At 41.6% G+C, this 69,139-nt stretch overlaps 1 protein-coding gene across 3 annotated transcripts; it reads left to right on the top strand.

The window, feature by feature from the left end:
• Positions 1-14,830: 14,830 nt before the first annotated feature.
• Positions 14,831-32,881, top strand: INSIG2 (insulin induced gene 2). Of its 3 annotated transcripts, XM_044913265.1 has the most exons (7): positions 14,888-14,900; positions 21,107-21,114; positions 21,378-21,488; positions 28,113-28,237; positions 31,403-31,569; positions 31,754-31,853; positions 32,690-32,871. In XM_044913265.1, the coding sequence occupies exons 4-7, from the start codon at positions 28,193-28,195 to the stop codon at positions 32,729-32,731; spliced, it is 354 nt and encodes a 117-aa protein (XP_044769200.1). In that variant the 5' UTR covers positions 14,888-14,900; positions 21,107-21,114; positions 21,378-21,488; positions 28,113-28,192; the 3' UTR covers positions 32,732-32,871. The 3 variants fall into 3 exon arrangements, with proteins under 3 accessions (XP_021551514.1, XP_044769199.1, XP_044769200.1); XM_021695839.1 differs by having other exon boundaries at positions 14,831-14,900; positions 21,107-21,488; positions 32,690-32,881; XM_044913264.1 differs by lacking the exon at positions 31,403-31,569 and having other exon boundaries at positions 14,856-14,900; positions 21,107-21,488; positions 28,113-28,197.
• The last annotated feature ends 36,258 nt before the right edge of the window (positions 32,882-69,139 follow it).

The following is a 69,139-nucleotide window of genomic DNA, read 5'->3' as shown; positions in this document are numbered from 1 at the left end:
AGAAGGGAAGAAGTAATAGTGGATGGAAGAAGGGAAGAAGTAATAGTCCAGGGTAAAAAGAAAGCAAAAAGGAGAACCTACAGGGCTGGGAAAAGCTTGTCTTCTTTCTAAGCCCTGTAGGGACTGCACTGATGTGCAGTATACTATATACCTGGAGATATGGGGATATAAGACTATTATATTTAAAATACCTACAAGATCATACATCATGGTAGAAATTCCAATGCTAATACTGATCTCTTGGGATGTGGAGTGAGTCACTTCACTTACCTTAGATATCCTATCTGTTAAACAACAGGGTAGACTAGATGATCTCTAAGGCAATTTTCTATTCTATTTTAATGGGAATATGGGTCATTTGGAACAACAAGTAGGGGAGTGATTGTCCTGAGGCTTACTTAACTTGGTAAAGAGTAGGGACAATATTAAAATCTAAGGTCTTATAACCCTTTCTTGATGTACTACCAGAGCATTTTCAACACAACAGCCTACTGATCAAACTGTATTGAATTCTATACTTTCAACCTTAAAAGACCTCAGCCAAGTTCAGATGCATTTTGAATAATGGACGTTTCATCTCCGTGGTAGACTACTCTGCATTTTTTTCTTTCCTAAGCTCTTGTTCAGAGATGCCTAACTTGTGGTTCTCCGAGTTGGTAAGAAAACTTTTAAAGTGTTTCATTAAAAACGGAACTGTTATCTACAAAACATGCTAAATTTCAAAGCCTTTTCCCACAAAACAAGAGTGCTAGATTATGGGGCGCCTGGGTGGCTCAGTTGGTTAAGCGTCTGCCTTCGACTAGGTCATGATCCCAGGATACCCGGATGAGCCCCAGCATGGGGCTCTCTGCTCAGCAGGGAGTCTGCTTCTCCCTCTGCCCCTCCCCCTGCTCGTGCTCCCGATTGTGTGCTCTCTCTCTCTCAAATAAATAAATAAAAACTTTTTTGAAAAAGAGTGCTAGATTATATGTTAAAATTCTAATTGCTGTAAGAATTCAGGAACTAGAAAGATCATAAATGGTCATAGGTATTCAGAAAAAGCTTCAAAGTAGAAATGGGGCTTAAAGTTCGGCCTTGAGGAAAGGCGAGACTGGAATTGTTGGAGAAAGTGGCTTTCTAGTTCTCAGAGTTTCTTAACAAAGAGCAGGACTTCCCAAACGCCGGTTTGAGAATCATTCTGGCTCAGAATGAAATTTTCACTGATCCATGACTGCCCAGAAAAGTAAAGAGCAATATAGTTAGATGTGTCCAAAAACTAAATATAAGCTATTTAAAGGACCATCCTTTATTTGAGACAGTGTCCTTCTTTTGTTTTAGTGTTAAAACCTCCTTTTATGAAACGATGTCATTGGGATAGTAGATGTTTGGGGAAATAATGGCTTCGAATTTGGCCTCCATATGATCATCTCTCTTTTTCCCTTTGAAATTTTATTGGCCACTGAAATCCAAAGATCTGGGCACCACCAGTTAAGTGAGTATTCCTGATATGTGGCATTTACTGCCGCCCTCACTCATGTAGGCCAAGAGGTCGAGTACAGCTTTCTAGCAAAGAAAAGGACCAGTGTGTGTTAGGATTTTATTTACCTGTTCCTGTGGTATGTCATGGCAGTAGACGCTGATCAGGCTTAGCCATGATGTTGCTAGAGTTAAGCTTAATATGCTGGACGTAGGACATGTCCCAGGTCTTTCACTATATAGCACCCTGGAAAACACCATCTGCTTTGTAGCCTTTAATTTATTTTAAACCTTCATGCCACGTTGGCAGCAGGAGATCTGCCAGCCTGCTTACCAGTGTCCCTGCTTTGTACTGATTAAATAAAAGAACTTGTTCACGATCCTTCCTTATTCCATGGTTGTAGATTGCTAGATGGTTGGATTTTTACTTTAGTCCAGGCATGCTGAGTCCCTCTCGAAGAAGCCAACCTGGGGTGTTTAACGTGCTCCTTCGCTCTTGCATTCAGGGTGGGACCTTCCCTCGAGGCCACATGTAAACAACTCATTTCCATCTGGAGGAAACAAGTGTGAGGACACAGTGTTTTATTACAACACTTCATAGTTTTCTGTTTCCAAAGCTGCCCCTTCCCACCCCCGTCCGCCCATCTCCTGGCCTCATATTAAGGAGTATACCAAGGAGTAGAAGGAAATTTTAATGGTGGTGCTAGGGCTGGTGCTGTGAAAAATTAGCTTTCTATATTTCCATAGGCAAATTTTATACATGCTTTTATTAGCTCACTATGATCTTTGAGCTGATATGGAAAAAAAAAAAACACTTTAGAAACACAAATTCTGATTTCATCGTTTTCAACTCAGAGGTAAAGGAACCAGAGGCCAGGTTAGATAGTGAGTAGCTCAAGGTCACCCAGCTAGTTAGCCGAGGTGCAAGGACTCGAAGTTGATCTAGTGGTGTCTCTCCTACCTCCCTCCAATACCCCACCGGAATTGAAATCATTGCAATAACGACTACCAAGTACTTAACAATGGATATTTGTTGGTGGTCCTTTCAGTCTGTGCCGGGGTGGTTTTCACTTTTTCCCTTCATCAGCACAGGAAGGCAAGGACATTGCACTACCTCTAATATTTCATGCTTAGCTCTGGATTCCCTTGGTTTTATACTTCTGACTCTTCCTTCAGTTTCTTGTAGGGCTTTATGATTTAATTTAATTTCAGCTTATGGCTGGCTTTGGTACCCAGAAGAGTGGTAATTTGTCCTTTGAATTATTCACCCAGGGGAGTCAGTGTTCTTAGAAAGTGAGGGAAGAGAACCTACGGGCTTCGTCCCCTCGGAGGGATACGTGACACACACTGATGCCTCACTCACTGGTTCTCTCCCCACAGTGCCTTATCTCCTGTGTTCAGCCCTGGTTCCTATAATACCTTGTATTTCTGCAGAGCTTTTCACATTGACAAATAAAGCAATTTATTTACACGCTGACTCGTGACTAATTATACACCCACAAGTATACACTTTGGACAAGCAGCATTCCCCTACATTAAGTTCTCTGTAGGAAGGTGTCCTAGAGTTATTTGCCGAGAGAAACTTGGGGCAACAGTCTTGGCTCTGACATTCAGTTGTTCAACGTAGGGACAGCTTATGTGATCTGGGATGCACCTCTGGTAGCTCAGGCCCGAGGTAGGTGCTGCAAGGGTTACAAAAGAAGGGAAGGAATGGGTCACCATGACCCTAGCAGATCTTGCTGAAGTTGCTGACAAAACCAGACAAAAACGTAAGCAACTACTTGTGAAGAACACAGGGTGTTCTTCTGTACCAAACACCCTGGCCGGCACAGATATACAGCTTCTGTTTTATGCACACCCAGAGTCCAGAATGGAGAGATTGTTGCCATTTTCAGTTAAAAGATAATAAGGGTAAGAGATGGGAGTGCCTGGGTGGCTCACTCAGTCAGTTCAGCGTCTGCCTTCGGCTCAGGTCATGATCTCGGGGTCCTGGGATTGAGCCTCATGTCAGGCTCCTTGCTCAGCGAGGAGTCCGCTTCTCCCTCTCCCTTTGCACCTCCTTCTGCTCAAATAAATAAATAAAATCTTAAAAAAAATATGGGTAAGAGATGAACAAGATTAACAGCTACTGTTTAGTGAGTGCCTGCTAATGTGCTAAATCCTCTCTGTATATTCTTTCATTTAATCTCACTGTCAGGGGCGCCTGGGTGGCTCAGTCGTTAAGCGTCTGCCTTTGACTCAGGTCGTGATCCCAGGGTCCTGGGATCGAGCCCCGCGTCGGGCTCGCTGCTGGGTGGGGAGCCTGCTTCTCCCTCTCCCTCCCCTCTGCTCCTCCCACTGCTGTGCTCTCTCTCTCTCTCTCTCTCAAATAAATAAAAAGTCTTAAAAAAACTAATCCCACTGTCAGTTAATCCTACTGTCATCCCCATTATCACATAAAATTTACTCTTCTAAAGAGGTAAAATCATGTTCCCCAGATTACCCAGCTACCTAGTGAGGGAGACCAGGAATGAACTCTCAGGTCTGTCTGACTCTTCATCATGTGGTTATACCTTCCCCACCCTAAGAAGGGGATGAGAAGCATTAACAAGAAGTCAGTATCTAGCTTGTAAATGTTGAGCGGGGTTATGCAGAGGAAAGGGATTGCTAGCATTCCATTTATAGGCACTCTAAGAAAAGGAATGAAATATTTCCAAAGCTTAATTTTTGGCGATACAGTGGACTGGAAGCAATGGAAAAGCCCCTAATAAACTGATACGACTCCACAGGGCCCTCTCTGATGAATTCAAGCAGAAAACAGACAAGCAGTCATGTTCAAAGGTAAGACAGCAATGTAAGCCTGTAAGAATATTAGACCCTGATGGCCAGGATAGAGGGAGGTATATGAAACATGCTAAGCATCTGAGGATGTGTACACTTATGTAGAGAGAAGGAAGAACAAGTAACAGATGGCTTTGCCGTGTGGTGCCAGGGCTCTGTTTGCTGGGCTCTGTGAACCTGGCACCATTCTAAATACCTGTGTGCAAATTTTCTGACATTCCTCTCATTGAGAGCTGGAGTCCGTGTCTCCTTTCTCTGAATCTGGACCAACCTTAGCCATCGGTTGACCAAGAGAGGATGGCAGAAGTGATGCCATGTGACTTAAAGGCAACGAGGCTGCTCCCTGGTTTGATCCACAGCAGTGGATGGCTGGAACACCTGGTGGGAATGTCGGACCCAAGGAGATTGGCCAAAGGCAAGAACCCATTTACTGAGGAGGGGCATTTACCCTTGGGGGACCAAAGCAGGAGCCAGAGAGTTAAGAGCAAAGAGAAAATCGGAGTATGGGGGAGTAGTAGGTCTCAGGAGAGAAGCAGAAGTGAAAGATGAAAGTAAGTCCGAGGGTCAGAGTGGAAACAGATCAGACTGTGGAGTGCCAGCATTTAGGACTGGACTTGTGAACAATCCAAATGTAAATGGTTCAGGCCGGAGGGAATAAGTCACGCAAAGCACGTTTTCATAGATGGCACAGAAGTGTGCCCAAAGTTTAAGGAGCCTACTACTTGCAGTGTTAAAAGAGTAGAGGAGGAGAGTAGAACCACTTCACTGCTTAAACTCCTATGCTTTCTCCAGCTGAAAGATTGCCAGAGAAGGAAAAGCAACCCTAATACTAGTTTGTAAAAGTAAGGTAGGGAAGAAAGCTGTAAGAAAGCACTGGCTGTTCAAAATGCATATAAGTCTCACGGCTTGGATGAGGCACATTTCCTAGAGACTACAAGAATCTTGGGATAAAACCGAGGCACTCCTGTCAATAATTTCTGAAGAACCTTAAGAATTAGGGAAAACTGAAAATGGACAAATGTCTTATTCTCAAAGCAGAGGTGAATCCTGTGAATTCTGGGAGATGGGCTTGACATCTGGGGAATTTTCTAGAACAAAGCATTAAAGAGATCATTTGCAAGCTCTCAGCAAAGGAATCGGCGTCAGTTAGTGAAGATGAAATAGTTAGCCTGACTTTCTAAACACATTTGCCAGGCTGTAATGACACCACTCTGAATGAATATAAGCTGGGCCTATAGTAAACAGAATTCTTTTTTGATGAATGGATTCATGTCAAACCAAATGGCAGGGCTCTCTCCAGAGCCCACCACAGGCCTCTGTGCTTGGTGCTGTACTATGCAAAGTATTGATTAAGGACTTGGGATAAGATTCTGATGGCATGCTGATGCAGTCTGCAGGTAACACAAGGCTTAAGGGGGCTCATCATTATGTTGAACAGTGGGAACAGTGGAAAGACATGGTTTAAGAAGAAGAAATTCAACAGGAAACTCATAATCTCTTTTGTTTAGGCATCCACCCATCATCCTCAATGGAAAACATGGAAAAATCTAAACACCCCCAAATTCTACCCTCAACTATACGGGAACAGGATAGAGAAAATATGGTTTGTGCACATGGAAAGGATTTAAGAGCTGTTTAAATTTAACAACTCAATACAACTTAATAGTAGGATATGACTGCCAAAAATGCTACTGTAAAGGGGCGTTGTGTTCAAGGAAGTATCTAAAATGGGGGATGTGGTCATGCGGCTTTGGCGTTTGTTCTGGAAGTAACCCTATGGAGGGGATGTTGGTAGTCTGAAGCATGTCCAGAAGAAAGCAACAATTATGGTAAGGGGATGGAGAACCTGTCATATGGAAAATGGCTAAACAAATGGTATCTTTAACGAAGACAAGCGTCTGTGGGGAGCTCAGAGCAGGAGGAGAATTTCACAATTTCAAGGTTGTCACATGAAGTGGCGTCAGTGGGTGGGAAGCCATCAAGAAGCTGGATATAGTTGAACTCCAAGAGGAACTTTCTTGCACCTAGAGCTCTGCAGAGATGAAACAAGTTTCTTTAAGAGGTGAGGAATTTTCGATCCTGGGGGCATTCAACAGAAATAGGAACGTCATTTGTCTAGGAGAACATCAAAGTGATTAATGGTAATACCCACATAACTATGACGTTTTATGACTACTTTATTACATGTATTCCTTATGACAAGGAGCACTTCAATGATGAGGAAATGGAGGATCAGACAAGGCAAGTCACTTGCCCAAGAATAACCAGCTGGTAATAGAGAGCAGAGCCTGGAACCCAGATATTCCTCCTTCTATGCAGCGCGCATGCTTTTCCTTTACCCCAAGCTCCCTGAAATAAAACTGAGCTCTCGGAGTGGACACCACAGCAATTTTTAAAATAACAGAGGAGCAATGGGACCTACTGGAGCTCAAGCGTCTAAGAAAGCCTCTGAAAATAGTGAGCATCACCAGGACTCTCCAAGCCATCATTGAGCCACACATATTATTTTCCAGCTTGGAATGTCTTTTCTACTCATGGTCTTATCATACTTCAATACTAACATTACTTTTATGAATCTAAGATCTTCTTCTGAAAAGTCTAAGTTCTTTTAATGATCTCTAATCACTATTAAAGCATTGATCCCTAGTCTTTAAAAAAAGCAATGCTTCTCAAATTCCAAAGGAAATAAATTTAAAATCATTTCAAGCGATGTCTTTATCTCTACAGAAAATTCTTTTGGTAGTTTCCGTTTTTGGCAAATCTGAGTCCCAGAAGAAATCTAAATCCAAGCCATTGACTTTCTGTAAGTGTGTTTTATGTCTGTTACATCACCTAGCCTTATATATATTTCTTCTGGGAAATTTCCAACTATTTGATTGTTTGTGTCTTCCATTTGTTATCAGATGAAATCCTCTGCTTTTGTGAATCAATGTATATACATATACACATATAATTGGCAAACCAGAGGAGGTTCTCTGCTACTTTTTTCAGTCTCTTATAAAAACAATATATGCTCTTAGACAACTATGAGTCTAGCTTAATTTCAACTAGAGATTGGAATACACATTTCACCTTTGGGAGAGACTGAATCCTACCTAAGACCCCAGTGTGTGAATTCGATTAGAATGCAAGAGTGTCACACAACAGAAACAACAGTGGTGAATTAGCAAGAGAGAAATCCCTTAGAGAACACCTTGTTATGTTTTTTGACTGCAAATTGCATGGGCCCTTGTAATAATTAATAGCTAGTGTCGCCTCTCTGTTCTTGGTCTCTATCATTGCCTCTCTGACAAATAGTTTATAGTCTATAGTCTTTCCAGGTGTCTTCTCACCCTGATGTTTTATACCTCAGTGATTTTGTCTTAGGGTTGTGTTCTGCATTTGCTTGCTCATCCGTGGTGACCTTGTTCGGGCTTTGTTTAGTTTATTTGTTGCCTGATGATACATACCAAGCCTTACAGGGACCATTTGACTTTATATACATTCAGTTTATTGACTTCAGTTGCCACTACTTCCTAACAGTCCCCAAAAGCACCCTGACAGTGTTACACAAAGATCACTACTAAAAGGTGACTGCCCTTCTTACTGACCTCTTCCTTCAGAGCTTTGGGGGTTCACCCTGCCCCTGTTCTCTGTCCTCCTCCCCTCTTTGGCAACATGTTGTTTTTTTCCTCTATAGCCAGCATTGATCTTACTAATAATCACAGATTGAAGCAGTGCAACCATGAGAACTCAGGTTAGTTTGCCTCCTTGTGACTAGATTGATTTATAAGCACCTCCATCACTTCGTCTCCCACCCCCGACCCTCAATTTGTTTGCATGTGCGGTGGAGTTTGCCACCAAACAAAAAATTATAAAAGCAGGCTAAGGTCGGTAATTGCAGAAAACATTTAATGAGTTTATATCCAAGAAGATAAACATCCCTATTATAAAATCACCTCACATTTGTAACTATGACCGAACGGTTGGTAACTTCAGTGTATTTTCAGTCTAGAGTTATGAAAAGACAGACTGAATATTCTGGGCATATTATCAAGGAAACATACAAAAACTTTATCTACAAATATACCAAGAATTATTATCATCTCAGAGTGTGTTAGGCTAATACAGTAGAAAAAAATTCTTTTTACATGATCTAAAAGATTTCAAGCATGGTTCTTAGATCAAGATGAATTCTATTTAAAAAAAAAAAAAAAGGACTGAATTATGAACCAGCAGATCTGATTTCTATTCTGACCCAACTGCTAGTAAACCTTGGGTGAGACTTTCCTCTCTGTGAGCCTCCCCTGTCTATCTCACAGCACTGAGAAAGGGTGTAAGAAGGTCTTACACTTAAAGTAAAATGCAAGTCTCCTTTCCCTGGTAAAGCAGGCTCCGTTCCTGGGGCTAGTTACCCCCTGCACGTCCAGCTCCAGCAAGTAGATTTTGTGTCCATCAAGAGTCCACTGTGATTATTGCCAGTTATGTTGTTGTGACTGCATAATGTAATTCAAAATTTGGAAATTGATGAGGGCACCTGAGTGCCTCTGTCAGTTGAGGATCCCACTCTTGGTTTCAGCTCGGGTCATGATTGCATGGGTCATGAGATCAAGCCCTGCATGGAGCTCACCAGTCAGCATGGAGTCTGCTTGAGATTCTCTCCTTCTGCCCCTCATCCTACTCATGCGTGCTCTCTCTCTTTCTCAAATAAGTAATCTTTTAAAAAATTTGTAAATTGATTAAATGGAAATATTGAAAGGGGAGGTTTTTTTCTAGGACAAATAAGTTAAAAGCTATGGGTGCTTGGTTAAGGTGAGTGTTACTAAAAAATGTGCACATGTATGAGATGTAGGCTAGACATTTGTAAAAGACTGGAAAGACATGCAGAAGAAGCATTCAATCCACAGGTATTTTGGACTCCATCAGTCTAAGAACACTTTAAACAAAATTAAAGACATGAAGTTTTTGAATTTACTGAGGTGGAATGAATTTGGAATGCAAATTTGCCTGAGGGTCAGCTTGTGCCTACGTTTCCACAGGTACTTATTTATGTTTTTATTTCCTTCTGCTCTGCTCATTTCCGTGTGTGGGTGGGGAGTGGCCTCACTTCCCATTACCTTTACGCCAAAGGTGCTATCCTTGGCTGTCCCACCTTTTAAACCTGAGCTCTCTGAATCCCCAAATTAGCAGGCCCCAAGCTTTTACATTTGTCCTCTTGTCTGAAAAGTCTGTCAAAACAGAATTTCAGTTTTTTTCCAACCAGGAAAACATTTCAGGGCAAGTAGCTTTCTTGCTCTGCTTACTTCTCCAGGGTCCTACTTTCCCTTATATTTTGGCCTGGTAATCTTTCTTTATCTTCTCAGCTCTTTGATGATACTTAAAATATATTCCAACAAACACTTTTATTTTTAGTAGGAGGGCTTTTCTTTACCACCCAATCTACATTACATGGTATAGACTTTCTACTGGCCATCTGCTCATGACTCTTATTGAGAAACCAGACTGTCTTGGAATTGGTGCATCCCTCTGGAAGAGGTTGGTGCCAGGTCTGAAAGTGGAGAATGCCATAACTCAGACTTTTTCCTAAAGTAAAACTAGAACCACTGGGTCACTTTGCATTATATAATTCTTTCTCCAACATGCTAAAAGAGGTTATAAATTTTAAGGACAAATTGCTGGGACGTAATAATTTAATTTCAACTCTATTTCTTGATTTTTTTCCTTCCTTGTTAGTATTTTGAGGAAACTAAGTTTATGTAAATCGTCTAATACAGGGCTTTCCAGTAAAATTTCATGCGATAATAGAAATGTTCTGTAATCTGTCCTGTTTACATGGGGTTATTGCACACTTGATACGTGTGACTACAGAACTAAGTTTTTAATTTATTTCATTTTAATTAATTTAGGGGCACCTGGGTGGCTTAGTGGGCTAAGTGTCTGACTCTTGGTTTTGGCTCAGGTCATGACCTCAGGGTCGTGAGATCAGCCTGTGTTGGGCTTCACATTCAGCAAGGAGTCTGCTTGAGATTCTCTCTCCCTTTCCTTCTGCCCCTCCCCTGCTCACACTCACACTCACTCTCTCTCTCTAAAATAAATAAATAAGTAAATAAAATCTTAAATTAATTTAAATAGCTGCACATGGCTAGTGCTTGCCATATTGGACAGTGTAGATTCTAAGACAAATTTCTTTATGATACTTCAGGATAAATATTGGTTATATGACGGGCTTCATAAAAACACTTTTGTGACCATGGTCTTCTCTCCAGAAGATATGTAGTTCATTAAATCAAGATAGCAGCCACTGCTATTGACATAAAACAAATAATACAACAAAATACTAATTAACCCCCCAAATATTTATTGAGCTTGTATTATGAAATAGGCACCATACTAGGCATTGAAAAGTGTGCCATATGCCTGATGATGCTTCTGCTTTCTATGTAGATGTTATTGATTGACAGATGACAGAGGATTTTATAAACAGCCTTCACTATAAAATACAACTTCATTCCTTCAACTTTCCTTAAGTGTACTAGACCGAAATGTTTGACAATATGTAAACATAGTCAAATACTAGCCCTGTGAGATGCCCTGAAGGAGGGAAAGAATCACATGTTCCATCGGACAACAGTGTCCTGGCATGTTAAAGGATCTCAGAATTCCCATATTGAAAATAATATGTTTCATTTTTTTCTAATCCAATGCTTACCAAATACAAATGTAGAACCCCATCCCCCTCCCCTCACAAACTACCTGTTAATATTGATTCTATGGGATACATTTTGAGAATTGGAGATTTATGCTAAGGAATTTTACAAAGCATAAATAATCAAAAACGCTGGATAATCTAGGATAGGTTTTTTGTTTTTTTGTTTTTCAAAGTGGCATCTGCAGATCTTTAGGGACCATGAATATATTCTTAGTATTCCATAATTCCTCTGAAGAATTTTGAAATGATGTGATTTTACTTACATGATAAACTTCAAATATTAATACAAGCCTGTTCTGGATTATGTTAATCAACACATTCTAACAGAGTATTGTTACATGATTTCTCTTAAGATTGGCCTGTAATTGTTTTACATTGATTTGCAAAAAAAAAAAAAAAAAGAGAGATGGATTTAAATGACCATTTGCCTCAAATAAAGGCCCAGTAATGGTGGGTTTACTATAAAAATAAAGGTTTAATAAAGAGAAGTGGTGAGAGAACGGAGCCATCACATGACATACAGTATTAAAAGCATGTTTTATCTTAAAATAATCCATTCTAGAGCAATGATTTAAATATTTACTGAAATTCTTCAAGTTCAAGAAAACACCTTTCACATTACGATTTGAAGCTTACTTATTTTATGCTTCTGTTCCTATTTATTTTGTAAGGGTTCTGGTTTATAGAGGTATATGGGCTTAAGCCTAAGAATTTTTTGTCTAGATTTATGTCTAGAATATTGTAATTTTTGTAGGTTTAAGTAATATTAGGATAAAATAATTGAAGTCAAAACTAGGGGTGCATAAATGTTATTTATGTGTGGAAACACTGCTCTAGGATATTTCTATTACATTTCTGAATGCATCATATTGTGTTCTTAAATATTTAGCCAATATTTAAAATTGGTTTGCATTCCATGGCCATGCATCATCTGTTAAATTTGATGTGAGGCTAGGGAAATTCTGGAAAGTATTAAAAACTCATCACGGATGATCATGAGTTGACTGTATTTAATATCACTGCAGATAAAAATAGATTTATTGAACTATTCAAATATGGCAATGTCAAATTTGGTGGTTTTTTTTCCTCCCTGATCTCTATTGTCTTTTAAAAAAAATTCCATACATAGCATACACATTATACAAAGCTTGGTTTCAGCTACCACTTATAAGTCAGTGACTCCAGATCTTTATTTCCAGACTATTTGCTCATTTGAATTCCAGATGCACACTTCCAGTGGTCTACTAGATATTTCCGTCTGAATGTTCAACAAGTATTTCAAGCTCATTGAACCCCATTCTTGTGTTCTTGATCTGGGTGTTACTTCCACTCAAACTCAAAACTCTAAAGTCATCTTCTACTTCTTTCTTTCCTTCCTTCATCCTCTCATCAATGTTCAGCAAGTCCTGCCAATTCTCTTTGTACCCCTGTCATTGTCTTAGTTCAGCCTACAATTGCAATAGCCACCTACCTAGATTTCCTGCCACCAGTTACCTTCCATGCCAATCTAGCTCAAAATTGTAAGGAAATACACAGAGTTTTCAGTTGACTTGCTTCTACCTTGTGTGAGCTGGCCTAGTTTCATTTACTGAGACTTCTGCCTTACAAGGCTTGAATTTATTTAAGGCAGAGGCTCTGTCTCATTCATCTTTGTGTCCCAGTGTTTAACAAAATTCCTAGCATGCAAGTGGTGTGTGCTACACGTTGTTGAATGTAGACGGTGCTAATGGGCAGCTAAGAGCACAGGTTTTGGAATCAGATAGATCTAGATTAAATTTCTGCCTCCTCTGCCACTTACTTAGTTGCTAAGTGACCCTGGGCAAATTGACTCTAACACAGTGATTCTCAGCTTTGGTTGCACATTGGGATTACACAAGGAATTTGTTAAAATGATTCAGGTCCTCTTCTCAGCCCAATTAAGTCAGAATATATATGGAGGATGAGGCTCAGACACAAGAAATTTCAATAGATCCATGGGTGATCCTAATATGCAGCCAGGATTGGGTATCACAGCTCTTGGTCTTAATTCCTCATCTACTACATAATATCTATTTTAAAAGAGTTTTTGAGCAGGTCAAATGAAATTAAATTTAGCAGTGTCTGGCACATAGATTGAGTATGTGCTCAATCACGATATTAATACACAACCTCAATTTGTAACCTCTTGCTTCTCAATTGCTACCCCCCAGCGATTCTATCTTCTTTTCAATTCCTGGAATATACCAACATTTTCCAGCTTTAAATAAATATTTAAACTAAAATAAATGCCTCTGTAGGCTAAAATTTTCCGTAAGGATTTTCTTGAAGGCAATTTCTAAGTGTTTGAAAAAGATGGCTTAGGGGAGACATGAGCTGGATGAATAGAACTCATACTGTTTTACAGAGAGTCTTAATGTCAGGACATTTTTGAGATTGTTGTCTCTTTAGTATGTACTCTTCTCTTTTTCTTTTAAAATTCCTCATCCATCCGTATAATCTGCCCAAATCTTATTTTACTGGTGGTATAAAAACCTATAGAAGAGAAATTTATGGCAAATTTATGGCAAAATATCACCTGGGTGGCTCAGTTGGTTAAGCATCTGCCTTTGGCTCAGGTCATGATCCCAGGATCCTGGGACCCAGCCCTGCATCTCCGGCGGGCTCCCTGCTCAGTGGGGAACCTGCTTGCTTCTCCCTCTCCCTCTGCCCCTTTCCCCTGCTTGTGCTCCCTCTCGCTCTCCCTCTCAAATAAATAAATAAAATCTTTTAAAAAAGAGAGGGGCACCTGGGTGGCTCAGTCGTTAAGCGTCTGCCTTCGGCTCAGGTCATGATCCCAGTGTCCTGATCGAGCCCCGCATCAGGCTCCCTGCTCCGCAGGAAGCCTGCTTCTCTCTCTCCCGTTCCCCCTGCTTGTGTTTCCTCTCTCGCTGTGTCTCTCCCTGTCAAATAAATAAATAAAATCTTTAAAAAAAAAAAAAAAAGAGAAATTTATGAGCTACAGGAAACAGAGTAAACAAAGATCATATAAATACTTGCCTAGATGCATTTTGTTGCAGATTTAATTTAGACTTTAATTTTGAGAAATAAGTGTACTTACATAAAGGTTGGAAACACAAAAATCCATCTTATTGTTAACCACTCAAAGAAAAAAAAGAAGGTATTTCATTAACTGATACTTTTATGGAAAGCTCTTAAACAATTACGCGAGGCCCAAATTTCACCTAAAACTTTCCTCAAGACCACTGTAACCTGATCACATCCATATTACAGCACACCTCCTAACAAAGATTCTGTATTTTCTCTACTTTTTTATCCACCTCTAAAGCTCTTCCAAAGAGGTAGCTCAAAGTGTGCTACCTGGTCGAACTTGGGGAACGATTATCAATAAAAACCTTATGAAGTGCTGTGGGATGGAGATGAGAGAAATATCAATCATGCTTTTATGATTTAGTAGGGAAGGGGAAAATGTAAAGCGTAAAGCCCGCCAAAAGCACAAGGTACTGAGTCAGCGTCTCCGGTGGGAGATCCGGCGGCCTGCGCTCGAGCCCTCAATTCCCTTTGGAGCAGAGGGACACGCTGAGGGTCACGCCTCCCAGAGAGTGTGCGTGTGTTTGTGCGCGATTCTCTTACACCGCCCACAGGGCCTGGATACTCGTCACAACCCACGACTGCCTGGTCAGCAAACAACAGCTGACCTAGCCACCTCCCACCGTCTAAACAGTCCACACCTACAAGCAGTGGCTGGTTTCGGGCAAGCCGGAAGCCCTTTTGCCCCGTCTCACGGGCCTAACAACAAGTGCGGGTACGAACCGGAAGTTCCTCTGCCCCGATCGTCGGAGCACCGCCTCGTGGACTGCACAGGCGCAGTGGGGCTCCGGCGGAGTTGTGGGAGGGGAGGAGGAAGAGGCGGGGGGGGGAGGGGGGCGGCAGCCGGTCCCAGAAGATGGCGGAGGCGGGGGTGAGTTGGGGTACCCCTGCGAAGCTCGGGAGATATGGTGCTGAGGGAAGCGGCCTGAGGAGGGGGATGGCCTTCGGGAAGAGGAACTGCTTGTGTTTTTGCAGGCTGGGAACCCTGTTGGCAGGTGCGGGTAGCCAGGACCACAGATGGGGCCTGAAGGGCAAGGGGCCCCGCTTACCTGGTGAAGGGTCGGCGAGGTCCGGAAGGAGACAGCGGGGTCGGGCGGAGGTCATGGGAGAGGCCGAGGCTCCCCGGACAGTGCAAGAGTGTCCGAGCGGAAAGAAGACTGGAGGACGGCGGGAAGGGCGACCGTGGAGATTTGATGAAGCTGGAGGTCGGCGAGCTGTCAAGCATAGAGCTGTCAGGACTTGGGAGGCTGGTAGCCAGGGAGACTCAGGCTGGGGAGGAGGATGGATCCAAAAAGGTGGCTTTTGTAGTAAGTTTAGAATCCGCAAGAAGGTATGTTGATACGGGGTTGAGGAGTGGGACTTTGGCATTTTGGTTTGGAATTGGACACCTTTGGAGTAGGTGTGTGGGTCAGTCCAAAGAGAACACTTGCCAGGACCTAGAAGTCAGCTGGTGATGAGCTACTGGGATTTTGGGGTTGCTCAGTGGGGATTGGTCATCTGGAAAAGGAAAGAGGTGTGGATGATAGGGGACGGGGGGTGGGGGTGGGAGGAAGTGTGCTAAAACAAGTGATCATGACCCATGCCGTTAATGTTGGAAAAAAGTTATAAAAGTATGGTGTTAGCTTGATAGTCTAGGAAAATATACCATGAAGGGCTTCCTGTTTTGTAGGATTGATGAGGAGATGCTTTAAGAAGGAATGGGTAGACTTGACTCCTGGGCCACTGAAACTGGCCCAGATCAGTATTGGCAATGGGGCTGAGGATTGCAGGGGAAGGCACGCTCCAGTGCTAGGTACAGGGAGAACGAAGGCAAACAGTGGCTAGATTGTGTTTTCCAGCTTTGGGGCTTGGCCCTGATTGCCACCCACCGAGTGAAAATGAATGAAGGGATACCTGACTAATAGGGTCTCCAGGGAAAAAATATTAGCCAGGTACTGTTCCTGGGACTCTTCCTATTTTCCGCTTTCATTCTTTCTCTGCCCATTATGTTGACTAGTGTGATTTTTTGCAGTTGTCAGTACATATCTGATACAAAGTGGAAGAGGTTGATTCTTTTTAAACTGACAACTGTTGTTTTTAGGAATGGTCTGCTGTAAAGGAAAGGAGAGAATGCAGTTCAGTAATTTGTTATCAGAAAATTATTCCCAAATGATAGAGTAACCTTTTTAGTGACTGAGACTTGACATTTAAAAGTAGTAATGGGATGTGAATGCTGCTTGTTTAATGGTTTCCGTGTTTGGGTCTTAACATAGAAAGGAAAGATGAGTTGCATTGTCTTAAGACAAAATGTTTGTCTTTCTAGAAGTTTTAGTGTGCATAGCCTATGATTCACATTTGTGTTTATTTATTTAAGGAGAGTTAAATTTTTTCATTGATATAAATGTATTTTTCCTGATGTTTATGCTTATTCTGTTTTGAGAATGCCATTATAATTAAGAGAGCATCTGATGAAAGATGTGAGGTAGTAATTTAGTTTTATTATTTAGTAGCCTATCTGACCCAAACACTTGAAGAGATAGGGTGATATGAGGAAAGAAATATACTTCTGTGGCTGTTAATCATTGGAAGATGAATGGTCTTGTTGGATTGAGAAGGTGTAGAAATTGATAAAATACAGCCGTTTCTTAAGGTTACTAGAAAATTTTGTGTTTGTTGTTTTCAAATGCTTATTGCCTGAAAGTTGTTTCAGTGGAAGACAAACTTTGATTTTCATTCACAAATGAATTCATTCACAAAGTCCTGAATCACTTATTACTTATTTTTTTTAAAGGAATAATATCACCCATTAACAAACGGCCATATAGCTGGATTAATGTTTTTTCCAGTTTTGATGATTTGTTATTGATCTGTCTAAACTATTTGAACTATTTTTCTTTTTGTTCAGTAATGTACTTTATATAAATTGTAGGTCAGGGCTCAAGGAAGAATAAGAATTTCTTATATACTGTGGGAGATTTTTCTTTGTCGATTTTTGGAAAAAAAAACCCACATTATTTTGGTATTAACAGTGGTTGATCAGCATGACTTTAAAAGCTGCCATTGTGTGGCTAGTGAATTGTTTTTGTATGGTGTTTGTACTTGGGGCAGTGTGGTGAAATGGGAAAGAACTCTAGAAGGAGCTAGAGTGTTGGGAATGTGGGGGAGGATGCCAGTCCTGGTGCTACCTGGTAACAGTGTTATCATCTCAGGAAGTTACTTAACTTACTTTGTTCTGTAAAATGGGGATTAAAAACACTTGCCTCGGGGCGCTTGGGTGGTTCAGTCGTGCCTTCGGCTCAGGTCATAATCCCTGGGTCCTGGGATCGAGCCCCACACCGGGCTCCCTGCTCCGCGGGAAACCTGCTTCTCCTTCTCCCACTCCCTCTGATTGTGTTCCCCTCTCTCGCTGTGTCTCTGTCAAATAAATAAATAAAACCTTCAAAAAAACCCAAAAAAAACAAAACACCTCTGTACCAGGATTATCATTGAGGATCTATTGAGGTATTGGTCTCTCTAAATAATATCTTTATACCAAAGACTTCTTCCCTAATCAGCAAATTATTTCTTGAGTAATCTAAATTTTTCAAATATAGATTTTTTTTTTTTTAAATTTTGGAGAAGAATCAAATTTATCATTGATGTAAGAGTAATATTTAAAGGTATAGGTACATTTTATTTTAAGAAAAAAAATATCAGTACCTAATCAGAAAACCCGAACTTTACAATAAACAGATTAAGGGGATACTTAATCCCAAGAGCTTTCATTTAAATAACCACTCCCCTGTTTTGTGATTGATATTTAAACAGCATGCTTTTTAAGGAACTGAACTGTTCATACTAGGGAGTGAGTGGTCTTGTGGAATTTTTTATCCCTTTAATGAGCCTGTTCATTTCCAGGAGTTCACTTTACACATTTGTGGTAGCAAGATCTAGTAGTACACAGCCTTGATCTTGTCACCTCACTTGACCACTTTGGGTCTCATTTGATATGCCAGTAAAATGAGAAAACTGTTAGATCACTGGTTCTTAACTTCTTTGGATCATGGGCTTTTTAAGTACTTGATATAAACTGTGGAACTCTCCAGAAAAATGCATATATACACAACTTTTTTTGTTTTGTTTTGCCTCAGGGCTCATGGACCCCCTGGGATAGATGATCTCTCAGTTCCCTTCTATTTCTTAAATTTTAGGTTACTGTGATTCTAAAGCATCCTTTTATTTTTGTCTCCAGGAATTATATAATATTGTATTATTATGTAGTCGTAAAAAGTAGCTCGTTGGATTTTTAAAATATAATCTTTAAAAAGAGAGCTCGTTCAAATATAGTCATAAAAATCAGCTTTTTGGATTTTTAAAATATGATCTTTAAAAAGAGAACTCATTCAAATAAACAGCCGCCAACCAAATATTGTGTTAATTTTAAAGAAAACTTTTGGGGTGAAGTAGGAAACTATAAACAAGCATTGCCAGGAAAGGTTGAATAGACAGCTGTGGTAGAATAACATAAATAAACAGCTTTGAAAGTCTCTAGCTTGAGGAAATAGTCTGTGGCAATCAGTGGTCCTTAGTGGGAGGGCATTGCCTCTCTGGGGGCATTTGGAAATATTGTAGGAACAGTTTTGGTTGTCTCAAATGGTCGAGGGGGCATGCCCTTGGTATTTAGTGGGCACGAGCCAGGGACGTTAAGTGTTTTGCAATGCCTAGGGCAGTTCCTTCTACACAGCAAGGAATTGTCCTGCCCAAAATGCCAGTGCCCTCTGACAAACAGTGGTGATTGTGAGCTGGGACCTGGCACAACTGAAAAACGCTTTTTAAGCTGAAGTTACTATGCTCTTTTAGAAACATAATTCAACACAAAACATCCTTTGCCATTAATTCCCGCTTGGAAGGATCACAGACATAAAACGAGGATTCACTAGAGGAATTGGGGCTACTTAAAATTATATACTTTGTCCTCGAGTAGCCATTTTAACAGCAGAAGTTGGGGCACGTTGCTGTGTCTACTGGAAGTCTGGGAAGTGAAGGGTCTTACGCAGTATGGTGGTATACAGTATGTAAGTTGTCCATATGATTTTTTTTTTTTTTTAAGATTTTATTTATTTATTTGACAGAGAGAGACAGCGAGAGAGGGAACACAAGCAGGGGGAGTGGGAGAGGGAGAAGCAGGCTTCCCGCGGAGCAGGGATCCCGATATGGGGCTCGATCCCAGCACCCGGGGATCATAACCTGAGCCGAAGGCAGACGCTTAACAACTGAGCCACCCAGGCACCCCCTGATTTTTTTTTCTTTAAAACATCTTTTTACACCTTGATCTAGTAATTTTGAAGAAAATTTCAAGGCCTTGGTACATTTACTCTCATGGTCTTTGTGCTATTATACCTACTTATATTGAGAATATATTATAGTTGAGTTAGTTTTTCTCATGTCTACTGTCTTTTCAGTAACCAAATCCCCTTCCATAAATCCATGTGCCAAAAAAGAAGTCTGAGGAGTTGGGCTGGAATGGGGCTCAGATTTAGAGGGAAGAGGATGGGTTTTGGAATCAGACCTGAGGTAAAATTCAGTTCTGATACTGTGTGTCATGTGATGATAAGCAAGTTCCTAAATCTCTTTGACTTTGCATTTCATTTGTGAAATGAGGGTGGTAATACTTACCTTTGGATGATTTTGAAGATTAGGGCTAATTCTATGTCTGCCATGGAGTAGGCCCTCCATAAATGGGTGCTATATCAATAGTCATGATGATGGTGATGATGAAGAATCCTGTAGCAACTAAACACCCGGCATGCTAATTTGCTGGATAGCACAGCAAGGAGGAGTCTGCAAGATCAGATGAGAAGGAGATGTGTTCCAGGCGTTTTCAGCTGGTGCGTAGAGTGTATTTGTCCATGAATCAGCCGGAAGACGTACTATTTTCTGTAGTCCTCTAAGCTATAGAGCTCAGTCATGCTATAGACTAAATTAGGTTTATGAGGACTAGCTTGAGGACAGATGTCCCCCTGTGATCTGGGCCCAGAGCTTTGGATGTGACAGAGGTCAGTAAAACAAACAAACAAACAGTCTGTTGTCTGTGTTTATCACGTGGAACTGATCGGCTATGAGAGTTACTAGTACTCATAAATGTTCTCATTTTCATACTGGTTATTTCTAAAGTCAGCACCCCTCTCCCCAACCCCCAGTTTCCACATGGGTTGTGTGCTCACAGAAATGTCAGATGTTCTTTGTCTTAACCAGATGAACACAAGAGGAAGACTACTTTCTGTGGCTTTCAGGAGCCAGGTGGCTAAAACTCCTTACAATCTAGCCATGAGGTTACTCTTCATTTTCTTAGCTTCCTTTCTTCTGCTTCCTATTGCAACTTTGTCACAGTAGCTCTGTGGTTGCAACAGAGGGCTGACAGGGTCCAGGCAGGGGTGGGACACAGCTGTGGCCCTGCCAAGAGTCGGGCAGGTCTGCTTTCTGGGCTTGGTGTATGTGTAGGTAAGTGGGTGCCAGTCTGTGTTTTGTAAGATGCTTTTGTGCAAAAATTCAAATACATAACCATTAAACGTGAAAACATTTTGTTCCCCTATGGAGGTCATCCTCATGAGCAAGTCACATTTTATTGTGAGCAGTATAGAATTTTCAGTTAGAATATGTTGATTTTCTGTATAAATTCATTTATCTTTTTGTAAAGTATAAAGATTTTTACCTAAATCTCTAGGCCCATCTGTCCTAACTGATGGGGTTGGAGATTTAGGTAGAAAAAAAACAGAAACCTGGATTTTAATCTTCCAGATTCTGGTGGAACTATCTCAGGTAACCTGCTCTGCTTTTCTCTGAAGCAGAGCAAGCTGTTTTTATTATTATTCTAACCTTTGAGCCTCGCAGGGCACTTAGGCTGTCCTAGGAAATATTAAGTGTATCACTTTTTTATTATATCATACTTATAAGAATGCTTTTTAAACCACTTCTTATTTAATAAATAACTAATTTAAATAAATAGATAAGCTTGTCATTTCATTATTTGTACTTTGAAATTAATTAGTATTAAAATCAGAAAAATTGTATGATCATTCATTAGACAAACATTGATTTCTTTTTTCTTATCTCTTACAGGATTTCTGGTAGGTCCTCTTTTAGGATAAGATGCCGTAACTGTTGAAACGCCAGTCTGCATTGATTCACAGACAGTTGGCTTTTCAGCTGGAAAGCCTTTTTCTCCCTCCCTTGCTGGTTTACTGAACGTATGAAACCATGGCAGAAGGAGAGACAGAGTCACCTGAGCCCAAAAAGCGTGGCCCCTACATTTCTTCTGTCACTAGCAGGAGTGTGAACTTGATGATTCGTGGAGTGGTACTGTTTTTTATTGGAGTATTTCTTGCACTAGTGTTAAACTTACTTCAGATTCAGAGAAATGTGACGCTCTTTCCACCTGACGTGATCGCAAGCATCTTTTCTTCAGCGTGGTGGGTACCGCCATGCTGTGGCACAGCCTCAGGTATGTGTAGGTTGCTTCTGTACTGCTTAGAAAGGAAGGAGGGCACATGAGTGTGGATGTTGTCTGGGCAGTACTTGTTTTTCAGCTTTAATTTAAATGCAGGACAGTGGACCTGTTTTAAATGAACAGTTCCATGAGTTGAGGCAAACGCGCACCGTCGTGTAACCAACCACCACAGTCCGGCTGTAGAACATTTCCATGACCCACAGATTCTCTTGTGCTCTCTTGCCATCCGTTCCCCACCCTCAGCCTCAGGCTTCCACTGATCTTCCTGTCCCTAGGTTATTTTTGCCTGTGCCCCCATGTAATATAAATGGAATCACAGGGTAGGTACTCTTGTGTCTGATTTCTCTCTGACCTGTGAACTTTAAAATTTTAATCTTAAAAGAATCTTGCTTCCCTTTGGGATGAGGCTTTTAACTTCTTACTTTTGTCTTTTCTTCAGCCCACCTCATATTAAGTCTTACTCTGAGTTATTTTGATGATCATCGTCACTGTGGCTTTAAGGGTTAGGTCTAGGTGTGTTATGGCCTTGTTTTTGAAGCAGATGAAAACTTGAAAGATGGAGTAGCGTTATTCAAGTTTAAAGCTTCATGTTATTTTTTATTTTTTTATTTTTTAAAGATTTTATTTATTTGAGAGAGAGAGGGAGAGAGTGAGCACAAGCAGGGTGAGAGGCAGAGGGGGAGAGAAACGGAGAAGCAGACTCTCCACCGAGCAGGGTGCCCAACGCAGGGCCTGATCCCAGGACTCTGGGATCATGACCTGAGCTAAAGGCAGATGCTTAACCGACTGAGCCACCCAGGTGCCCCAAGCTTCATGTTATTTTTTAGATTTTTGTACATGCTTTTTTTTCCTCGGTATCTCATTTTCAAATGTGTTTTAAGGATAAAGAATACTTAAAGAGATTAATAAGTAGATTCTCTTTGCTTAAAGTCATTATCCTATTTCAGTAGTTATTTTAGATCTCTTTTGGTGGACAGTGTGTCACAGATAAAGTGGAGCATTTCAGAAAGCGTACTTAATGGGGAGCTTCCATAATGGATACTCTTTAGCTTTTTCTAATGACTGAGACCACTAGATTAATAACATTTTATAAAAGGAAGTAATAGGAGGAAGCCATCATTGTGTGGTAGAAGAAGAATCTGATCGAGGAAGAAAATTGCTTTTTAGAATGTCCATTTGGTGTCTCATACTTAAAATACACCAGTACCTTGCAGTAAAATGTAGATTCTTCTTGACTTCCATCCTCGAGCTGGAGGCTGAAGGGGGAGGAATTAGGTGTGAGATGTTTTAGAATGACCTCGTGGAACCTACTGGACAGTTGCGTGGATGGAAAGGCATGTTGTGGTAAGGTTTCAGTGTGGTTTATGTGTCGATGTCTCTATGACAATATTCACATTAAAAGTTTATAAAGGCAGTGATTCGTAGTTTCCCCAGGGTTATTACATTTTCTGAGAGACTAGGCAAACTCGTCCAAATAGAGGAGAAAGCATAAATTATATTTTATCATTCTCTGTTGTGTCTACTAGTCGTCGTGTATTTTCTTTCGTCTAAACTCAAAAGAGAAAAATTAAGTTTTCCCATCGTCTTTTTCTAGTTTGTTTATTTTCTTGTATGGTGTAGCTGCTGTCTGGCTACCGGTTGAAGCTTCTTGGGATTCGGAAGAACATGCCTTTTCAGAATAGACAAAAGGAAGGTCAGGGGAGGGACACTGTTACTTACTGACTGCCTCCTAATGTGCTAGGCCCATCCCTTAACCCCAGGGATCTGTAGGGCAACTTTGGGAGTGAGATTTTGGCATTGTGCCTACTTTGGGGAAATGAGGAGCCTGAGATGAAGAGAGGATGTCATTCAGCCCAGGGTCTCAGAGCTGGTGAATGGTGCAACTGGGTCCAGCATCACAGGCCAGAGAAGGGGAAAGAGGAAGCTCCTCACACTTCCCCATGACTCAGGGGGCCTCTTTTGAAGCTTGCAGAGGAAATGCCAGGCTTGGATGGAACATACTGTTGTGTGCTGGACATTTGTGGCTGGGGCAGGAGAACTTGACTGAGGTTTCAGTGTACCTCCATTAAGGAGAGGACCAGGGCCTGCGTCTGTCCCTGTGGCGTGGGCACTTTTGCCACAAACTCATATTTAGGAAGGAAAATTCCAAATGTTAATGGCACATTTCAGTTACTTTGTCCCTGCTTTCCTTCCTTTTCCCAGCCATTAGGTCTGTTACACTTGCAAACCTAACTTCATACTTCTCCGTTTGGGGGATTTACGTTTACATTTCTTGCTTAAGTGTTTCTCCTGAAAGCAGTGCATTCCACGAGGTACATGGGCACACGGAAGTAGAGAGGCATTTGGAAATCTAGATTCCAGTTGACTCTGCTACTGATTTTGTTGGGTGAGTCATGGCATTTAGTAGATGAGAGTGAAGATACCAGATTTATGAAAGTTGCCAAAGGTGGAAAATGGATTCTTGCACCTCCTGCCCCCAATTTTAGGGAAAATATCAAGGAAATAAGAAGTTAATGATACAAGAAACATAGTGTGTACATGTTTACGTGTGTTTGAAGTATGTATATGTTTTTGTGTACATGTGCTGGTATGCATTTTCAGAACACTCTAGTTCTTACCATCTTAAGTCAGAAAAACTGATAATTGTCCTTTGCTTTTCCTATCCAACTAATATTCATAGACAGAGCAGCTACCTTCTGGAGATTCTCCAGAATCACCACTTTCTGCATGCAAACAGAAGGGCCCCTGGCTATTTGCTATCTTCCCCTATAGCACGTAGTGCTGGAAAATTTGTTAGCAGTGCTTCTGGAGGGACACCCAGTAGAGAACTCTGGTACATTTCCTTTGATCTCATTTTTCTTTTCTTAGTTCTCTATTTTTAATTTAATAATGGCTGGTGTTTCAAGTTGATTAACTTCTCAATGTGTGCAGTGCATTAGAATCAGAGTTAGAAACCTTTTGAACATTACGGAGGGCTGCAGAGGAATCTTTCTGAAGAATGAATGGAGGAAAAAGATAACCATCATTGTGTGGGTAAAATAACTAGGGAAATTGACTTGAAAATCGCAAGTAACCAAATTATATTCATACCTATGAAACTAATATCTAACATTAAAAGAAAAAACAAATCTTTCTAGTTTAGCCAGGCAGTCATTTACCCAGTTCCTGGAGAGCCTTGCAAGACTTCTGCTCCCACCTCCCAAGTTTCCAAGTTTCCACGTTGCCTCTCTCTCTTGGTCCAGACCCTCTACCGCTGTGATGGGAATTTTCAGGTTTTTCTTTTTCTGCTTCTAATTTTGTCCTCTGACCACCCGCCAGTCCCCTGTCCCCATCATGTGTTGTTGTACACTCAGCACTGTAAGAGCGAGCACCTCTCTATCTGCTACAAATGCAATGGCATTATTTCCTGATTCCCCAGTGTCTGCAGGGTAGTCTCTGCGACATGACCCTTGCCAACTTTTGTCTTTTTCAGAGTCTTTCTGAAGCTCCGTTTTTGCCTAAAGCTTACAGTTTCCAGGTGATGGTGGATATTTTGAACTGCCCATGCTTTTCCCCAGAATTTCCCTTGGATTAGAAAACCATTTCCACACCACTGACCTGCTGAACTTGGCTCCTACCTCGGGGGCCACTTTTTCTGTGACGTTTTCCCTACACTCCAGCACCCTGCCTCGCCTTAGCTCATGCCAGGAGAAGACTGGGCCCCCACTAGGCCCTGTCAGTGCCACCCCTAACATATTACTGTATTGCATCGTTTCTGTGCTCACTTTGGGGCTAGGATCACGTCTTATTCTTTTTTCTTTTTAAATCCCCAGCCAATAATCAAGAACCAGACACATTATGGGAGCTTAAGTGTTTACTGAATGAAACATTGCATATCCTGTCGTAGTTTTCCATGAAAGTCTATCTCATTCTGATTTTTAAGAGTGAATTTGAATTTTAACCGAAAACGTATAGTTCTTATAGATTATGTTTCCTAAGTTTTCCTATGTGCAGAATGAGGCTTACATGTAGATTTCTATTGCAAGTTTCCCTGTTTTGACAATATGACCTAGGGACTCATTAGAAGGCCAGGGGGGAGGGGAACGTCAGGACACAGCTCTGGGCGCAATTATTAAGGTCTACCCTGCAGACACTGGGGAATCAGTGGCTTTGTTTTTTTCAGCCCCTGCTCCTTGCAAAACATTTGATTTAACTGTTCCTCTTAGTGCATCACTGAATTAAACACACTACCCTGAAAAAGTGATGACTTAATATTGATGTTTTACAAACTTCTTCTGGTTTTGGCTTGGTATGCTGTAACTGGTCACTGGGAAGTAACTTAAATCTATCCCAGGAAATGTTATTTTGCATCAGAGAGCCCTCCAATTAAGCAGGACGATGTTTGCATATAATGTTACACGGGCATGATTTTAACAATCTCTTGTTAAAATAAAAAAGTCGGGAGAAAGAGAAAAGAAGCCCAGACATACTTCTGCTGAGCTCTCAAGCGGTGGAGCCTCCCTGTGCCATAGATATTGCTATCAGACTCTGCCATGCCTTTATTTAAAGGGAAGGAAGAAGATGTTTAATGGGAAGTGACAAGCTTCCTCGAATTCTCCTTCTCAGTGAGCAACCGAGAACCATGCATACTCAATGGATTTGATTTTTATTGGCAAATCCCAAGGTTGGCAGCGTGGCAGTTTAAATTCCTTTTTGTGTTTTTGCTTTCTCTCCTCAGTTGTCTCTCACTTGTGAGTCTGACATCACATGCATACAAATCTAGTCAATTTTACTTATTTATATCTGTGCACACACGTCAGTATTCTGTGTGTGATAATTCTTTACCTATGGCATCAGCTGCTGAGGAAAATTGACTTGGAATGCCTGATCTTAGTTGATTTTACTCAGCAACAGGCAAAGGGAGGAGAGAGAGGGAGAGTGAGAGTGAGGGGGAATGACATGAGCTGTTAGTTTCATGACCCCTTGAGGAAAAAAAAAAAAGAGGTAATATTCATTTAGATGTATTTCAACTGTTAGGCATGCTTATTGCCATTTTAATTTTGTAGGAATTTGGAAATGCTGTCAGTTAATCTCCCAGGACTTTAGAGCTGAGCCTTTTAAATAGGAATATGATATGAAAGTTTTAAATTTACTAACGGTTGTTGGAGGTCCGCATTGCTGAAATTTGTTGTTAATCTCTTGATGGTCTGTGAACCATCTATACTCAGCAAAAGCCTAACTCAGAAGAGTACTTTCAGATTTGTGGATTAGAGCACACATACATCATTGCAGCCGCTCACCCCCAGATGGAGGGGTGACTCTGTGGCCTCTTTTTAATACTGCTCCATTGGTATGCTAGCCTGTGATTTTTGATATTAATTGATTTCTGTTTTTCCTTAAAGGTTGATTGAATACATCATTTGTAAGATAGAGCTAGCCAACGCCAGGCCAGGCAGGGAGTTCCGGATACTCAGGCACTCAGATTTTGGTACAGTAATTTCAAGATACATCATAGGTAGCACTGGACATTTTAAACATTGCTTTCAACCGATGTGACAATCGTGTCTTTATTACTTAATGGCAACATGACCATTCTGTTTTTAGGAAGATTAGCAAGTCAAAGCTGCCTGGCTATTTCCTGTTAAATTTAATCTGTAGAAGTACATTTTCTTTAGAACTTGTTGAAGAATATTTTGGTTCGTTAAGGTCTTTTTTTAGTGACTAACTTAGCATTTAAAATCTTCTCCCATTACATGAATAAAATGTTGAAGTTTGACATGTATTTTAATTAAAAATTGGGTGTGAATAATTGGAGTCTCAATCACAAATAGACATTTTGCCTACAGTTATTCATAATTATATGGTTAACATTCAAGATGTTCTTTCCAAAACTAAGAAATGTACCAAAATGACTTCTGATTTTTAAGAGTGAATTTGAATTTTAACCGAAAACGTATAGTTCTTATAGATTATGTTTCCTAAGTTTTCCTATGTGCAGAATGAGGCTTACATGTAGATTTCTATTGCAAGTTTCCCTGTTTTGACAATATGACCTAGGGACTCATTAGAAGGCCAGGGGGGAGGGGAACGTCAGGACACAGCTCTGGGCGCAGGAGACAAGCTAGAGGCAATAGAATAATCTGTAGGCCGGCTGTAGCCATCCAAACAAACACTGTGTGTGGGGTGACCGTATTGTACACATTTACACTTCCAGCTTCTCTTTAGACAGTTTGGGGCATTTTATAGCGCGCTTCATGCTTATGTGGTTCAGAGAGAACATTGTTTAACTGCCAGCTGGTTTGATGTTTTCAAATCTCAGAGATAGTAGTCGTAGAGAAGTAGCATGAACCATCTAGTCCAAACTGCTAAATTGTGAATCATACACTGAAATAGCACTCTGCCAATTATAATTTGGAATACTGTTGTAATCATTTGCAGTGCTTTCTGCAGTGGTGTTATCTCTTTTTTTTTCCTTTGGGGAGGTAAGTTTAAAAATATGGGTGATTGATGTTAAGTAACTTGGAGAGCTTCTGAAACAATCTTTCAAATGCTTGTGGGGGTTGTAGTGACTCTTTTAGCTTAAGTTTTGCTGGTATAGCATTGGCGATGACTTAATTTTTTTTCTCCTTTTTTCCACAGCTGTGATTGGGTTATTATACCCCTGCATTGACAGGCATCTAGGAGAACCACATAAATTTAAAAGAGAGTGGTCCAGTGTGATGCGGTGCGTAGCCGTCTTTGTTGGTATAAATCATGCCAGCGCTGTATCCTTTCTGCTGTAACGAAATGCATAATCACAAAGCAGCGCCGACAAACCAAAGGTTAAACAGTCCCTTGCAACTGCACTGTTGTCAAAATGTGGTACGTCCCCTTAGCGTAAAAAGAATGTGTGCTCTATTCTTGAAACATCACAGTAGCAGCCTTGCAGTTACTGGGCAGGGTATAGCCTTCCATTTAAATCCCCGAGTTTCAGGATCACTGAGAAACTTTGCACGTTTAAACATTTTGCATGTTTTTCTTAAATTAGGTTACATAATTCCATATAGTTTTGATAACTCCAAGATTGAAACAGATACATTTTCAAAGGATTTCTTTCCTCTCTCTTCATTTAAGACTTGCCAGTGAGGACATGTGGTGGCTTCCGGTGCTGGCTGTTTTTTGGTTTGTTTTTAATTTAAGGAACCTATAATTTTTTTCCCAAAAAAAGGACTCATCTTTTGGTTTTAATCGACGCCAGCAAACCGCATAAATGTTCTTAAAGGTGGCATAAGTGGAAATGTTCAGCTTAGACATTGGCCAAAAAGAACATTTGTCCCTAAGGTACATATTTTTAAAGTTTGATCATTTAAGGTTTTGACATTTTATTTCGTGAGTAATGAGTGTTTTTAGAGTATCCCAGCTAGAAGGGTAAAGTAGCCTCTATTTCCCTTCTCCCCGATACCACAGAAAAAAATGTCCACCCCAGAACAAAAGTTTTTGCCCTCATAAGACTTTCATCCTGTCATCCTCCCTGCTGCTTCTCCTCTTCTCCCCCACCCCTGTCCTTCCTTCGGAGAAGAGAGCCTGTGACTGGCTAGTTCAGTTGTCCCTTTTCTAGAAGATGTGGCTTAGAGAGTGGAGGGGGCAGGAGCTTTGGTGCTGGGAAGAGCATGCAGTGCAGGTCAGGCTGCCCAGGGTTCCCTCTTGTGGCTCTGCACTGGGCTCACAGCTGGTGGTTAGCGGGAGAGAGGGTGGGTCACGTGGCAGGTGGTTTCCTGTGTCTGTTATGGGAAGTATTGAGGTGTTCTGGAGAAGCCTGGGAGAGGAACAAAGGCAAGTGGCAAGGTCCTCCATTCTGCAAACATATTCGCCTTTCTGTTCCCAATTGTGCTAGCCCTTGGGGATCTGTGAATTTGGAAGCCCCTCAGTGGCAGTTACTAATCTGTTTTTCCATTTCCTTTTGTATTAAAGAATTTCCCAACATGTTTAGCTTGGAGGAATCTTTGAGATTTAGGATTTTATAACAAACAAATCTAGTGGTTGGGAGGGCTTCAAAAGATCGACTCATAGAATATTGTACCTAGAGGAAAACTTAGAAATCACCCAGTTCCACATTTTCTTTATTAAAGATAGTAAGACAAATGAAAGCTAGAGGGCTTAGGTACTTCGCCAAGGCACTCATACTGCGAGGCTGGGACAGCTGAGACCAGACCCCAGAGATCCTGGCTCAAATCTAGGAAGGGTTCCTTCTCCCATTCAGGAGCCCCCTAAGCATGTAAATTTCCCTCCCAACTGGTGGATTAGACCGTTCTATCCCAGATGTTTCAGGTGTTTTTAAGTAGAGAAATTTAGATAGCCTTTTCTGGAATTTAAAAACCTTTATATATCTAATTTAAAATTTTTGCTTCAGTCATTCTTTTCCTTCTCTGTCAATGAGATACTTGAATATAGCAATTTTTAACTGTTCTGTCTGCCATTGAAGCAAAGTCCAAAATGTCTGCAAAATTTATAACATAGACTTAATAATATTAGGTCCCTTAGAGTAGAGAAAATCCCATGGCACTATTTTTCAGGTAGAAGTATTTTACCTATTTACCCTAGAAACCTTATTTTCCTCTGACCCTTAATAAAGTTAATTTAGTTATCAAAGATAGAACTCAGTGAATATCAAATTCTACTGTTTATAAGAATGTTTATTGCATAGAAAAATCAGAACATATAACCTTTCCTTTGGAGTGTTAGGTATAATGCCTGCTAAAGAATAAGGAAAGCTTTTGCAGAAAGCATACCATAAGCTATAGGGTTTTTTGGGGTAAATCAAGCCTAATCAAGAAATGACCTTGAGGGAATGGCCAGCAACAGTCCTCCGATGCTGAGAAGTAAGTGAAGAGGGAGTTGGAGATACTAGCTGGTGTGGTAAGGGTGGGGGTGGCTGGTAAATGATGGGATGTTAAAGGAAGTGGGGAAGTAGTTTTATATGCATTTTTTGAACTTCTCCTCTCTTCTCTGTAGTTGCAGCATGGCCAGTTAGTTTGGTAAGCTATCTAGTTTCCCCTGGGGAGCTGGATATAGAGCCAAGATGTGGCCTTTGGGACATAGATAATGCCCTTTTAATGATATTTGAAATTAATTCCTTTAGTGTAATCCTCTAGCAAAGAAATGAGAAAATTGAATTTGTAAAGCTTCATTTTGCCCAGAGATTTTGGAGTAGAAAAGGACCGCACATTTGTGAATAGATGCTTAAGTAAGTGACGGAAATAAAATATCATTTGAGCAAACTGTCCTATACCAGAAAGTCTCAGGCACCAAAATAGCTTGGCAGGTTGCAAGATAATGTTCACTTCAAGGCTTTATCCTCAACAAATTAAAACTAGAACAGTTGACATAATAGAAAGGGATACTGTGTCCTTGGTCCTCTTGTTTCTGAACTGCATTATTATAAAATGTGTCTGTCAGTAAATCATATAGAGAATGTGGTACCCTGTTAAATAGCTGTCAACTCTTCTATTTTCAAGTTCTTGTATGATTCGCAAGTAATTCTGAACCTGTGTGAAAAGTAATATTGGTTTCTTTTTTAGCAAAAGTGCGTTCCTTTAGCAGTACTTGTGTTCCGAGACTTCTGGTTACGTTTTTAGCAAAGAAAGCATTTCTCAAATAATGGGTCTGATCTTATAATTGTGAATGTAGAAAGAGGGCTTTTTTGGGGGGCTGGGGGAACTACAAGTAGGTGGGATCTATTAATGAAATATCATGCCCTCTGTGTATCTTTAGTAAATATCAGAGACAGTTTTAATCTCACCCAGTGTCCTGCATTGTATGAAAGGACTGAACTCACCCTAGAATAAGCAATCAAGTCCCATCTCAATAGTAACATGTCTTATTTTAGAAAAATGAACAGGTGGTATTATTTAGTTACAAGTTTTAAGATGACTCTTTAACACTGATCTCAGAAAGTAGATTTTGATAACAACATACAGTTGTCTCTCACACTGGCTGCACTCTCCATTGGACTCTGGTGGACCTTTGATAGATCTAGAAGTGGTTTTGGCCTTGGAGTAGGAATTGCTTTCTTGGCAACCTTGGTCACTCAACTGCTAGTCTATAATGGTGTTTATCAGTAAGTATTCTTTTCGGTGCTTGTTTGCTAAAAGAAATAAATGACAACTGATTTCAGAATTGAGATTTAAAAATTGGGTTAACCACTTTAATGTACAGAGTAACTTATTTTCATTGTAATTTTCTTAATGATTATCGTTGTATACTTCCTCTGTGGGTTGTTAAAAACATTTCTGTTATTCTAGATATACATCTCCAGATTTTCTCTATGTTCGTTCTTGGTTACCGTGTATATTTTTTGCTGGAGGCATAACAATGGGAAACATTGGTCGACAACTGGCAATGGTAAGCTGATGCTTATTTCATCTGTTATTGAGATGTAAGACAAGTTTTCTCCAAGCCAAGCACACTAAAAGTCGAAGGAACCACTGGGTAGAAAAGCTAAAATGTGTTACGGATATGGTGATAGGACTTACTCTCTAATTTTTTTTTTACTAATCTGTAAAAAAAGACGCTGTTGGTCACCCCTGTCATGCATGGCAGGGCCAGGAACAGCATCCAAAGGCCACAGCAGTTTCACGAATAAGTGCTGTCACTTACATTATTGTAGCCAGCTAGGAGAATTGAGTGGCTGTCTTTTTGATAATCTGGCCACCCCATTATCTTAAACCCATTAGTTTCCTTTATCTTGAATTGTGGGTGCACATCTGTAGCCTTACTTCTAAAATACTTTTTTTGACCAGAAGATTTTGCTAACGTAATAGACTTTTCCCCTTGAAATTGTAAAGTGATTTGAGAAAATATTACCTGAATTCACCATATCAGTCCCGTCCTTAAGTTCATGACCTTTCCTTTGCTGATTGGCCTTACCAAGCACTCAGAGAAACCTATTTTGCCTCCCTTTGTGTTGTAGGATTGATCTGAATCATACTGTTATTATTTGCTGGTAATGCAGAAACCTTGTCTTTTGCCTGCGTTTCCATGTCTCTCTTACTTCTCGACTGTGAACTTTCTTTTTCCCTATCACATTCGTCATTTGCTTCTAATCCTTGCATAACTCTCAGATTCTTTGACAATAAAGTGGGCATACATTAATAAAGTATCAATTTCTAGTCTGTGTGGAAATTGCTATTCAGAATAAACATTAATCTGTTAACCTTTTAACCTTTTAATTTTTACAGTATGAATGTAAAGTTATCGCAGAAAAATCTCATCAGGAATGAAGAAGGCAAAAATATATCTTTTGTACAGAAAAACAAGATGAAAAGGGCATGTAAATGATAGCTATATCAACAAAGCTTCGGACTGTAAAATTGCCAGGATGCAGTTTTTCCCTTGATTGGTGTATATATATGTGTGTATGCGTGTGTGTGTATGTGTATATATAGATATATATGTATATACACACACACATACACACACGTACATGCATGTACATGCACACATGCATATATTACTGCAATCTGTGATTGCTTCATGTGTAAAATGAGTTACAAACCTTGATGTATTTGACTTAAATAACTATAAAATATATATGCACTACATGAAACAACGTGTTCATTAATAGATGAAATTTTTTAATTAATTTTTTTAAACATACCATATATTGTATCACAATGTTGATGTGCCAAAATACTGTTATTGTCACGCAGAGTATAAGAATGCTTGAACAGTTTATAAACTTAGTGAAATAAAATAAGAGGAAAGCCAAAAAAGAGAGAGAAAGAGAAAAATGGAAAGCTGGTATATTCTCTTTTGCTTACTGTTGTGCCTTTTCATTTTTCTAATCACAGCAGTATGAATTATGGGTGCCCTGACGTGTGGTTAGTTTCTATTTTAATGTTGTCTCAGAGAGCTTGGGGTATTTTAATTGATAATGAAAATGAACTTCCATAGAACATTTTCAAACCTGCATTACTGGAGAGAGTCCAAAAAGGAATTCTACTGGAGATAAAAGCGATGAGCAGGAGAGGGTTATCAGCGTTAAATTGTTTTAAGTCTAAGTCTACAAGGCTATATATAATTAAAAGAAGGCACTGTTGGGAAATTTAGCTAGAATAAATATGTTATAGAAATACCAAAATGACTTTTAGCAGTGCCACAAGTGTTAAATGATACTGTCATTTGCGGTACAGTAACCCATTGCTTTTGCACATGGAACACCCAAGAAACCCCGAACAGATCGACATGAAGTTTCTAATTCTCTTGGGTTCTGTAATCTTTTGGGTTCTACGAAGCAAACCACATTAGCCGGGCTGGGTCACGTGACTGACTGTCAGTGGAATGCCATCTGGGAAATGGATGAGCACATCTCTTTTTACGTATTCATATGTCCATTGGTGAACAGTTCGAGCCTGTTCCAGAATGTACTGAGTATGGCATATACTGTGCATGTTAAAGATCTCGATAGCAGTTTTGTGCATATCTTTCCAACAATGGGAACCATTTAGGTGTGGTTTAAACATATTTTTAGTTAAATTTTTTCTCAATTTTTATTTTTGAAATTGATGACACTTGTCTGATACACAAGGGTGGAACTTTCTGCTTACTTTGGGTTTGTGTGTCTGTGTGTGTATGTGTGTGTGTTGGATTGAGTGAGAGAGAATGTACATGTAGAAATGTATGTGCATGTGCCCATGCTCTCATAATATGTCAACTAGATATTTTTAAAACCATTGCTGTCAGACTGAGATCTCCTATGCCAAACTTTAATCTGCTTTTACATTTTAAGGCTGAAAGTGTGAAGATCCTAAAGGGATTTCATATTGAATATATGTACACAATCTTAACTATAGTGGTGGTAAACATACTACTATAATTTATTATTCTATCTTCCAGATAATGTTATTCATTTAGAACAAATAAGGTATATTTTTAGAATCAACTTTGTAAGCACTATAAATCTTTAATAAGTTATAAGGTCTATGATGTGTTTACTTTGAAAATTGCTGTTAAAAGCAAGATGTATTAAATATATAATTATCATCTTGGTTAAGAGTCTTTTTTTCTTCCTCGTGCTAAATCTTAGAATCTAATACTGAGGATTAGTTTAATAAAATTAATGTGTATGGTTGAATTTGCTAAGAAATAATGAAAGGAAACCAAGTCTGATGTTCCAGGAATTGAATGATTATCCCACTCGGGAATTCTCAGGTTATTTTCAGATCATCTAGAAAATAAGAAAAGATATTAATGGCAAAAAGTAAAATTGTTTTGCTATTTTGATAAGCATGTAAATATATTACATCCGTTTTTTTGCAATGAAAGAAAGCGGTAGACATCTTTTAACATTGGTACATAGACAGCGCTTCCTTTTATTGAAGTTCTGGAAAGCGAATGCTTGAAAACTGAAACTATAGATTCTACAAAAGCACAGGAAAACAATTAAAATTAGCTAGCCAGAATCCTGCTAATACTTGTGTTATAAAGTTTATTTGTTTGCACTGAGCTATTTTACTTTAATCAAGGGCACTGGAACCTCTTAGTGGTGCATACATTCACACATCTTGTATTTTCTAGGTGTAATCCAGACTTGGTCATTATTAAATAGCTCTCCAATCATCTTGGCTCACTTGCCTGCCCAGTGAAATACAGTTGGCCCTTGAACAACGTGGGAGTAGGGGCGCTGACCCCTGCACAGTCCAAAATCTGTGTGTAACTTTTGACTCCCCCAAAACTTAACTACTCATAGCCTTACTGGTAACATAGTCGATTGCCACATATTTTGTGTGTGTATTGTATATTGTGTTCGCATAATAAAGAGGGAGAAAAGAAAATGTTCTTAAGAAAATCATAAGGAAGAGAAAATACATTTACAGTACTGTACCACATCTATCGAAAAGAAATCCACATATAAGTGGACCTGTGCGGTTCAAACCCATGTTGTTCAAAGGTCAACTGTGTGTTCTTTGTAAGGTAATTCTTTCAGTGATGGTCTGTGTGTAGTAGAGTCCTAGCTTTGCATGTCTGGAAGAATCTGCTTCATTCTCCCAGAACAGTTTAGCAGGCCTTAGATTTCTAGGTTCATAGTTCCCACCCACCCCCCGCCCCCTGCTCCCATTATGTTGAAGACTTTTAACTCATTGTTTATGCCATCTAATGTTGCAGATGGTAAATCTGCTATTAGTGTGATTTTTCTTTCCTTTGTAGGTCATCTTGTTTTTTCTCTCCAGGAGCTTTTACACAGTATTTTCTTTATCTTCATCATTACTCAGTTTCAGTTTGACTTGTTTAGCTTTAGATTTGTTTTTACTTTTCTTGCTTGGTAATCAATATGCACTTTATTCTGTGTGCTCACGTCTTCAATTCTGGGAAAATTTTCAAGTTGGCTGCATTTTGGAATCATATGGGAACTTGTAAAAGTATGCTGATGCCGGGTTCCCACCCCCGGAGACTCTAAAATAATTGGCCTGGGGTGTGCCCTGAACATGAGGATTTTCATAAATTCCCCAGGCGGTTTTAATGTGCAGCCCAGATTGCCAGTCATTGGTGTAGACGCGTATAAGATGAGGGGAATGTTCGAGGTGAGAGAGAGATCCTAACTTTGGGAACGAAAGGTGAGGGACACATTGAGATACATGTTGGACTAAGTCATCTGAACTTGATGACTTGAGTGTGAAGGGTGAGGAAGAGAAGTGTGACTTAACATTTCTTTCTTGGAAAACTAGGTAGATGGTATTCCCATAAACCAGAGAGGAATGCAGAGAAGCAAGTGAGCAGGTAAAGTTAATGAGTTTGATCAGTTGGGGTAGAGCTATGTCCGGGACATCTGGTAAAGATGCATCATAAGCAATTGGACATTTGAGTCTGGGGTATTAGATGTAAATGAGGGAGCTTGTCGTTGTCATGTGTACATGATCTTGGAAGCTGTGGAGGTGGATGAGATCCCCAAGGAGCATGTTACAGCAAATGGAGACGAGATCTGAGGCCTACTGGCGTGTTGGCAGAAGAGCCGGTGAAGGAGGTGGAGGGGGTGTGGTCAGAAGTGGGAGGAGAAATAGAAGAGTGATGTGCTTGAAACCAGAGCCACTTTGTGGCAGAGGGGAGCTGGTAGTATGGAGTGCAGTTGGAAGGAATTACTAACCTTAGAGATAAGGGAGATGTGTCTGATTGTTTTATGTTGAAAAATGCTTTTCCTAACCTACTTTAGCTTAACATTTAAAATATTTCATTGTATACCAATAGCTTACAAAATATATTTGGGACAAGTCTGATCATATACTAAGTCATATATTACGAGTGAGGGGAGCTGGGGTTAGCTAGAGAACTTTGAGGGAATGGTGGAGATTTGGACAGCCTCTACAGGGACTGACTAGAGATGAAGAAAGAATTTCTAGAACATTTTGAGGCCTTCAAGGACTCAGGTGAGGCTCAAGATGAGATTCTTGCAGTGGAGCCAATCAACATGGATGTGCCATGTCTTGGGGGCCAGAGAGGGCCTCAGTAGCCCAGGAGTTTAGGGCAATTGTGATGGGATAGATTGATTCTCATTGGGAATTTATCGGAAGACATGGCACAAAGGCTATGTGAAAAATGAATGGAGCCTCCTAAAGAAAGATCAAGGGATCTTTTATCATGGGATCCAGGCAAATTGGGGAAGGAAGTTGAATCAACAGTGCTGACTTAACAGTGTGAAAGAATGAGGTGAGCTAAAAGGACTGCATGCCCTGAGGTAAAAAACCCTTTTTCACAAGAAGGGTGAAGGCTTGGGGTTTGTAGTCAGGAATTTAGTGGAACATTTCCAGATCGTGAGGTCCAAGGTGTGATCTAAACAGCTTTGTCTACATAGTTCACCGAAGTGGGTGGAGATGCACAGCAGTGGAGTGGAGACCCAAGGCCTGGGTGCCCAGCTGTTAACGGCAGTATTGGTGTTACCTGGAAGGACCTCAGAGGTCAGGTGGAAAGGCTGGTCTTACCTGAAGTCCTCCCAACCATTTGAATGAAATACTTATCCAGATGCCTTGATTGGATTGGGATTTAAATAGAGTCCTTTCTCCCTTTTTTTATTTATTTATTTTTAGGTGTTTTTTTTTTTTTTTTATCATCTGAAATTTCACCACAGGTTGTGTAGGAGGATTTCTTTTTCTACTAATCCTATTCAGTCAGAGACATTTCCTCTTTACTTCAGGCCTTTTTTTGGGGCGGTGGGGGTGTGGATTGTTCTTATTATTTCTTTGTTCTCTGTTTTTCTTCTCTTTCCTTCTCAAATTCCTATATTCAGAAGATCTTTGACCTTTTGTTTCTGTTTTCTATATATCCCTTAGCTTTTCTCTGTTGTGCTATACTCTAGAAGAATTACTTAACTGGATCTTCCAGCTCTGTGTCCACTCAGCATTCAACTGTCACTGGGTTTTTAATTTCAGTGATCACACTTTGAATTTCCAAGATCTTTATTTTATTTTATTTTTTTGTGGAAGTGTGTCGTCATTCTTGTATTTTCTGGGGATATTAATTATTCTACTTTTTTAAAGTTCTGAACTTTTCAGCCTGTACCAGCCTGTCTGTGGATGTGAGTGCTCCCTTGTTGGCCTTGGGTGCACTGCTGTGCTTCTATGAACTTAGTCCTCACTCTTACCACTTTCACCTGGGGCAGATACTGTGTTGTCTCTGTCCGGTCCAAGATGGGGGAGAAGAAGCGTAGAGTCGGCCAAATGGCTGTTTCCACAAGAGCCTGCTTGAACCCATCAGGTCGGTTGGGTATTTTCATCTCTGAGAGTCAGCTACCTCTGACCAGAATGTCTCTGGTTTCATTTTTAGCAAGTCCCCTCCCTCAGGGTCTTTGAGCTGTCGTTTCTCTCCATCTATCTGCTGTCAATTGTTTTCTTGCTTTCAGGAGTTCCTTATAGTGTCTGGCCCATGGAGGATACGTCTTATTTGGCAGTATAGTTGTGGATTCCTTTTCTTTTTAATTTTTTGTTGTTGTTTCTAGGAATCTAGGATAGGAGAGAGAAGCTACAGCTTAAGTGGTCTGTCTCCCTGATTCAACTTTCTCCACTCCTTTTTTTATACCATGAAATCATGCCATCTGCCTGTTCCTTTGTCTTTATGTTTCAAAAACTCAGTTTAGTTAGGAGCTGAGATAAATAGGTTAAGTCAGTGGCTTCTTGTTTGGCCTCAATAAAAATAAAAATTGAGATATTGAGATTATTTTTTCTCTCGAGATACATTTAGTTTGTTGAGTTCATTGTGCCAGGGGGTTAAGTATACTAGTATCTGTTCCTTTATGCCTCCCTTCTTTTTACCACTGTTGAAATCTGTGAAGCCTGTCAGCTTTCTTTGTGATTTACAAGACAGACTTTTCCAGGGTACATCAACTGTTCTGAAGACAATGTTGTTAAGTATCAGATTTGGCAGATCAGATAGAGAATGATGTGCCTGGGAAAGAATGGGCTATTGATGAGCCTCGTGTCCAAACTGATTGCCATATATGGGCAATTTTTCCCTTTCACCGTTTCCCTGGCTGCGGACTCGGTGAGGATTTCATGAACAAGGGGCAGTTTTGATTCCAAATCGAAACCGTGCTCTGGTGCAACTGCGTCCTTCTGTTCTGCTTTCATGGCAGGATTTGCAACTGCTAATCTTCCCGTGGCTTCCCCAAGGTGGGCTTTAAAAGTAATGAGCCCTTAGGAAGTATACTGCCATTTAAAAATAATCCTTTTTTATTACTGCTTGCTCTGACAACAATAAATTCACTCCGCACTACTGTGTCTGCGTACGATTGTTGTGTTTGCAAGATTTGTCTCTTTCTTAGAAAAACACTTTTTAAGGAAACTTGTACAGAATGTGATCATGGACTGATTTCATTGTGATGAGCAATTGAGGAGACAAAGGAAAGCAAAAACCCAAGTGCTGAATCTGTTTGTTTTAGAAGAAAAGTTTCTAAAATGCATTCCCTGGGAATTTCTGCCACTGAATGAAACTCATTTCTATTCCCTTTATAGTCATCACATGTCACTCCTAGATCTTGTGGGAATGTCTACCCAACCAAAGTATGACAGTAGCAGTTCTTTTTTGAAAAAAAACCTTCCTGCGTTTACAAAAGCCTGAGATTTTCCAGCAGGACATTATAGAAAGACAAAGTGCTCCCCCATCATTTTAGGATCAGCTGGGCGCAGCTGCTGTGTGGAGTCTCTGCATATTGGCTTGGGGAGCCCGTAGACTGACACTCTGAAGATGAAGCTTAAAGATGTTTGTAAAGACAAACCTTTGTGGAATTTCTGTGCCTCACACCTAGTGCGCGTCAGTGTCTCGCCTGCCTAAGAGAAAGCAGGTGAAGCACATCTTTCCAGAATGTATGTGAAATTCATAATAAGGTTGAGTCAGGTTCAGCTTTTTTTTTTTTTCTCCAGAAAGAATAAATCTGTGCTCCTTAAATGTTTGATAGTATTAGTTCTGGTTCTGGCTCCACCTAACTGTAACGGGGCTGGGATGTGTAAGAATCTGTAAGAGTAAGAACATGGTGTTAACCCGCTGTCCCCGGAGGACAGAAGAACCACAGACGGGTGATCACTGGTAGTGTCCCCCACGGTTGGTGTAAAGCGTTTTCTGGCACTCTCCGCCCGCTAGCGTGTTTTCTGTCCTAAGTGATTCATAGGGAGCACAACTAGGAGAAAATAAAAGACTTTTTTTTGGTGGTAAAATTAAAATTATAGTCTTTAAAATACATAACATATAAACTTAGCATCCAAGTTCTAGAATGGTGGGAAAGAAGGAAGGGCCTCACCTTTGCCTTTTTCTGTCATCTAAAAGAAGAAGTGACCAGGGCTGGGGGGTGGGGGCAGCGCCTGGGTGGCTCAGTTGGCTCAGGGCCTGCCTTCAGCTCAGGTCGCGATCCTGGGATCCCGGAATCGAGTCCTGCATCGGGCTCCCTGCTCAGTGGCGAGTCTGCTTCTCCCTCTCCCCCTGCCCCTCTCCCCCCCAACTCTCTGCTCTCTCTCTCAAATAAATAAATAAATCTAAAAAAGAAGAAGTAGAAGTGAGGGGAAGGAAATGAATCGGGTGTTTGCATTGTGCCTCCTGTGACCATCCCTACCACGCCCTTCCAGATACGGACTGTGTTAAACCTGCCAACGTCCGTGTTCTGAAAGGCTGAGCAGGATTTCAAACTCTGGTCTGACTTGGCTCTAGGACCAAGGATCCTCCTCCTCACCACAGGGCGCTGGCCCTGCCAGGCCCTGCCAGGCCCTACAAGTGGTTTCCCATAAGTAGTTTCAACAGATTTCTCTGGCCATCCCTTAGAGTGAGTGACTTGGAGGCATTTCTGACTCGGATGCAGCCTCCATTTCACAGAAGCAGCTTATGGTTAATCCACTACTCCACTCTGGAACCTGGCTTATTTTAGAAAGCTAATGTAAGTATTCTGAGAGAGCCTAACGGCTTCAGCTCTCCATGAATGCCTAGACATGGACCTTGAACCTCTCTTGATAATAGATGTTCTACCGCAGCCTCCTCAGGCGCAGTCCCATGTGAAAGTCTGACAGACTAGAAAAGGGGATACAATTTTTTTTAACAGGTTTTGACTTCTGACCTTTTAAAAAGTTCAGTCTGGGAGACGGCTGTGTGAATTATTAATGCTGGGTGGTATTGTTTTTGATGTGCCCCATAATACATGAGTCCTGGCCTTGGGGCATCTGTGCAAATGCGGGGGGCGGGGTTGTATAGACGGATGTTCTGTAAGAGTAAGAACATGGTGTTAACGCGCTGGCCAGGAAAGGCCTCTGAAGGGTGGGGACACAGGTACTGATGAGGTGTGAAGGAAGGGTCAAACTCAGCTTGAGAAGGGGAGGGCATTTCTTGGTGGCGTGGGATGGACAGGAAAACAACATGGGCAGACAGGTGAATGTACTCTGGAGAATCCAAAGTCAAGTCTGGAAGTAGTGAAGATGGCAGGTAGAGGAAGTGGTGGGAGGTAGGACATCAAACATGGGGACTGACTTCTCTTTGAGGGTTTAAATGACTCCCGTAAAGCCTGCAAGCCTGGCATGCTTCTTGGGAAGAGTCCACAGCTGCCTGTGGGGGTTATTCCAGAAGGCTTACAAGTTGAGACTGCCCCATCTGCCACAGTTCATAGCATCCCCATTATTTATCAAGTCACCATCATGATCAGACTTTTCTTGAAAAAAAATGTTCTGAGGCTAATTCAGGTATGATCCTGAGGTTTGGTAGAGTGTATCAGGGAAAGAGCCAGCCTTGGAATCCGACAAACCCAGGCTTGAACACCCCATGAGTTCCTTATAGACTGGGACCCGGGGCTAGTCCCCCAAGCTTTCTAAACCTCAGTTTCCTCGTCTATGAAATGGAGATACACTATCATCTTCTTTTGAGGCCTCTGAACATCAAATGCAATAATATGTAATGTAAACAGGGATCCAGTTAAATATTTGTTCCTCTCCTTTTTCTTCTTGTTCCCACTTCAAAGTATGGGTACTGAGCCAGCACGTTAGCATTTCCCTTGCATTAAGATACTCTCCTAATGTTTCTGTCGAAATGAAAGCATACACAAATCCACTATGCCAACCAACCACCATCCACAGACTCACTTGTCAGGTTCCTTTCAGGGACCAGGTTCCTAAGGAAGTAGGGCAGGGAAGTGGCTTGTTGTGATTATACTGAGTAATTGATTGTTGGGCTGGAGCCTTGGCCAGGTTAGGCTGGGGAGTGTCATCCACGGAGAGAAGCTCAGAGAAGGTGTCACAGGACGGCATGAGGCCACCAGCGGGAAGGAAGGATGTGGGAAATAGGAGATAGGTTTTGTCAGCATCTTATTTTTGCCTAGGGATGATGGCTCTGTCCTCATACTTTTCAGTGTCACCACTGTGAGACTGCAGTTTCCCCAAGAAGGAGTTACATTTTAATTAGCCATAGGTCCCCGATTTCTGATATATCAGTCCTTTTCCCCGGGCCTCCTTGTTTCCAGTTTTTTGCTCATGTCCACCACTTGCTACTCCTTTTATGTGTATCAGAAGGAAACCACCAAGCAGCCTGGAAATCCTATTACCAGACCTCCAGATATTAATTGTCGAGTTCTCCCCCACGGTTACACAAGTGCTGAAAAAGTGGTTCTCTTTCAACAGTGTCTTATCAAAACGCCAGGCACAGTTTGTTTTTGACATTTGCTGCTACTGTTAAATAATAGTCTTGCTTCTGTCATAGCTAATGTTGACTTGAAGGCATTTGGAGGGCATTTCTCAACTCTAGCCTTAACAGTGAGACCTGGGTCTCGACAGATATATTTTTTTATTTTTTTATTTTTTGCTTGCCCAAGGCAACTGAATGTAAGGGTTGCAACCTTTGCTTTTCTAACCTCAAGAAAATTTCAAATGGGCACGCACCAGTTGAAACTTTAGATGAATCGTGTGCATGCTCTTGCGCTCAAACATAAATACACACACACACACACACACACACAAGCTGGAATTCTTGAAGTTTTGCCATCCTAGGAGTGACGTTTGAATCCATTAAATAGTACCTCATTTTAAGGCCTCTTAAATCCTGGCTGTTCTGCCTTGGTAAACCTTTATCTGTTAGAATGTCATACTTAATTACAGGTCTCTTTAAAATCAATAAGCAGTTTTATTGTTTCTGTATTTGCAATGGCGCGAGCCCTTGAGCACTGCCCAGCTAACAGCATGCGCCGCGTGCCATCTGTCAGGGAATCTGGGCTCTTAACACATAGCACTTTCTTCTCTGGCTATGTCCATTAGAAATTTAATTTATGCTCTCTTCCCCACTTCTGTGAGAAAGCATCTCTTGCATTTTACCCCGAATGTCTTCTAGACAAATGTGTAGAGACCTTCTAAGGGCATTGCAATTTCTGAAATGTTCACCATTTGTGAGATAATAGAGGGGAGACTAAAACAAAAAAAAATTGGGCAAAGCGAGTGAAAATTGTACAAGAATTCTGTGGAATTGCGTGGGAGTTGGCATTGATTGTATGTGAAGAGGCCAAGAAATGCACAGTTGGTTTCAGAGTAAATACCAAAGGAATGGTTAATTAGACTGTTCTGTTTTGCAGTTTCAGAAAAATAGAAGTATACCAATCATTAGCATTTTCAATAAGTAAGGCAGCTTGGGTCTGGAGCTGTTATGTGGAACAGTAGAACGTAAGCCCAATGGGGAGGTGTCCGTCATGCCCTGTGGCACACCTTTTCTTTGACGACCCCTATGTCACAAAATGCATCCTCAAATTTTGAGAAATAACTTTTAGAGATTTCCAAAATTACAGTTGCTGAGCCTGTGAATTATCATACCATTTTATCACCTCACTCTTTCTTTTTATCCTGATGCTGATATTTGTCTGGGAGACTAGGTTTAAATGGCAGCAGTTTTTCCTCTGAAAAGAATATGGACTCATTGGAAATCAGGGTGTAATTATCACATGATGATTCATAGGCATCACGTGGCCACCGAACTGAATTCTAAGATGCACAGAGAAGAGTGGTATAGCTGGAGGGGACCCTAACATTCATCTAGGACAAATACAATTAGGACGGTCTGGTCTTGGCATTTTGCACACGCAGAAGCACAACTCACATCGCTTAAGTGCTTGTCCCAGGTCACATGGCCAGCTAGTAGCAGAAGGAGACATTTCAGTAGCGTTAAGAGGGCAGTAACATTTCAATTAATGAAAAGCGTAGATTTGATTTTATAACTCTGGCAGATTTATGGCGGTGTTGACAACTGGTAGGAAATGGGCATTTGTGAGTTGTGAATGTTTTTATTATGAAGGGCAAGTATTTGTTACCTTAAGTAATAGTTGGTAAATGAGACCGAGTATCAGTTATATGCTTTACATTTACCACCTCATTTACTCCATTAAAGCTATGAGGTCGGTATTATTATCTATAAAGATGTAAGATCAGTCCTTTATATGTGAAGCAACGGAAGCCTACAGAGGTCATAATCTGCCAGTGTCGCACAAGTAGACTCTATGGCCAGAGACAGAGCCCAAGTGCTCATTCTTCTCAGGATGCCTCTGGGCTGCTTGTGATGTCAACACAGGTGTATGTATGTTGGTGGAAAATGAAATGTTAGACGTGGAACTTAAACATGTATATGAAAGTCATGTCCTTGCCCTTCCTAAACAAATTTAAATTTTAATTGGAATAATGAACAACGTCACTGGTACAATTCTTGCCTAAGAAATGATTTCTGAGCCTGAGATTTGTTATTTTTTGATGAAATAAGTTAGAGGTCTTGAAAGAAGATGTGTGGGAAAAGATTATATGAATCATGACATATTAAAGTGGAGATATTTTTAAATCAAAGAATTAAGTTAAATATTCTCATAATGAAGAAATAGGATGTAATGCACTTCTTACCAGATACATTTTCATTTATGACTTAAATCTGAGCTTCCAAGCTACTCTGTTGTCTTCAATTTTAAAATTAAAGTTGGCATATTGAAAACATTTTCGAAGTAGTTGGCACATCCACAAGAGAATAATGACAAGATGGACCCGTCATTTTCTAAATTTCCATTAGACCTGCATAATGAAAAAGCATCACAGGCATTATTGGTGAAGTTGGAAGTGATTTTTGCATGTTATCCCCTATATTTTGACATTCATGACCTTAATGAAGACAGGGAAAAAAATATGATTAGGCCTATTGTCAGATCAAGGACTCTAATTTTACTATAAATTCAAGAAGGTAATTACTTCCTCTCCCTCTGTCCCACCTTTAGCTCTGCAAAGGGTAGCCCTACATACCACTTTAAACTACTCCTTCCTGAGCATGCCCTTCCTAACTAAGCCAATGAAGAAACTAGAACTGCAAGGTCATGGTGATAAATGGGGTTGGCTGGGTGGGGATCCAGGGCTGATGGCTATATCAGTTGGGACTTTGGGGGTTATGCTTGACAGAATACCTGATCCAGAATGACTTAGGCAAGCAAGAAAGTTATTGGCTCATGAAACTGGCTTCACATATAATTGGGATTCAGGTTTCCAAAATTGGCATCAGGATGTAGCTGCTTCTGTCCCTTTGGTCTACTGCTGTGTCACCATTAGTCTTGGGCTTCCTAGAGGCAGGATGGTGTTGGCAGTGCCAGCCTCGTGTCCTCTCCCACTCACAAACCATCTCTCAGAAACCTCAGCAAAGGTCTCAGTGTATCTTGTTGGCTCTGGTCAAGTCAAGCGTCCACTGCCAGACCAACTCCCAAGGCTGATTCTCCACAGAAAAAATGGGACGTGATGATAAAAATAAAGTAAATGTAAAAAAATAAAAACAAAACCCAAAATACCAACAACAACCAAAAACAAAAACAAGTGTCCTGTATCAGAGCCATAAAGTCATAATGAAACAGAAGCTGGAAAAGCAAGAGAAAGGAGCTAGTTGCCGAGAGAAACAGACAATAGGATATGAGAAAAGAGAGGAAAACCATTTGCTATCTTTCTATCTTTCTACTCCTTATGAAACCTACATGTTCCTTCCAATAAACTCTTTAAAAAGGATTTAAATTGGTTTTCCGTTCTTTGTAACTAAGTGACCATGACTAAGATAGTTTGCTACTGTTCCCTTCACTGATTAAGGCTGGATTCCAGGTAATACATAACCTATAGGTGCCCGGCAGATAACTCGTGTCCTTCATGGGAAGAGAAGACCGCCGACCAAACAGATTATCCAGATTCCTGGAAGTCATCAGATGTATGGTTTGAACTAAATGAACTTGGAGCCCCCCATGAAGCCTGAAGTTCTGAGGTGCTCAGAAAACACCTACACTCAGTTTCATGCAAAACTCACCTTTTCCAACCCCTTTCCCCCTTTTGCCAGATACATTTTAATTTATTACTTAAATTTGAAGCAAGGGAGAAAGTTCCCAGCTCAACTTTCTTACTTGGCTCAACAGAAGAGACTCCTGATAATCCATGTGTCAAAGCATGAATTGGCCACACTTCCTTTTAAATAGGATGTTCTTTTGCAAACAAGAACGTTAAGGTCAGTGAGGCTGGAGATCCCCACCGAAGCGATTCCCTAGAATCTGAGCCTGACTACAACTCAACAATTTCAGTCTCTCGTTTGAAAGGAAAACGAGGCAAACTGAGAAAAGAGAGTCTAGAACCTATCCCAAGGAATCCATCCTACATTTTTAGCCGTTCTCTTCATTTGGCATCTACCAAATGTGAGGTTACAAGGCTTGAGAGATTGATTTGCACTTGAGGATGAGAGGAATGCATTTTATTCAGTTTCTGCTGCAAGCCCCAAAGCAGGCAGGTTGTGGGACTACCTTTGGACAAATCTTTTCATGATGTCATGATTCAAGAGAAAGATCACAGTTTCCCAGAGATTCTGTGCTAGTAGAGGACAGGTTTTCAGGGCTGCTTGTCCATCCCATCTTGCTGACTCACCATGAATGGATCCAGGTGGAACACCACCAGCTCCAGCATCAGAATCAGGTTCCCTAGCCTGTCTCTAGAAGTCTCTGTGGAGTTGTACAGGGATACCACCTGTAGTCATATGGCTCAGGTCCCTGTCATATTCAGCTAAACAACTTTGATTTTTGGCAAGCCAAATAATTCCACTAGTATAGGATGTCTTTACACTTTCAGAATGAAATTGTCTTATTTTGCCAAACCATTGTGTCCTCTTAGTAAAGTTGATACACTGGGTCAGTCTCCCCTCCCCACATGTCCTAAACCCCTTTCTCTCTTCATAATTACTGGAATACCTATGGAATGGAGCAAAACAAAACAAACAAATTTTGCCCTCCGAAGCCAAACTATGTAGGGAAATGTTAGGTCACTCTTGGCAACTGAGAGCTGAACTTGAAGATAATACAAGAAACTCACCGTTTCTGTGTAGTTTTTTAATGATCCTCCTCTCCCCCATGGGTTGATTAGTGTGTCTTTCCATGCACTGTCCTCAGTTCTTGTCCTGGGAAAGTGCCTGTTTCCAAGCCTCACACCCACAACCTATAAATGAAGAAGGAAGGTCATGTGCATGGGAGTTGCAGAGTGCAAGGGCTATCTATCAAAAACACAAGTCCTCTCACCTAGAGCCTTTATCCCTTGTAGAACCTTAGTTTTTGGTTATTTTATATATCCTAATCATATTAAAAGTGAATTTATTTTACACTGAATTATTTCTTCAGAAATCAAAAGTATACATCATTCAGGTAGCATTCGATTGAAAACCTCTTTCTTTGCATCTGCTGTGGTCTTAGCTCTGCAGTGCTATGATGTGAGGCAGGCACGAGTTGCTGTCAAAGGATTAGTCCATATCATCCAGCAAATTACACCCTCTTTCTAGGACAAAATACTGCTTCTGTGCACATGAGGGTTAGTGCTGTATGGTGGGAAGGTTCTGGATCAAGGTCCAAACCTCACGGATCTAGCTTTAGCTCTGCTAGTAGTTTGTCGGCTGACACAACAACTTTGAGTCTGTTTCCTCACCGATAGAATGAAGCCACTGGATGGGCTGGTCTCTGAAAGAGGTAACAGAGCAGAGTGACTAACGTTGGGGTCCTGGCTCTGCCCTCACTCATGGATTCAACTTGAGGAAGTTATTTTACCTCCACCTGCCTTGCTGTTGTTGTTGAATCTGTAAAATGGGGATGCCATGAGATGATGTGAGGATTAAACAGCCTCAGACATACAGAGTGCCTAGAAGAGAGCTTGGCTCAGAGTCAGTGCTCAAATGGTATTATCAGGAACATCACCAACTAAAATCCCTCCAAGCCATCAATAGGACCTTGTCCTATCCACCATAGAAATGTAAAAGAGGACTCGATTTTTTTAACTTGATGTGGGGAGAAAAAAAATCCGTTCATGAAAAAATTAGGAGGGGTGCCTGGGTGGCTTAGTCGGTTAAGTATCCAAGTCTTTTTTAAAAATATTTTATTTATTTACTTATTTAGAGAGAGAACATGAACAGAGGGAGGGGGAGAGAATCCACTGAGCATGGGGCTGGTGGTGGGGCCCGATCTCATGACCCTGAGATCATGACCTGAGCTGAAATCAAGAGTCGGACGCTTAACTCCAGGTGCCCCATGTGTCTGACTCTTGATCTTGGGTCAGGTCTTGATCTCATGGTCGTGAGTTTGAGCCCTGCGTGGGACTCCATGCTGGGCAGGGAGCCTACTTAAAAAAAAAAAATAGGAAACAATACAAAAGTATCTGATTAAATGAAAGATAGATTCTCCTGTCAAGTAGTATCAATAAAAGTTAGAAAATACAGACCTTGGTCAGTCTTGGGGGGCCCTTTTCTTTATGGCAAGAGTGATTTTATCTTCTCCCCTCTGGCAACCATCAGCTTCTCTGTATTTATGGATTTGTTGCTGTTTTTGTTTGTTTGTTCATTTGTTTCGTTTTTAAGATTCCACATATAAGTGAAATCATATGGTATTTACCTCTCTCTGTCTGATTTATTTTACTTAGTATCATAACCTCTAGCTCCATCCATGTTATTGCAAATGGCAAGATCTCATTCTTTTTTATGGTTAATATTCTATTATATATGTGTGTGTATATGTTAGATTTATATATTATACACACACACACAGACACACATTACATACATATATCACATCTTTATTCATTCGTCTGTCAGTGGACACTTGGGCTGCTTCCATATCTTGGCTTCTGTAAATAACACTGCAGTAAACGTGGGGGTGCATATATCTTTTCAAATTAGTGTTTGGCAAGAATGATTTTTGGGTGGAGATGATCTAACAGACATCTCCAACAGACCTTATGATTTTTTCATACCCACTCTTCCCCTGGAACTGGCTCCTCCCCAGGCTTTCCACATCTCAGGAAGAGCAACATTCTCTCGGATCAGTTGGACCAAAAGTGAATAAGGGTACAAAAGACTTAAGTAACAGAATCATAAAGGTAGATGTGATCAATATATATCAAACTATGTGCCCCGAAGGTAGAGAACATATTTTTGCTTTGTGTGTCTGTGGAATGGTTATACTAATTGGCCATACTACCGATCACCACAAATGAAATCACAGGAAGTTTCAAAAAGCAGAGGTAATGTGGACGTTTTCTATTCACAATGCAGTAAAATTTAAAATTGATAGAAAATCAGAATTTTAGGGCGCCTGGGTGGCTCAGTCGTTAAGCGTCTGCCTTCGGCTCGGGTCATGATCCCAGGGTCCTGGGATCGAGCCCCGCATCGGGCTCCCTGCTCGGCAGGGAGCCTGCTTCTCCCTCTCCCACTCCCCCTGCTTGTGTTCCTGCTCTTGCTGTCTCTCTCTCTCTGAAATTTATTTAGTTATAAATAAATTATAAATAAATTATAAAATCTTTAAAAAAATCAGAATTTTAAGAAAGTTGTCATTTAAACAACTTTTAAGTTAAAGGAAAAGTCCAGATTCAAGCTGCAGAATTTCTAAAAGCCAGTGATAATGAAAATACTACTACTTATTAGATTTTGAATCTAAATGATTGAACTAAAGCAGCACACATGGGAGATGTCATAGCCTATAAAAGGAATATTTATTTAAATAGAAAAGGGGTGAAATAGAATCAAGAATCAACTCAAAAAAGTTAGGACAAAAAGGACAACAAAATAAACCAGAGGAAAGCAGAAGAATTAAAATAAGAAGAATTCATGAGGTAGATAATGGGGGAAAACAAAGTCAGTAAGTGAATACCTGGATCATTGGGGCAAAATCAGTAAAACAGATAAGCCTTCTCAGACATCAAGGAAGAAAGAACAAAGGCAAAACAAACAAACAAAAACGACAAGAGAAAAAATGCAGAAAGCAAGGAAATTTTAAAAACAATTTTATGCAAATTGTGAAAGAAGTGGATACTTTTCCAGGAGAATATAATTTACTGAAACCAACTCCAGAACGTCTAAATAAGCCAATTTTCATAGAAAATGCTAGGTAGTATTATAAAGGAGTTAATATTTAAAAAGCACCAGAGCTAGAAGTTTCCTGGGCAAATTTAGCCAAACATTTAAAGGATGGATGGTTCCAACACCATTTAAATTGTTCCAGACCAGAGATAAAGAAGGGCAACTTTTTTTTTAACCCTCTAGGATAACATCAGTAACAAAGGCTGTAGAAGAAAAAAAAAAAGAAACAATAAATGAATCTCATACATGAATATTTATGCATAAATCCTAAATAAAATATTAGCAATCAATGCAGCAGCATACAAAAAGAATAATTCTTCACGACCAAGTGCAGCTTATTCTAAAAATGCAAGGACAGTTCATCAAAATAAATCTAAGGAGAAAAATCATATCATCATATCTATAGATGCTGAAGATGCATTTTTGAGAATCCAAACTCACATAAAAAACCCTGGGAGGACAGATCAGAAATTGTAGAAACTGGTGACTCATGGGGCAGAGAACAGGGATACAGAATGGGGCAGATATAGACATGAGTCGGGGACCAGGTTCTCAATGTATATCTTTTTATATCATTTTCATTTTTGGACTATGGGATCCTTTTACCTGTTCAAAAAGTAAAATTCTCGATGGATGTTAGATATTATTATCTAGCTACCATTGTATTCCGTGCCAGGAACTTTGAACTGTGTTCTTGTTGAAAAATTAAGCTATAAGTGAATTACAGACAAGAGCAACACTATGTGTTGGGTCGGAGTTAACTAAATAAAAACCAAATGTGCTGGTTACCTCCCTTCTAGAAAGAAGAGCTCTCTTTGCTCCATCTTGACCACAGGGTGGAGGCTAGCCCTGGACTAACCTGAACCAGAGACTGATACACGAGAGCTGCTGACCCACATCTGCAGCAACTCGGCCATCCACATCCGGGTCTTCAGGGTTACACCCAAGTAATGGAAATGAGGATGGCTACCTTATCCACCCACTCCCACATAAGTAGGCTCAGATGTGGCCCTTCTTGTACTGCGTACAGTCATGGACCTCCTACCAGAGCCGCGTAAGGAAAAGCCTGTCCCCTCATAGCCCAGGGGACTCTGAATTGAGAGGGAGAGTATTGTCTCTTGTTGGGCCCAAGCAGTGGGTCTTCCTGAGTCTTTGTGGTCTGTAACCATTGTCCTAGACAATAAAAACTACCCAGTAGTGTTATAAACAACAACAACAACAACAGCAACAACAAAACACACACAAACAACACAGCACAAACAACCCACTTACGGACTTTGATAAGTCATGTATTACGTCCCAAGCCCACAATGCTGATGTGACTTTGTCATTTGATATGGGAGGAAAACAAAACTGGAAGTGACACCCTCCAGTCATGGCGGCAGAGCTCTGGCCTCCAATATGTCTTCCTCAAAAACAAACTGTGAAGTGGTTAAACGGGCAGTGTCGGCCAGGACTACTTGAAGGGTGCTGACATTGTCCTTAGACGCCGACTCCACTGCGTTTATTGGGGACCTGCCCTGGGCCAGCTTCAGGGACACAGAACTCAACGTCTCCCCACTCGCCTCCAGAGGGCTCAGACTGGAGAGGCACACGTGAGCTGGGGCCACCTGTTAGTGCCCGCTTCTCCAGACGTGAGCAACAGGTACAGAGGAAGCTCTCCGGAAAGCTCCGCCACCCAGCCAGGGCCTCCGGGCCAGGCAAGGCTGCCCAAGTTTTCAGGGGTGAGTTGGAGTTTGCAAGACGCAGAGGTGCCAAGAAGTGGTGAAAGCCACACCTCTGCCCAAAAGGCCTTCCGTCTGCTCTGCGGACCACTCTCATCACTCAAGTCGCCCCCACAGAGGCAGTTCGGGCAAGGGCACCCTCTGTTCCTCTCCGTCTCATACTGGTGGGGTTGATTATGTTTGCCACTGTATCCCTAGGACCTAGCCCAGTGCTTGGCATTCCATGGGTGCTTAGTAAATACTTGGCAAGTGAGCAAAGGGTTTGTAAGCTGTGTTCCTCAAAGAAAACTGGCCAGGAATGTTTGCATCGTGTGTTCCATTTCTTTATTTTTTAAAAATTCATTTGAGAGAGAGAGAGAGCAGGAGCGGGGTGAGGGGCAGAGAGAGAAGCAGACTCCCCACTGAGCAGGGAGCCCGATGCAGGGCTCGATGCGGAGCTCGATGCGGGGCTCAATCCCAGGACCTGGAGATCATGACCTGAGCCGAAGGCAGGCGCTTAACTGACTGAGCCACCCATTTCTTTGAGTAAACCTCTATGACAAACACGAAAACCCATTCAGGTGCTTGTTCTTTTCTGAAAGAGCCTGTCGGGACTGACTGACTGAGGGCCCGGTAACAGCTTGTTAATACTGGGCTAGGGAACAGTAATCCCCTGACCTGAGTCCACTTAACCCTGTTCCCTGTGTTCTGCTCCCTTCCCTCTACTTCAAGCGCACAGCTCCTCTCTCCCCAGGAATCCTAGCAAGGAAATCACGTCTTTTAGATGCAAATACATTTTAAAGGGCTGCCTAAAGCCTGTGCCCCCCTTGGTGGGTAGTACACAGACATCCCGCTGCTACTTATTGTTTATTGTGTGATCCTCAGCTGCTCAATTCAAGACTTAGTTTCTCCCTCTGTAAAAGAGAAATGTCACTCCTACTCTGTTTATTGGCCATGTTTGTGAAACTCCCAACGGAACACCTGGGACATAATAGATGCTCAATAAACAGGAGCTGAGAACAGTTGCTATCATTATTGGTGACGGCAACGGTGGGTTTATTGTTTTATTTATCAGTCCCAGCACATTACAAATACCCATCAGCAGAGCCTGCTCCTTATCCTATTACGCGCGCCTGTGCAGGGAACAGTGACGAGAAGACGAAGATATTGAGAAAGTCATTAAACAGTTCTACGTTGAGTGGGGCAGCGAAGTGTGAAATCTTGGCAAAGGGAGACTGGGGACAAATAAGACTGAAAATAAGGCTTTTTCGAACCACAGGGACAAACACGGTCTTTAGATACACCGAAGCCTGGGTTTAAGTACCCAGAACGCCATCGAAATAGATTCTTGGTGTCTGACCTAACTCCTTTGCCCTTCAACTTGCCTGGACCCTTGGGCAGATGCTCGCTTCTTTCCCTCCTTCCCCTCAGCTCACTCTTGGTCTGTCACCTCCGGGCTCGGCTTCCTGTGCTCTTCACGGGTCTTCCTCAGGTGCTGGTGCGTGCTGCCCTGACCCACCCCGTCATGCAGGCCAGGACCCCATAGTTGCTTTCAATTTCTCTTCTGCTTTCTCTGTCATCGTTTGCTGTATGTGAACAGTCCTCACACTTTCCGTCCCCTCTGGCACATTCCACATGCAGTCACCAGGGATGGACCTCTGTGGTGGCCCCCCAACTGCCTCTCCGCCCTCAGCAGTCGCCCACACCCACCACTCCCAGCTAGCCCTTCACAGTGTAGTCAGAACGAGCCTTCCAATGCAGTCGCTGCTGCCCTCAGAGGACAGTCCGTCTCCTTAGCATGGCACCCAAGGCCTTCAGGACCCGCTCCTGCCCACCTCTCCACACCTGTCCCCTCCCACACTGAAGGGCAGAAGCTCTGCTCTCACCCAGCCCTCAGGGTCTTCAATCGGACGCTCCTCTTGCCGGGCACACCTTTCCCCACCTCCTCACCAGAACTCAGCTCAGGGACCATCTCCTCCAAGAAGCCTTTGCGGACTGTCACCTGTCCTCACTCAACTTAATTTACAGTATTGACATCGTAGTATGGTTGCCTCTCAGCTGTCCATCTCCCTGTAGGGGACAGTGGTGAAGAGTGGGTCATCTGGAGCCAACCCACCTGGGTTCATATCCGGGCGCTCCCACCGATCAGCTGTGGGGCCTTGCACAAGTTTTCACACACCCCTCCACACACACACACACACACACACACACATCCCGTGCTTCAGCCTCCCACCCGCAAACTGAGAGGGACCATGGCACCTGCTTCTCAGGTTGTCGTGAGGGTAAAACAATTGATACACATAGAGCGCTGGGAATGGAGGTGGCACATTATAAGCCCTGCATGAGCGTGAATTATTATTATTAGATCACCTTGAGGGCAGGGCTCTATTTTATTCACCTGCTGAGCCCCTGGCACTGAATTCATAAATCATAATAGCACTAACATTGATGAGCAGAACAATGGGTGTTTGTAGAGATAGCCCTGCATACAGCCTAGAAAATGTCTACACATACCCCATCTCATTTAGTCCTCAGCACCCTGCTGTCAGATGCCTAATGACTAGCCCCATTTCACAGGTGAAGAGACTAAGGCACAGAGAGTACTGGATCAGTCCAATCGGTTGGAGGAGCAAACAGTATGGATGGTATTCAAACTGGCCATTCTGACATCAGTACGCATGCGTTTGGAATTTGGGGACTTCAGTCGCTGAGACTGGGTCAACATCTTCTCCCTGTCCAGATTTTGTCTGGCAAACTCCTGCTTGTACTCAACTCCCAGCTTCAAAGTCACTGCCCCCGGGGAGCCTCGCTGGCCCTTCCAGGACCCCTGGACTCTGCAGTCGATGACACCATGTGGCATTTCTCTCTGTCTTTCTCCCTTTTTCTGATATCTCCTCTACTCTGTGAGCTCTCTAGAGGCAAGGGCCACTCATGATCCATCTCAGTATCTCCCAGGCCTAGCACAGCGCTGGCAGGTGAAGGCACGGGACCCAAACTGAGCAAACTGTGGTTCCTTTGGCAGGTGATGGGCTCACGGAGTGGCAGGTGACATGGGCCATCGGCAGAGGAGCGCTGTGTGGGCGGGCGATGGCCAGGCCTCCTGGCTCCTGCCTGGTCCCACCGTTGAAGTTCCCGGGCATTGTTCCCACCTCTTCCCCGGGACTCTCAACCCTTCCCCATGGGGGCCACAATAGCACCTCTGCTGGAAGGCACAGCACCTCCCTCCAGCTTTCCAGCACCCATCCCGACCTCCATCTCCAAACCAAGATCCTCAGAGTCGGAGGTGGTTTCACTGTAGGGAGCCAGGAGTGGCTGCAAGTGTAATGACTCCACCCCCCAGCTTGATAAAAGGGGAAAAAAAAAGAGAGAGAAAGGCTAAAGGCTGCCAACCACTTTTTGAGCCTTCATGATAAGTGTATACCCCGAAACTCTATGGTATGGATTGATATAAGGCAAGAACAGTGCCTTGTATTCAAAATACCCATATCTTCTCCTCAAAGTCTGGCCCTCCACAGAATACCAGTCTCATTGACCTCAGCCAGGAGCTGCTCACCCCGTCCAATTGTGAGGAAAATGTGTGGCAAGGCTCTGGACCATGAACAAGACACCGGCTCTTTCTGAAATGGTCAGAGCCCGTTAGCAATGGATACTGCGGTGAAGAGTTCAGTTTTCAGGGCTAACCACTGTGGAAGGACAGATGATTTTAAGCAGGTTGGGAAGTTTATTCACTAACCTTTCGAGCCTTGACTGGCCCGCCAAAGTTGTCCACGTCGCTGAGCTCTGCCTTGAATTATTTCTATGTGTTCCCACATCTTTGAGAAACTCCTCGAGATTCAGATCTTGAGTTGTGTTGGTTCAGGTCCTCTAAGAAGCAGACACCAACACAGTGTTACACAGGCATGAAAGAGATTTATTGGTGGGGTGGGGGGAGCGGAGAATGCCTGTGGAGGAAGAAAAGGTAGGAAGGTAGAGTCTTCAGACAGAGATACAGGTCTGACAGCTCTGAAACGAGGTAGGAGGAAGGGAGAGTGGGCAGGAAGAGTGTTGGGCCGCAGGGCCGTCCTCCGAAAGTTTCAACCAGACCAATGAGGAATCCTCAAGCCAAAGGTGTTTTGAGACTCCCGTGTCTGTAGGAACGGGCCTGCCTGAACGCCCCAGCTCTGTTCAGCCTTTGGCTGGGAGCGGCCCAGGGGAATTGTGGCAGGAACACGAGGGTGAATCAGAAGGGCGGCAGCTGGAGCTATCAGTCAATTACGTTTCCCAGAGCTGGAGATCTGGGCACAGTTTCTTCCCCACCACCCCCCTGGGTGGGGACATCTGATGATCTCTCCCAGATCGTCAAAAGCCTCTTAGCCACTGGTCAGCTTTTTGTGTTGGACACATGGATCCAACCTTCTTATCCCATCCGGGATCTCCTACTCCAAATAAGGAGGGTTGACAGGATCTTGAAGTCCAAAAATGATAAGTATCCAGCATAAAAAGAACTTTGTGAAAGGTGTTGTAATTCTTCCCATAGGAAAAAAAAAAGTTTCTTAGCCAAAAGAGTTCAGAAAACACCTGTTTTTAAACAGTGTTAAACAGATTTCCAGGATTTCTTACAGCTGTTACCAGGCTGATATATATCTTGAGTTTTCAAGGGAACAAAATAGCGTGTAGAGTTTGTCAAATTTATATGACCATCGACTGCCCCTCCACCCCCAAATTTTATGATATTTTTTAGAGTGTCTTATGAGACATGCTCTTGGAAATGCTGAACATACTGTATATCTCCTGTGTATCCCTCCAGAGCCACTCCCCAGCCTTCCCTACCCTGCTCTGTGCCCACGAGGCTGACCTTCCTGGACAGCGGCCCTCCCTTGCCCTTTGTCAAGCTTGTCCAAAGTAGAACTTTGGGATGACGGAAATACTCTGCATCTGTGCTGTCCTGTAGGAGAGCCATTAGCCATAATGGCTATTGAGCACTTGAACTGTGGCTAATAGGACAAAGGACCCGAATTTTAAATTTTAATCAGTTTAAATAGCTACATATGCCTAGTGGCTCCTGTCCTAGACGGCAGGGTTCTAGATTTTGGCTTGGGTTTGAGCAATAAGAAGCACCAGCGGGAGACGCGGGGGTAGAAGGAGAATAAAAAAGTTATTGATTTCCCTGGCCCCCTCCTGGTGCGGGTTGGCTGAATCTTCTATCAAAAGCTTCAGCTCTGGTCAGACAGCCCTTTATTCTGACACCAGTTCCAGTGTGTGTGGGTTTTTATCCCCACACAAAGCAATTCTCCAACAATTCAGTTGAATTCTGACTACTTCCTGGAGATAGCGTTGGATCCCCCAGGTTAAGGGCACAGTCCTATGAGACTGTCCCCTCCTCCTACTTCAGATGCTAACTCAAAGTTCAAGCTGTGACCTGCGCTTCTTACCCATCGGCTCTAGACCAGAGGTTCCAACAACCTCCTCTTTGGGTTGATTAATTTGTAGAACTGCTCACTCAGAGAAACTCAGAGAAACATTTTACTGACTAGATTAAAGTTATTATAAGTGATATGATTCAGGAACAGCCAGTTAGAAGAGATGCATAGAGTGAGGTGTGAAGAGAAAGGGGTGTGAAGTTTCCATGCCCTCCCAGCACCTCCCACAAATTCACCTCCCTGAAAGCTCTCCACACCTGTCCACTTAGGTTTTTGTGGAGGCTTCGTTACATAAGCATGATTGATTAAAAAATTGGCCATTGGCAACCAACCCCCAGGTGCTCTCCCCACCCCCACACAAAGGTCAGTGGGCTGGGACTGAAAGTTCCAACCTTCTCACCACATGGTTGGTTCTCCCGGCAACCAGCCCCTCATCCTCAAGAGCTTTCCAAAAGTCACCTCAATAGCTTAACTCAGATGTGGTTGGAAGGGCTGGAAGGGGTTTGTTGTGACTCTCAGGACATCTTTACTGCTCTTATCACTCGGGAAATTCCAGGGTTTTGGGAGTTGTATGCCAGAAATGGGGACAAAGACTGAATACCGATTTCTTGTTATGAATCGCAATATACATAGGGCTCCTGAGTGGCTCAGTTGCTTAAGCGTCTGACTCTCAGTTTCAGCTCAGGTCATGATCTCAGGGTGGTGAGATTGAGCCCCACATCAGGAGTCTGCTTGGGATTCTCTCTCTCCCTCTGCCCCTCCCCCCATGTGCGTGCTCGCGCTCTTTCTCTCTCAAATAAATAAATCGCAATATACACAACCCTCTCCATACAGCCACCATCTACCGGGTTCAGCAGACACTTCCACCACTCTGAGGCTGTGCACGGTTGGCAGGCTACTGCGCCAACCTTGTAGGTTTCTCTGTGTCCCCTGTCCATGCAATTATAAATAGTCCTGGGAAGTTCTGCTCAATTGCTCAGGTTGAGCATGTCATCTCTTTCCTGCTAGAACCGTGCCTGGAGCACTGATGTAAAACTGGTGGGTTTTATTTCTGAAAAATATGTATCATGTAGTAATAGTGAAAAAGTCAGAAAACATTTATGATGAGGATGAAAAATCCTTGCCCCAAACACTCCTTGCCCCTCCACCTGAGACACAGAGGCAAGAACCTCAAAACCCTTTCTGGTTTTACTTTGAATGATTTCTTCCAATACCTCAAAATAATATGCGAAGGCCACTGTTAGGGCTCAATGGACTGGAGACATCATCGATGCCTCTTGCTGGGCTGAATGAGAATTTCTGTCACTTACATCACCCCTTCATATCTCCTTCCAAATTTTGATCGTTATAGTAGTATTTTTAGCTTCCTCTACTGGTTGCCATATAGCTTTAAATAATATATATTTAAATTTCTAATTCTTGTTCCATTGCTTTCAACTGTGTCTCTTAACCTTTCATTTTGCAAAATGAAGGCAATGACTTTTCAATTCTTCTCTCTTCTTCCCTCCTCCCTTTTCCTCTCCCTGTTTCTGTCCAGCTATGTCTTTCTTTTTTACATTATCATTGTGGATAATATTTACCTTCTGCTTTGTAACAACTAAGTTTTCTATGCTTTGTCTATGAATTTTTTTTTAAGATTTTATTTATTTATTTGAGAGAGAGAGCGAGCACGAGTGGGGTGAGGGGTAGAGGGAGAAGCCGACTCCCTGATGCAGGGCTGGATCCCAGGACTCCAGGTTCATGACTTGAGCTGAAGGCAGACGCTTTACTGAGTTACCCAGGTGCCCATGTCTGTGAATGTTTCCAAAAACTAAAAGCCAATAATCATCATTTACATTATGTCAATATTGTCTAGTACAGAACTAAGCAGCATGCATTTTCTCTTTTTCTAAGTTTTTTTCTTTTAATTCCAGTATGGTTAACATACGGAGTTATATTAGTTTCAGGTGTATAATATCTGATTCAACACTTCTATACATTACTCAGCACTTATCATGGTAAGTGACTCTTAATCCCCATCCCCTACTTCACCCATCTCCCCACCCACCTCCCCTCCGGTAACCAGCAGTTTGTTCTCTATACTTAAGACTCTTTCTTGATATCTCTCTCTCTCTCCTTAGCTTGTTTTGTGTCCTGAATTCCACATATGAGTGAGAAACCCTACAGTATTTGTCTTTCTCTGATTGACTTATTTCACTTAGCATTATACTCTCTAGCTCCATCCATGTTGTTGCAAATGGCAAGATTTCATTCTTTTTTATGGCTGAATAATATTCTATTGTGTGTGTGTGTGTGTGCTATATGTGTGTGTGTGTATGTATATATATATATATATCACATCTTATCCATTTATCTATTGATGGACACACTTAGGCTGCTTCTATAATTTGGCTATTATAAATAATGTTGCAATAGACATAGGGGTGCATGTATCCCTTTGAATTAGAGTTTTTATATTTTGGGGGTAAATATCCAGTAGTGCAGTTACTGGATCGTAGGGTAGTTCTATTTTGAATTTCTGAGGAAACTTCATACTGTTTTCCACAGTGGCTGCACCAGTTTGCATTCCCACCAACAGTGCATGAGGGTTCCTTTTCCTCCACATCCTCGCCAACAACAACACCTGTTGTTTCTTGTGCTGTTCATTTTAGCCATTCTGACAGGTGTGAGGTGATATCTCACTGCATTTTGATTTTGATTTGCATTTCCCTGTGATGAGTGATATTGAGCATCTTTTCATGTGTCTGTTGGCCATCTGTATATTTTCTTTGGAGAAATGTCTGTTCATGTCTTCTGCCCATTTTTCACCAGATAATTTGTTTTTGGGTGTCGAGTCAGATAAGTTCTTATAGATTTTGGGTAATTAACCCTTTATTGGATACGTCATTTGCAAATATCTTCTCCCATTTGGTAGGTTGCCTTCTATTTTTGTTGATTGTTCCCTTTGCTGTGCAGAAGCTTTTCATTTTGATGTAGTCCCAATAGTTTATTTTTGCTTGTATTTCCCTTGCCTCAGGAGACAAATCTAGGAAGATGTTGCTATGGCCGATGTCAGAGAAATTGCTGCCCATGCTGTCTTCTAGGATTTTTATGGTTTCAGGTCTCACAATTAGATCTTTAATCCATTTTACGTTTATTTTTTGTATGGTATAAGAAAGGGGTTCAGGGCGCCTGGGTGGCTCAGTTGGTTAAGCGACTGCCTTCGGCTCAGGTCATGATCCTGGAGTCCCGGGATTGAGTCCCGCATCGGGCTCCCTGCTCGGCGGGGGGCCTGCTTCTCCCTCTGACCCTCCCCCCTCTCATGCGCTCTCTATCTCATTCTCTCTCTCAAATAAATAAATAAAATCTTTAAAAAAGAAAGAAAGAAAGAAAGAAAGAAAGGGGTTCAGTTTCATTCTTTTGCATGTAGCTGTCCAGTTTTCCCAACACCATTTGTTGAAGACATATTTTCCCATTAGCATGCATTTTCTCTTTTCCAGGTCCAATGTCATGGTACTTTGCTAGTCAAAAGGGAGCATTCCTGGCATCAGAGTCAAATGTACTTTTCCTCCCTCTCAAACTTGCTTTACTTTGCGTGGTTTTCTACTTAGACCATGACTATTTTGTACAAATTTTATTTCCTCAAGTTTTGATTCTTTTCCTTATAAAGAGGAAAACACATATTCTCACTATGTTCCAAATATCATCCCACTCCATACTCATTTAATTAATTTCTTAGAATCCTTTTCACTTTTCCTCTTTAAGGCAATATTCTTGAAATTTGGTGATTTTTTCCAGTTGCTTTCAAGACCTGTGGCCCACTTTGTAACCGGGGCTCCTTTTCACTGGAATCCTGGTTGCTCTACAATTTTCTATATTCCACAGTTCCCGCCTTTCTTGGTTTTACCCACTTGCCCCTCCCCACTCTCTTTTTTGGGAGCACATCCTTAGGTAAATTCTTTCGAAGAAAATGGATGCGTGAGGCAAAATATTCTGAACATGTGAGGGTCTGGAAGCGATGTTCTTTTTCTTGTTTTTAAGCTGGACATAGAAGTCTAGGTCCAAAATAATTTTACCTTCATATTCTGAAGCCAGTGTCTTCCAGGATTCTTTACTGCTGATGAGAAGTCTGATCCATTTTGATTCAAATTTCCTTACAATTCCTGGTTTATAGTCCTCTCCATCCCCACTGAGATCTCAGAAACACTTTCCTGGGTTGATTTGATATTTCATCATGGTGTGTCAAGAATTTAGTCTTCTTTTAATTAATTCTGATCAATATTTGTGTTTCCCTTCAGCTCTTGGAATTATTTTATTGTCTCTTTGATAACTGTCTGCCCTACTTTCTTATTGCTTTCTGAACGTCTCTTAATTGGCTATTAAACCTCCCACATTTATTCTTCGTGCCTCCTTCTTATTCTCTTATCATCCTTCCTCTGTCATTTTGCTCAATGTTATAGGAAATTTCCACAATTACATCTTCTAATCTTTCTATTAAAATTTTTAGTTTTGGGGGCACCTGGTTGGCTCCATTGGCAAGGCATGCCACTTTTGATCTCAGGGTTGTGAGTTGGAGCCCCATGTGGGGTGTAGAGATGACTTAAAAATAACATCCTTAAAGAAAAATTATTTTTTAGTTATTATTTTTTAAAATTTGGGCAATTTAATTTCCCAGAAATATTCACTGTTTTTTCATTTGCATTTAAAGAAAAAAAAAATCCTGGCTTCTTGGTTTTCCCTTCTGGATATAAAGTCTTTTCAAGTCTCTGTTTTCTTGAATTCTGTATAGGGTGCTTTTCTATTTTTTCCCCTCAAGTCTCTTAGTTGTCCATTAATCTTTAAGAATGAATAAATAGAAATGCTGTTTTATGATGTGTTTGTTTATCTTTTCCTTTTAAATGTTTGTTCATATTTAAGTGTCAACTCATTTTTAGGAATGAAGAATAGCAATGCTGTCAGTTTCTGTGTCTGGGGGCTTGTCATATCAACTGGCAAGCCTCTCTCTAGGGTATTCCTGAACAAGAAAACCTTACTTTAGGATGTCAATACTCACACCAAACAAAATAATTAATATCTTCAGAGGGAAAAACTTGATTTTTTTTTTTTGGCTGGGGTTCAGCCTGAAGTCCTGCCTCTAAGACGCACTCCTTTATCCACTGTCCTCCATTGTCACTCACCTCATGCACTCAGGGCCGCAGATACCCCTGCTCTGCTTTATCTGTGGACATACTGACATTTTGCCAAATGTGTTTTGTCTTCCTGAAATCTGTCAATAATTTCTTCTTCAGAGATGGCGCTCCTCCTATTCTCTTCACTATTATTGATTTATCATTAGAAAATTCCATTCTATCATTTTGAAAGGATCTCGGAAGGGGGGAGGCAAATTCTTGGCCTCAGTTCACCATCTTGAAATAGAAGCCCCTGAAATATCACTTAGGCAGTCCACGACGTGCAGTCAGAGAGTGTCACCTCAAGGCTTTGACTGTGATGCCTTTATGAAAAAAGAAAACAAAAACAACCCCAAACAGCTATTTTTGATGAAGAACTCTTCCCAGATGGAAGTTATTTATTCTGAGCTTTTACTTGGCAGTGTTGTGTTGCAGGTGACATAGTAGGTCTTCAGTAAATATCTGTTGAACAAATAAGTGAATGAATGAACAAATGAATGATTAAACCACTGGCTCAGTTGGTAGAGCATGCGACTCTTGATCTCAGGGCCCTGAGTTTAAGCCCCATAGTGGGCATGGAGCCTACTTTAAGAATAAATAAATAGATAAAATGAACCACCAATTAATAACAGTATAAGGAAGTGGATAATATGTATGTTCAGTCAAAAAAATAAATGGAATGATTTATACATTTGTGCATTCTATTTTTCGATACATTATCTTAGAGATATAGATAGCAATGCGAACAGACTGACTTTTTAAATGATTGTCAATAAATGTGTACAATTAAATAATGTTGACCTTTAAGACAAGTGTCCTGAAAGTTACACCTTTATTCTGAGGATACTACTGGTGTACATTTTTGGGAGGTTCTGGTTTGACCTTCCCTTTGGATTCTATGCTCCTTCCATCCATCCTTCCTTCCCTCCCTCTTTCCTTCCTTCCTTCCTTCCTTCCTTTGTTGCCTCAGTGAGGGATAGCTTTAGTCTTTGAAGACATATTTTATTTTTAAAAATACAGCTAAATGCTACTTTGAATATATTTTTTAGATCAGAATGAATGATGCATTATTTTTGTGGTCAAAAGCATGTGATAAGGCAGATCTTAAATGGGGTTATAAATAGATTATGAATAAAAAAACCCCCAAGAGGAGGTCCTTTTGTTTTTTGGGGGTTTTTTTGTAAGCAATAGCAGAAGCTTTTGAAGAAGTATATACTTTTCCAAGGAGCCCAATATAAAGAGGGTAACATTCACACCAACATACAAAATGAAACTCACTGCTTTATAACCACCCACCATGCATTGTCTTCATTGCTATTTATGATGATTACTGTGAAGTTGGTAATAATGGTAGCTGTCTTAATAAGTGCCTGCTGTGCAAAGCCAGAAGCTTCATATGCATGATTCATTCAGTTGGGTTATGACCCCCATTTTTACAGATGAGGAAACTATAATTCAGAAATTTTGTTTAATTCCAAGATACTCAGCTAGGAAATGACAGAGCTTAAGTGCATAATTGGGTCTATCAAACCCCAGTGCTGAGTTCAATACTTGGACAAGTATTCTCTTTCCTATATGAGGAATCTAAGCCAGTTGACCAAGGTGACAGACTACGTGGTTCGGTTCCAGGGTCCCAGCCTAGCAGTCTGTCCACAGCTCTCTCCTCTTTACCCTTACTTGACAAAATCCCACTAGGCCAATGGTGAGCTCCCCAGCCAATGTCTGTGTGGCAAGGCATGGCTCTCATGCATGCTCTTGAATGGGGACGCAGAGTGAGTCTTCTGTGTACCTGTGCCCAGCCTCTTGCAGGGAGGTGAGAGGTAAGAAGCACCCTGGTCGTGTTTGTTCAAGAGGTTTGCCTAGTGTTCTGCCCTTTTCTGTGTGGTTATGAACCTTGATCCTGTTCAAACCTGAGCTATTGGTTAAGCCTCTGGCTCTAGCTTTTATCTCTTTGGCTGCTGAATTAGACCTTTTCCCTTCTTATCAAAGCTCAGCTAGGACAAAGTTTCTTGGGCTGTTCCTCTGGAGGTTTGGGCATCCCTTTGGAGTTGCCAGAAGTTGAGACAAATGGAATGTGGAGGCAGTCTTCTCCCTCCAGAGATGCCTAGGTGATCAAAAGTTATGGTTAGACTAGTCTAGTTCCTGAAATGTGGGGCACAGGATGATACCCAAGGGCAAATCTGATCATGAAGGGGGACAAGAAGCCAGCCAAATGATTCCAGGAATTTCTGAACAGTGTGTGTGGCGGGGAGGGGGTGGGGAGGTGTGCTGATGGTTGCCGTAATTCAAGAATCTGAGGGCTGAGACTGGCAAGTGAATGCTAACCAAAGGTCCTGGTTGTGTTAAAATTTGTCCTATATCCAGGGGTAACCAGTGCCCTGAATAACAGGGCTATGGGACCCAAGAAATTGGAAGCTGGCAGGCCTTGATACTACCTGACATTACTGCAGGGGGTCTGGAGTATCAGCCCTTGAGCACTGGACAACCAAACAGTATTTGGAAATTCTGCTGGTTAGTGAACTGAAGGCTCTTCTTACACTGACCCATTTGTTCCCCATTGGTTGAGGGTTAAGGCAATCTTCAGATGGCTGGATGCTTATTCTGAACACCAGGTGTAGTGCTAGCTTAGAAAGGGGTTGAAAACAATTAGCACCGTGAAATTTCTGAGGAAGTCCAAAGTACCCTATTCAGTGCCCAGCTGAGTAAAAGTGTGTTGTGCATAAGTCTTTTTGAGGTGGGAGAATATAAATCTATATAAATATTAAAATATAACTATGATTTTCTGGGTGATCAGACAGTGTATAAAAGGACTATGAATTGGTTGCAGATTTGTAGATTTTCCTAATGAACTATGGATCCATTCTCTTTTCCAGGGGATCATATTCCTACTCCATAACTCAGCAAAAGGTCTCATTTAGGCGGAATTCTTCCATAAAAGGTCTCCTTACTTGAGCTGTGGCTATCTCGACTATGGTTATCATTACCCATTAGGACTGTGGGCCAGATGTTTTTCTTTCACAACATCCAAAAGGCTTCTTTTCTGAGGACTTAGTAAAGTCAAGGGGAAATATTGAGTCAAGAGGAATCAAACCCATACTGTGGAGGAACCCTGGATGGTTTACTAACAATGACCCTGAGACAAGCACTCGCATGCAGTAACGAGATGCAGATGTAACAGCGGGGTCCGGGGTCCCACTGTGTTTCCCGGGATCCTGTATAATTCTTGGTTGCCTCTCTTGAATTTTCTTCCTTATTCAGCATGGATCTGGGGCAGTCCCACAGGGCTGGTCACCTCCTTCTGTAAAGGTTGATACACTTTCTGCACAGGCTTCTCATCTGGCTGTAATTGCTTGAGATCTGTATTGGGAGTGCATTAGTCTGCCATGATCCAGAACTCTCGCTGTGATTGCTCCCATCAGTCACTCACAGTGCTGAGTGAATTCTGTAACTGCCACTGCCTGCTGCAACTGTGCAGAGTAGCCTTCTGGTGCATGGGCCTGCTGCAGCAAGATTTTGTAGAACTCCCTAACTTTGGGCAGGAACAAGTCCTGTGTTGGGCGCCATCTTGAAAATCTCCCATTAGTCAAAAAAAGAAAAAAGAAAAAAAAAAGTTTTACTCTTTTTTCTGGTGACTTCCTGCATTTGTTTCTTTTTTTTTTTTTTAAAGATTTTATTTATTTATTTGAGAGAGAGAGACAGAAATAGCGACAGAGAGCATGAGTGGGGAGGAGAGGGAGAAGCAGTCTCCCCACTGAGCAGGGAGCCCAACGTGGGGCTCGATTCCAGGACCCTGACATCATGACTAAGCTGAAGGCAGAGGCTAACTGACTTAGCCACCCAGGCGCCCCCACTTCCTGCATTTCATTGCTAAATATTACCTGTGACTCTAACCATTCTGTGATGCCAAATCGTGTTACGACATGGACTATTTGGTCGTATTGTGCCCAATTATAAGTGAACTCCTTGGAGGAATTTACTCCCACATTATCATTCAAATGATGGCATTATTGTATTGTGTAATGCATTCTTTGCGTCTTCCTAGCTTCTAGTGGTTGCTGGAAATCCTTGGAAATTCTTGGCTTATAGCTGAGTCACTGTAATTGCTGCCTCGGTCTTCACATGTCTGTTTTTCCTTTGGGTGTCTGTATCTGTGTCTTCACCTGGCTTTCTTCAAGGGCACCAGCCATTGGATGTAAAGCCCACCCTAATCCAGTCTGACCTCACCTTAACTAATCACATCTGCAAAGACCCTATTTCCAAATAAGGTCACATGTTGAAGTTCTGGGTAGACATGAATTGGCGGCTGGGGGCACTAGGCACCCAGTGTACTGATGGGTCGCTGGATGATGGACCCATTCCCCTTTCAGGCACTCCATGTCTGCTCCCTAACTGGGGCTTTTGTAAGAATAGAGTCCTGCAGAAGTACCTGCAATTCTCTCAATCTGAAATTTGGAGGCGTTCAGAATTTGAGTACAGTAACTGGGTTCTGTCCCTGGTACTGCTATAATTAGGTTACCTTTATTCTTCTCTGAATCATTAACTTTGAAAACTGCTGGTTCAGTCTGTGACAACCAGTGATACATCATCTTTAACCAGTCTGCACCACCATAAAAAAAAAAAAAAAAAAAAAAGGCTGCTCCAGGACTAATTTATTGCTCCACGACACAAATGGTGCATCTCAAACAAACTCAGCCAATTTTAAGGATGATTTCTGGGCTGTTTAAAAAGGATTCTTCTGCCAGCTTTTTGAAAAGGTTGCTTTACAGATTATTATTTTCTGTTTCAGGACAAGTCTATGAATTTGGCCCATTCATGTTAGCTATAGTGAGACGATGCATCTCTTGTCCATAAAACTTGAATACGCGGGTGTCAAAAGTGATTTTTCTGAAGTTAACTTTTCCCATACTTTGAGTTATCAGTTTCTGTCGTGTGGTGTGCATTTCAGCTGAGGTTTTATTACATTGTGTTGGCAGCACATTATGTTTTTTACACATGGATTTGATTGAGAAATGAAACTGGAATAAGAATGAGGGAGCAGCAGCATTTGCTGCAAGACTCAACTATTGCCATTGTCAATCAGCCTGATTGATTAAATATGGTGGTACACATTTTTATTAAAATGAAATACTTCTCTTGAAAAAGGCCCATTATGCTCATAGATGATATGACTGTCCTGAAGAGTGTGCCCGACGAAAAGGCCTCTTGGCGGAGTTCAATGACTGTAGATGGCTGAAACAAATAGGAGAGTTCAGATTCGCTCTGGGTAATTTTGTGAATTTAAGTTATTTTTTGGTGTAGGGAAGAGGTGAACCAACATTTTGAGGGACTAAGCCCTATGGAAGGGTTTGGGTTTGACTGGGTCCCCAGACACTGTCCCTTCATATGTTGATGTCCTATGGCCCACCTGGTTGTAAGGCATCCTGTATGACCCAGAATTTCTTTGAAGTAAGGGCAAACATCCTGGTCCACTGAAGTGCCACTTCCCTCATTTTCCATTCAAACCCATTTTAGCTTGTTGCCATTTTATAAATCTGAAAAACTGATGTACAGAGATGAGATGAGATGAGATGAGAACGGAGACTCTTGAGAATGAGAATGGGTGGATTATTCCATTGGCTTGGATGAGGACCCAGCAGACATCATCACTGTCTGCAAAAGCCTGAAATTTGGAGTAACTTCAAAGAGGAAGTGGTGAGGGACTGGGTATTAGACCATTAAAACCCCAAAGAGGTGAAACAGGAACTGAGGACTGCTCCCTGGAGGGCAAAGCACTGATTTGATTGGGCCCGTTCAGTTTTGATGTGGGTGTTTGTGTGTGCATATGTGTTGCTGTGGTCACCTGGAAGTCCTTGGCTGGGGCTGGGTGTTCCTGGAGTATTGATACTTTCCCTGGCTCAGGCCAGCCTAAATTCCAGGGAGCCTGTTTAATCATGGTCCCCAGCAAAACGTCTCCTGTTGGAATCCATTTAAGACAATAATCCAAAAGGCTTTGCATTAGTGTAAAACACAGGGCTTCAGAAGAGAGCTTTTCAGAAAAATAAGTGGGCAATAAGAAAGGAAAAACCTTTGGAATAATTCCTTTAACACAGAGAATGCTTCTGTTGCGGGGCTGGTGTCAAGACTAATCTTACAGGATTGAGATATTTTCAGCTGTATCCAATTTAGGTTTCGGCTTCTCCTCACAGAGGGATTGCTTCTGAAACAATCTTTCTCACTACTCTCCCTACCCTCGTCTTCTAAAGCCTGTTTGTAGATTTGGGGATTGCTAACAGATTTTAAGAAAAACAAGAAATCTCTGAAATACCACTCAGCTAAAATCCAAAAACAGGAACACTTGGGAACTTGACTTTTCTTTTCTCTTCTTTTCTATTCTCGTCTTTTCTTTTCTTTCTCTTCCTTCCTTCCTTCCTTCCTTCCTTTCTTTCTTCTTCCTTCCTTTCTTTCTTTCTTTCCTCTTCCTTCCTTCCTTCCTTTCTTTCTTTCTTTCTTTCTCTCTCTCTCTTTCTTTCTTTCTCTCTCTCTCTCTCTTTCTTTCTTTCTTTCTTTCTTTCTTTCTTTCTTTCTTTCTTTCT

Source organism: Neomonachus schauinslandi, chromosome 3 (assembly GCF_002201575.2).
Source record: "Neomonachus schauinslandi chromosome 3, ASM220157v2, whole genome shotgun sequence".
Lineage (NCBI taxonomy): Eukaryota > Metazoa > Chordata > Mammalia > Carnivora > Phocidae > Neomonachus > Neomonachus schauinslandi.
This window is presented reverse-complemented; position numbering and strand designations above follow the sequence as displayed.

Bases quoted from the DNA above. Each gene is read 5' to 3' on its own strand.
- INSIG2 (XM_021695839.1), top strand. From the start codon at position 21,245: ATGGCAGAAGGAGAGACAGAGTCACCTGAGCCCAAAAAGCGTGGCCCC. The intron at 21,489-28,112 runs GTATGTGTAGGT...TTTTTTCCACAG, and splicing joins ATGCTGTGGCACAGCCTCAG to CTGTGATTGGGTTATTATAC. The intron at 31,854-32,689 runs GTAAGCTGATGC...TAATTTTTACAG, and splicing joins TTGGTCGACAACTGGCAATG to TATGAATGTAAAGTTATCGC.